At 38.3% G+C, this 72,089-nt stretch overlaps 1 protein-coding gene and 1 pseudogene across 1 annotated transcript; one reads left to right on the top strand and one right to left on the bottom strand.

The window, feature by feature from the left end:
- Positions 1-14,671: 14,671 nt before the first annotated feature.
- On the top strand, positions 14,672-14,791 carry LOC148369349 (U2 spliceosomal RNA; annotated as a pseudogene).
- A 15,830-nt stretch (positions 14,792-30,621) lies between these two features.
- On the bottom strand, positions 30,622-69,861 carry slitrk6 (SLIT and NTRK-like family, member 6). Its single transcript, XM_088331326.1, has 2 exons — positions 69,721-69,861; positions 30,622-34,340 (listed from the first exon to the last, which is right to left on the bottom strand). The coding sequence occupies exon 2, from the start codon at positions 34,323-34,325 to the stop codon at positions 31,791-31,793; it is 2,535 nt and encodes an 844-aa protein (XP_088187452.1). The 5' UTR covers positions 34,326-34,340; positions 69,721-69,861; the 3' UTR covers positions 30,622-31,790.
- Between the last annotated feature and the right edge of the window lie 2,228 nt (positions 69,862-72,089).

Genomic DNA, 72,089 nt, shown 5'->3' with positions numbered 1-72,089 from the left:
ATCGAGGGAGCAGAAGGAATGGCATCGGTCGACGAGGGACGTGACTCGGCCATCCTCCACGAAATCCGTAAATTACGGCAAGAACACGCAGAAGCAGCAAGGGAAAGCAAGACTGCGATGATAAGACTGGAAAAGAGCATCGAAGAACTTCTGGAGCGCACTGTGTTGCTGGAGCGGAGGGTGGAAAGCATGGAGGAGCTACATGCTAACACGGAAGAGCGAACGTCAAAACTAGAGCAATTAACAGTCTCCTTGCTCCAACAAACCACCAAACTAGCAACAAAGTGTGAGGACTTGGAGTCGAGATCACGACGGAACAACATTAGGATACATGGGATTCCTGAGGGTGCCGAGAGAAAAGACACAATCGGCTTCATAACAAACTTTATTAAATCGAACATTCCGACAACCGAACATATGGATGTGCGCATTGAGAGGGCACACCGCTCACTGGGGAACAAGTTTCAAGGTAAAGGACTGCCACGGGCAATTATCGTACGTTTCACCGACTACATAGTGAAAGAATCCGTAATGAAAGAAGCATGGAAGCAGAAGACAACGTACGAAGGCAAGACCGTTTACTTCAACCAAGATTACACCACAGAAATCCAAAAAAAGAGGAAACAAGTAAGGGACGTTATCAAAAAGTTAAAGGAAAAGAACGTAAAGGCACAATCACCATATCCCGCCCAGCTGAAGATGTTTTTGGACTCAGGAATAAGAACATTCTCTACACTGATGGAGGCAGCAACATTGCTAAAAGAAATGGGGATCGAAGTGGAAGAGGACAACACGGAGACACTGCAAAAGATGTTGTCAAAGAACATTTGGACCACAGTGACCGGAATCGAGAGGAAGACAAGGGAACACCCCCATCATAGAAGGTGACTTACAAGCTCCTATGGAGCAAAACGAAGCCATATTCGGATTTGGGGAGAAAGAGTAAGGACCATATATGCCCTTTCTATTATAAATTCAATAAGTTAGAAGTAAGTAAAATACCAAGTAAAATTGTTATCTTTAAATTAAAACAATGTATGTATATATATTGGCATAGAGCTACTTTAAAATATTTAGTTAGTTATAACTATGGACGACGGTACAAAAGTTGTTCACGCACTGAGTGCATATTTCCAGGAGGGTAGCCACAACTCTCCAATTGGACTCTTGGAAGACATGGGTTTTTGTTTTTTGGGTGTGTTTTTTTTCTTTTTGGTGGGAAATTATGTGTGCTTGTCAATATGTTTGTTAGTAATTTGGTTTGTTTGGTCAATGGAGGTGTTAGTAATTAATGTAGTGTTTCTGTATGCTTCAAAAATCAGTGAGACTCAATACAAAGCATGAGCAATCTAAATATTGTTTCATATAATGTACATGGGCTAAACCACCCCATCAAGAGAAAAAAGATATTGAATCAACTCAAGACATTGCAGAGCTCAATAGCCTTATTACAAGAGACACATTTGACCGAGATTGAACATAAGAAGCTAAAAAGAGAATGGGTGAACCAGGTGTTCTACGCATCCTATGGTAAAAGGAGGGGAGTAGCAATTTTACTTGGAAAAGGGGTGGCGTTTAAAGTCGAAAAAGAAGTGAAGGACAATCTGGGGCGATATATAATGATTATAGGGTCAATGGCCGGTTGGGAAATATCAATAATGAATGTTTATGCACCAGTTGAGGAAAAGGGGACTTTTTTTCAAGTATTAGCTAAAGTAATAACCAACTGTGCGAAGGGAATGTTACTTATAGGAGGTGACTTTAACACTGTACAGAATTGCAAAGTGGACAAGTATCCTTCAGTACACGGAACAAATACAAAGACGTCGAGGATGTTAAATAACATAACTAAAGAATTGGGATTGATAGATCCATGGAGAGAGAAGAATCCCCAAACTAAAGACTATACTTTCTATTCAAACCCGCATGGCAGCTACTCGAGAATTGATTACTTTTACATTTCAAGACAACATATGCATACAGTAGTAGAGTGTGGTATAGAGAATATTACTATAAGTGACCATTCTCCAATTACTTTGAAATTAAGTTTAGACAATGAACCCCATTTTAGGTATTGGAGGATGAATGTATCTCTCCTCTCAGATAAAAACGTAGTACAGGAAATAAAACGGTGTATAAAAGAATATTTCCAAATCAATGACAACAATGAGGTTTCTCCAACAATATTATGGGAAGGAGGGAAAGCTGTAATAAGGGGGAAATTAATAGAAATATCGTCCCGGCTGAAACGAATACGCTTAAAGAATCAGAAGGAATTGGAGGATAAGATTAAGGAACTAGAAGAAGAACATAAAAAAACACCAAATGAATCCAGATTACAGGTATTAAAAACAACCAGAAGCAAATTAGATGAACTTTTGACAAATAAAGCAGAAGGGGCTCTGCGCTTTGTGAACCAGAGATACTATGAAATGGGCAATAGAGCCAGTCGACTGCTAGCCTTCCAACTTAAGAAGGCCCAAACAGATAGAATTATATCACAAATAAAACATCCTATCTCTAAACAATGTTTAGTAAAACCCAAAGGTATAGCAGAAGCATTTGCAGATTATTATAAAGAATTATACAAGGACTCAGAAAATGACTTAGATAACTACACGGCACAAAATTTTTTAGGAAAACTACATTTACCAACACTAACAGGGGGGGATACATTAGAAATTATTCGCCCCATTACAAAACAGGAAATACAAGATACAATAAATAACTTAAAAATAAATAAATCACCAGGAACGGATGGATTCCCGGGGGTGTTCTACAAAAGCTTTAAGGAAGAATTAACACCAGTACTGCAGAAAGTATTTAACTATGCTCTAACAAAAGGAGATCCCCCCAAATCATGGTCGGAAGCCATCATAACAGTCCTGCACAAAGAAGGAAAAGACCCAATATTGTGTGAAAGCTATAGACCAGTTAGTTTACTTTGTAATGATCTAAAAATTCTTACAAGCATACTGGCAAAAAGAATGCAGAAATTTATAGCGAAATTAATTAGAAATGATCAAACAGGGTTTATTCCGGGAAGGCAGGGTGCAAACAATATTAGGAGGATACTAAACATAATTACGAGCACAAAATCTAAGACCCAACCCTCGATGATACTGAGCTTGGATGCACAAAAAGCTTTCGATAGGGTGAAATGGAGCTTCTTACATCAATCACTTATAGCTTTTGGCTTCCCTCCAATATTTGTTGAATGGGTGAAAATAATCTATAAAAATCCGAAATCTCGTCTTAGAGTAAATGGTCACTGTTCAGATTTCTTTGAAATCAAAAGAGGAGTCCGGCAAGGGGATTGCTTAAGCCCACTCTTGTTTGCAATAAGCACAGAACCACTCGCAGAATCAATTAGACAAAATGAGCAAATAAGGGGGATATTGGATGAAGGAGGAACAGAACATAAAATATCATTGTTTGCAGACGACCTGTTGGTAATGCTGAAGGAACCTTCGTTATCAATACCACCACTGTTGGAGAGCCTTAAAATATATGGAGAAGTAGCTGGGTATTCAAATAATGAGAGCAAATCAATAGCAATGATGATATCAGGAAAATGTCCAACAGATGTGATTGAAAGGTTTGATTTTAAATGGACAAATAAAGGGTTTAAATATTTGGGGGTGACCATTACACCACATTCCACACAGCTGTTTGATGCAAATTATGGAATGTTGATAAAAGAAATAAGGAAAGATTTGGAAAAATGGGAAATTTTGCCCTTAAGTCTTATCGGCAGGATAGAAACAATCAGAATGAACATATTACCAAGACTATTATTTCTGTTTCAATCCCTTCCAATTCTGATCCCGGCATCCACATTTAAAATGTTAAATAAGTTAATAGCAAAATTCCTTTGGCAAAACAAGAAACCTAGAATAAAATACAAAACCCTGTTAGCTCCTAAAGAAAAGGGGGGCCTAGACCTACCCAATATTAAATATTACTATTGGGCAGCTCAAATTAAAGCACTCATCTTGTGGATTACTACAGACAAAGATGCGATATGGGTGGACATGGAGCAACGATCTTGTCCAAATATGCTGGTGGAATCGTTACCATACATATCAGTCACGAGGTGGAAGAAATTAAAAATCCAGAATGAATGGATTAAGGGAACTATTAAAACTTGGTCAACAATACAAAAAAAATTAAAAATATCAAGATCTGTGAATAGGGCTACCAAAATAGCGAAAAATCCAGACTTTAAACCTGGGGGTATGGAGGTAGGGTTTCAAAAATGGGCCCAAAAAGGACTGATGTTGATTACCCAAGTATTGGAAGCACAGGCAATGAAATCATTCGAACAACTCCAACAAGAGTTTGACCTACCCAGAAATGATTTTTACAAATATTTGCAACTAAGGCATTACCTCCAGAAACACGAGGAATGGGGAAAAATATGTAAGGAGCCAACTAAGGTAGAGGAATTATTAATATCGTATACAAAAGGACAATCAATAAAGGGGGTTATATCAAAACTATATAAAGCCCTGAGAATGGATCTCAGTAATGAGGACATGGCAGTTAAGGAAAAATGGGAACAAGAAACTAATGTAGCGATAAAAGACAACGAATGGGAAAAAACATTGAAAGAGGGACACAAAATAACCAACAGCCCGACATGGAGGGAGTTTGAATGGAAAGTAAAAATGCGATTCTTCTATACACCCTCTATCACTTCAAAATATAAAAATACTTCAAATCTATGCTGGCGTAACTGTGGGGGGGTCGGTGACTTTACGCATATTTTCTGGAATTGCCCTGTAATATTAAATTTTTGGAGAAGTATCCAGAGAGAAATAAAATTAATCACGGGCTGGGAGTTGCGGTTGGACCCAAAGGCTTACGTAATAGGAATTTTGCCAGAAGAATTACTATCTGGTCAACAGAAATATATACTAAGGGTAATGCTTCTGGTAGCAAAGAAAATGATCACAGTGTCCTGGCTGAAACCACAACCTCCTGACATAAAACAATGGAGAGACAAATTAAAGCAAATGTACATTATGGAAAAAATCACTGCAAGACTTCAACTGAAACTTGACCAATTTGAGAAAAGATGGAAGCCTATCACACAAATTTTACTTGATGTCTAAACACCTCCCCCTATTTATTATGTGCGTTGTTTTTTTTTTTTTTTTTTTGGGTGTATATTTTGATTTATTATTTTATATATATGTATTTATATATATATATATATATATATATATATATATATATATATATATATATATATATATATATATTTCTTTTTGTATGGATGTATTGTATGAACGTTTATTCTTCCTTTCTATTAATAGTAATTTTTTCTTCTTTGTTGTTTCTTCTGTTATTTATGAGTGTGTCAAGTGTATATATTATGTGTTGATGTATGATGGAGGAATCAAACCTCTGTCAAAATTGGTGTCAGAAATAAAAAGTTAAAAAAAAAAAAAAAAAAAAACTAAATGTCCTTCATTGAACTACACAGTCCATAAATCACAGCCGGCAAAATGAACGGAAAATGATACCGGTACTTAAGGTTTGATGCAGACCTGCAGAGTCCGGGTACCCGTTGAAACTAATCCAAGGAAAAAAAGTCTATATTTCTAAAGGTAAGGGTGGGAAAAATATATATCCACTATTGTCCGCCGCGACAACAGGTCTCACTCACCTTTACCCCACTTCCCCTCAGCCCGTTTTTGCGCCGCCCCTCTTTTTTAAGTCGCAAAACATATCAGAATAAGTGTCTCAAATAAATACATTACAAAAATATAACGGTGAAAATACATATTATACATGGGTTACACATATTTACAAAGAAAGACGGTACATACATGTTTAAAGTCCCAAACAGGCCAAGGCTTGCTTCAAAGCTTTAATAATAATAATAATAATATAACTTTCATCCCAAACGGTGCCTGACAGGGCAGTTAATGGTAGCAACATGCTAGCAACAAGCTCGCAACACAGTAAACGGGTCTGTTAAAAAAACATACCGTACTTGTAAAAATCACGGTAAACCGTCCTCATCTTCCTCCTTACAACTGAAGCCATCAAAGTCGTCTTCCTCAGTGTCAGAAAGAAACAGTGTCAAATAGACGCCGTCCCACGCTCCCGCAGCCTCACTCACGTGGTCACTGTCGCTGGTGTCCTCCTCTTCGTCACGGCTTTTCGGAAACCGTTGGTGATGGTGGATTTTTTTATGCTGCCCAACGCTGTCAGGATCCACTGGCAGACTTGCAAAAAAGTTGCCTTTCGCATGCGGACAGTTTGAGAGTGCCGGTCTTCTGGTGATCCCAAGAGCAGAGAAGTGTTCTGCTGGTTCGAGAGCGTTCTCCATCCGGGCACCGGTGCTGTGGAATGCTCTTCCCCCTGAGATCCGATCTGAAACCTCAGCGGAAATGTTTAAATCTAAACTTAAAACTCACTTCTACTCCATAGCATATGAATAACCTACTCTTCTCGTCGGCTGAAAAATAGTCTGTGTAATATAGTGTAATAATCTGTGAAGCCCTTTGATACTCTTCGTGATTTAGGGCTATACAAATAAAAATGACTTGACTTGACTTTTAGTGAAAGATTTCTCGCCGCTAGTCAAGCCAAGAAGTTGCAGTCTTCCTCGGCGCATATATTACACCGGTCTAAATCTTACCTTTGGTACTTGAGCGCCGGTGGCGGCCGTAAGAAAAATTACATAAATTGGCCGCATTACTGAATATGCCGCAGGGTTAAAAGTTTGGGGGAAAAGTAGCGGCTTATAGTCTGGAATTTACGGTACATAAAAAAATATTATCTCTATTTGAGACATATCATTCTGAAGTAACAATGATGTTATGAGTAACACTCCGGCCGAAGCGCGCACTCCGGCTCGTAAGTAGGCATGGCGCCGAAGTGCAGCTTTGGGCTTGCTCCGGGCCCTGTCCCTCAAATCAGCTCAATTGGTCTGGCTTGGGCTGGTTCGGCTTTTATAGCTGTGTTACGGGTTGGGTTGGGCTGGTATTTTTGGGCCCGATCTTACCTCTAGTAAACACGATGAACTGCATTCAATTCATTATACATGCCGACAATAGTTATTAACTAAAGAGTGGCACACGATAATAATCAGGCTGACAATTATCGAACTGATAACGGACGTCACAGTTTATGGCCCGATAGGAAACATTTACCCAATAACGAATTAGGCTCTTGCTGCCACACTAAAACATTGATTAATGACACTACTTGTAAGAAAGACCCAAACATTTATGTATAATGGTTTTTCTTTTTCTGTAGTCATAGCAATACTTGGTCTCCTCTCAGTCACTTTGTAACGTGGGTGAGGAATGGTAGAGCTTCAGATCAGTCGCATGGCTCAGCAAGTGTATAGGCTCTTGTAATGGATTTTGAGATTTAGTCAGCACAGTACATCGGATTTTATTTTGAGAATGTTTTTGTCGCACTCTACATATACTTTGTGCATGCTCAAGCCAATTTAATGGATAATGGTTGCTGCTCTCGTTGATTAAGATTGTCAGCTGTGGGCACAGTCCTCAAACGTAGGTCTTAATTTTGGCACAATGTGGTACTTTTCTGTACTAGACATTTCCCCTCTGATTTTTTTCTTCAGGGCACTTTGTAGCCCTGAATTTATATTAATTGACCTTTGATGTGTTTTTCTTTTCTTAGCATTATTTTGTCAAGGCAAAGGCCTGAAACCCATTGAAAACAAGTCCGCGACCCATTTTTGGGTAGCAACCCACCAATTGAAAGACACAGCTAAACATCATATCAAAGTGAGCTGAACATATCAAACATATATTTAAATGGTTGACTTTGGGTGCTACTGTCCGAGTTGTCTCAACAGGTCACACTCTTGAGAATGTATTTAACTGAAACAATTAGTCTGAGGCAAGAATAATAATAATAAAAAAAACCCTCTCCCAGGCTTTTGAAGAACATGAGCAACCTGTGATTGACAGACACCGTCCACGAGGACATCCTTTAAAATGCCCAAGCGATTGAAACTACTTAAAGTGAGGAAAAAGCTGTCAGCAAATAAACCTTAGATGTTGCGCAATCGTAACAGGGATCCCTCCAGGAGGCTGTTCCATAAGCTCCGTCGTTTCAAAGAGATTCGATCTGCCGAGATTTAGTCCCCTCTCCTAACTTTCTGAGGGTGATGAATGACTCATAATAAGTTTCCAATGAAGTTTGGAAAGCTCAGGCTCATTTCTCAAGTCGTGGCTAAAAATAGCTTAGAGGGTTCCAGAGGAGAGAGAAACATGTTTGGAAGTGAAAGGGTACTGAGCTTAACGCTGATGTTATGATATTCATAATAGAAAAAGAATGAATATTTACCGTCCAAACAAATTGAATGCAATGCAATTATTTAGATTGACAACATTGTTGGGCTTCTAATCACACAGACCATTGAATCCGCACTCGTTGAAATGCTGATGCCTGGCTTTGAGAAGGGTACTGCAAATCAGATGCTGCATTTTAGGGCCTATTACACTTAATTTTCCTTTTTCAAAACAAACTAATGCTGAGGATGGACAAAAATAGTACATTTTTCCCTTATTTTACACTATTGAGACATTTCTAGCCCCCCAAAACCTTGCAAAAGGTTATTTTCTATTATTTACCTCTTTAAGCCTGCACACGACCTTCCCTTTTGAAATAATCGACACACGATTTATTGTTAGCATTGTAACTTTTAAAATGCCAAATGTATCATAAAGTTGTGATTATAAGCTAAAAAAAAAAAAAGCCATTTCTTTACGTCTGCATTAGAACTAAGAATAAAAAAAAAAAAAATCACTAATGGACATTGTGAATTATTAAGCACTTCGCAGTGGTAAAAACAATTGTAATTATTAATAAAACAATAATGATTTATATAATATTCAAATGCATGTACTCCAATTTGAGCATGACTGTTTTAATTACTCATAAGATTACATTTGCATGTATTTCAAATAATTTGAGGTGAAAACGCTCATTTTTGTTTCATTGTTTTGTTTATTTTTAAAAGCAAAACAAAATGCGTAGCAGATTTTAGACCTAAAACAACGTTTAAAAGTGATTTGTCTAAACGTGTTCCTCTGAAAATTAAAGATCGTTAAGCCATTTGTATTTTTTCACTTGTACTTAAACTAACACATACCCAAAAAGTGTTTTTATTGTGTTTTGAATCAAATAATAAGATTTCACATTTTTGACGATGATTGTTACATTTAGGGATTCAAATAAAGGGCTGTACATTCTATACAATATATTTTTGAAGTATTATTCCAAACATGTCATGACAGCCAGCACTAGGGAATGGGTGAATCAGGGCCAAATCAGATTTTTCACAATTTTACATAAAAAAAAAATTGTCAAATAACTTTTTATTTTCTAAATCCACTGTGCAAAATGAGTTCTTAAAATAAAAAACATATCTAAGAATTAATATAAAAATTAATCAATCATTAAAAAATGAGTTCATATAAATGTTAAGGATGCACTTAAAGGCACAGTGTGCATTGTCCCACGCCCCGCAGTGGTAAAACTATATAATTAATTCAAAAAATAATATTGATCCAGATCAAACATACATGAATTATCATATAAATGTGAATTTATTTAAATACTCATAGGTTGAGAAATGTAAATGTGTTTTACATAGTATGAGTCATGCCATGCATACAAACTTGTCTGCCATCTCTCTGTTACGGGTAACAAACACCAAAAAACTGGTGGATAACAGGGCAAAAAATGCAAGCTTCATGACCCCTTCATTCTCTGAAGATTGTATTTTCCCTTGTGATTTTTTTTGTTTAATACATAGTGTCCCTTTAACTCTCAAAGCAAGGTGGGTGCCGCAAAGTATCAATCCTGAGGGCTGCATTCAACATCTGGGTTGCTTCTAAATATTTGCTTATTCATCATGACATTATTTTCACTTTTAAGTTTTTATTAATCCTCTGGTGCCTTGTCTAATCTTGTTTCAAAAAAGATTGACTCCGTTGTTATCCATACAAGCAAATACAAATCAAATTTTTAAATGAAAACAAACAACATGCTAAAAAATATCTTGAAATATAAATCCATACATACTGTACATTGGGGATTGTCTAATTTCCACAAAGCAGAACCATTCTAGTTATTATACTTTGTGTAGGTCCTACAAAGTCCAAAGTTGTACAGATTTGGTACAATATTTCTTTGTGAAAACTTGTTTTTGAGAATGCAAGACACAAATACCATAAAAATCATCAGACATTGCCATGAAAATTACACGAGAGTAGCACTTCTATGTGAAGCCACGCAAATCTAAACAGGTTTCTCAAAGCAGCAGAGGTCACACTGATTTGCAGTTCTATAAAACTGTGAGTTCATACGCTATGTAGGTTTGGTTCTGCACAGTTCATATTATGCACCAGTACATTTATATTGAAAGAGAGATTTGGTGAATGCACATATAAAACTGGTTGGTAACCACTGGTGTAAGAAAAGGAATCTATGCCCTTGTTGATATGTCAGGTCTCACACAACTCAATTGGGTTTTTTTTAGTTTGGGGTTTGATTTTCTAAATACTGGCAGGAAACTTGGGCTCCTGCCAAGAGCATGAGCAGATTAAGGATGCAACAAATAGTCGACGTTGTTGACAAAAATGTATTATAAAAATAATCAATAATTTTCTATAGTCGCTAGGTTTTTCCAACCGAGTGAGGCATCTCCACATGAATAGAATCTCTGCTGAGATTGTCACGGTTGCAACGGCGCCAAGTTGGTCCCAGCCAGGTGGGGCCCTGTTCTTTTGCGGTTGCCACGGCGCCCAATTGGCCCCGCCCATGGACACCGGCTGAGACGCGTTGACTGATTGCTCCTTGGGAGTACTTAAACGCCGTCCTTTGAGCCGTTAGTGGTCTGAGCATCTGTGATACTTCGGTGATACTTCTGCAAGACTCCTCTTAAACTGAAATGCTTAGTCTGTAAATTTGCCAGCGTTTGATCCTGTTTTATTATTTGGCCTGATTTGTTTGATTTTTACCACTTTTGTTTGGATTTCAATCCACTTTCGCGACCATCGATTCCCAGATTGAGTGTGCGCGCATTCCTCCTCTCGCTAATAAATTTTGAGTACGTTACACGAGTGGGTTCTAAATTCTGTTTCCTGCCCTGGTCCGTGACAGAACGCTCAGACCACAACATGAACCCAGCTAACGCTCACACAAGCGCAGATTGGGGAGAGCTAGAAACTCCCTCTGCCTTGCAGCAGTTGGACCGGACAAAGGGCGCCGTCTTGCGATCGCCCAGTGACGTCACCGGCCTTCAACTGCAGGTCGAGGGAAATCTACGGAGCATGCAGTGCCAGACTGAGCAATTACCTCAGCGGACTGAGTTCCTGTCGCGTCAGCTAAATGAGCTCCTGTCAGCAATGGCCCCGCCTCCAGGGGCATCCTGCAGCGCCCTCACCTTTCCTGCCCATTCGACCCACCGACCCGTCCGCCATGGCAATTGCTGTGCCTCGAACGGGATTTCTGGGAAGATTTGGTGCTGAGCTGTCCTAGGTCCCCATCGGCCTCAACGCCGCGCCCGTCGGCTTCAACGCCACAGCCGTCGGCCTCAACGCCGTGCCTATCGGCCGGCCTTACATACCCGTCTGTCAGTCAGACTCCCCTGCTCACCTGTTTGACTCCCCGGCTCGCCTGTCTGACTATGCCGATCGCCAGTCTGACTACGCCGATCGCCAGTCCGACTCCGCCAATCGCCAGTCCGACTCCGCAGATGCCTGTCCGATTAGTCTGCCTGCCACTCCGACTCTTCCGACCCGTCAGACTCTCCCGCAACGCCCAATCTGTCCGAGGTTCCCGCCTGCTTGCCTGATTTGCCTGTCCGCCCGTCAGTCTCGTCCATCTGCAATAGCGTCTGTGTCTTGAGTTGTTCAAATGTTTGGGAGCATTTGGCGGCAAATGAATGATGCACAAACATTTAAACGACTGTTACACAAAACAAAGTCTGAATTGCCACAATATGATTCAAGGAACACCCAAGCCGTTCTAATTTTGATGACATGATTGTACATTTTAAACGTGTATGTTTCGCATAAAAAAAGAGTTTGAGCTAGGCAAATGTATTTGAAATCAAGCTCAAACTCCAAAGAACAAAATCAAGTTGGAGAAACATTAAAAATGTTGACAATTGTTTAATTAATTTGTTATAGACTTTGCATTTGACTACTGAATAAACTTCACAAAAATGCACATGATGGTTTTTTTTTTCTATTTACTGCTCTACTGAGAGAACCTGTTCTGGGTTTGCTGGGATAAAATGTTTACTTGATATTAATTAATTCCCTTTCTGCTTGTCCCTAAAAAAAAGTTTATTTCTGAATGTATGTGTCTACCAATCGATTTCTGTGCCTTATTAGTTTTCGATTTGTGTTCATTTTTTTACGAACCTGCAATACATTCAATAAAATATGTATTTTTAAATGTTTCCTTTAATTTCGTGTTTATTATTATTTCCACATTATAAATAAACTTCACGCTAAATTTAAGAAGGAAAAAAACAATCCCATTATTCAACTGATTGTTGCACTCGTCGTGACTATTCGACTTTTAAAATAACTGTTGCAGCCCTTGAATAGATGTGAACTGTTCATTCCTTTGACTCATCACAAAAGGAAGCTTTTTGGGCAAAAACAAGCTTGAAGGTGATTCACTTACGTGATGCGCCTACAATGTCAAGGAAGAGTCTCCCCACACAGTGGGCACATATCGTGATCGGAAGTGTGGAGGATTTCTGTTATTGATCCAATGCAGATGAATGCCAACTAATCACCGCATTCCGAAAGCAAACAATATGCTAACGAAGCTACCCGACCAATGTGTGCAAATGTCGGCATGTGGGTTGTTCTCACCCGCCTGTATTACCTTGGAGATGTAGTAGGTGGTATCAAAATAAAGAACGTGATGGACTCTGTAAAGGAGTGGAAAGCACTTTGGCAGTGATATGATGATGCTGATAAAATCACGAAACGCCAAGACGTGTGGGCGTCGCCTCTCAGTCGTCATTCCCAAACAGGCCAAGGCTTGCTTCGATGTGTTTGGAGGCATGCATTGAGTTTCGAGCGGACAGTTCCTTCTTAAAGAAACAGAGGAGCCATAAGACTGTGTTTTTGATGAACAATGAGTTCTTCATGTTGGCTGTGTTACTGAAAAACAGCAATTATTTACCGTTACCAGTTATTACACAAAAATGTATTTTAGTTACCTTCCAGATTACTGACACCAAAAAGTCTCCGAAAGTAACTACATATATACATATACATCAGATTTATATATACCGTATTTTCCGCACTATAAGGCGCACCGCACCGCGTTATAAGGTGCACCTTCAATGAATGATATATTTTTAAACTTTTTCCATACATAAGGCGCACCCCATTATAAGGCGCTATAATTGCATGCTGGTTTAAGATCAGGTAATTGTGCAATTTTGTAATTGTAATCCTGTGCAGTCCTTCGAGATATTTTTGTGATTAAGGGCTATATAAATAAATGTGACTTAACTTGACTTGGCTACAGTAGAGGATTTAGTTACGTTATGCAACCATTAGATGGTGCCGCGCTAAAGGGAATTTCAACAAAACAGTCAGATAGGTCAGTGAAACTGTATTAATAGATAACAAACAAGCTTTCCACAATCTTCATTCACTCCCAAAATGAATAAACAGCTGTTTTATTATTTTCTCTGAGGTAAAGCATTTTCGTGACACATCTTTAACATCTTTGAACAACAGCAAGGCATAACATTTTACTTTTCCTCCATTTAGTAAACACGCTAAAAAACGTCTGATACTGTTATGGTAAATTAAACGTTAGAGCAATCGCAATATAGTGACACTCGTAATGTGCAAAAACAACAAGTGCAAAACAATAACAATAAAGCAATAACATAATAACTGTAAAATGTAAAAACGTAAACACACACCAAGTAGGACCACCTCTGAATTCTTTAATGTTAAGTTCCCGTGCCAGCGCTGTTGCCTTCATTCGAATAGTTATTGTACTGACACTTCTACTTGCTGCTCTTTGTTCAACAACCCACTGTTCAAGTGTGTCCTCTAACTGTGGCCATCTCGCTTTATTGCCACGAACACTTTGTTTAGTCTTCCTTACTTGGCCATCGATTCATTAATGTTGAACTCTCTCGCTGCGTGACTGATCGCCTTGAGTCTAAACTCTGCGTTATGAGCGTGTCTCGTAATAGGAGCCATTTCAGGGTCTTTATACAAACGCACAAATAGAAAATAATCGTTGTTTAATATTTCCCAGTATGCACAGCGCACTTCTTCTTCTACGTGAAAAATGGAGTCGGTGGCTGCTTCTCTTAGTTGCGAGACCTTGTAATTCAATATTGATCCATATATAAGGCGCACCTAATTATAAGGCGCATAGTCATCTTTAAAAAAAAAAAAATCAGATTTTATGTGCGCCTTATAGTGCGGAAATCACGGTATATGTATATATATATGAAACCTTCATATTTCTTGGCTTGTGCAATCTTGAAACCTTGCAAACAAACATTTGTCGCTGTGGTTATTGAACTGAGTACTTTAAGCCCAGCTCGTTTTGAGGGTGCTTAGCATTCCCAACAATTCCAGAAGACTCGGTATGTGGCCTGCTATGTCAGTCCTTAGCTTGGCCTTTGCCATGACCTTTGATTTTTGCAATCCGGAGATGGAATAAGAGCTTGCTCTGTCCACTCCACGCATCGGCCCGGTATTGCAGTACCTCCGGGAACGGTGCATTCGCAATGATCGCAACAAGGCTATAGGGCTAGGACCTTAGCTTAGCCTTTTGGCTGAGAGTAAGTGTCCCGGCTCCTAGGCTTTGTAGCGTATAATGAACTGACCGATAACGGATAATGGATAATGAATAACGAAGATAGATCAATAACCCTTAAAAACCCCAAAAACCCCCTCTGGGGTTCAAACAGCTTAATTATCTCCTTCTCCATTTCTGGGTATTGTCCATGATGTTTTATTTTGTTTTGTCCAGACATTATGTATGGCAAACACATTAAAAAAAAAAAATCAGCACACTTTTATTTACATTTTCTGCTCACCTTTGCCTTCACTATGTCTGCTTGTTCTTCTTGCCACCCTCCCCACACATTGCCTACCATCCGCTGGTGACAAATACCAAACTATGTGAATATAAGCTGACCCCCTTATTCAGTATTTCAATTTATAGTTGTTAATTCGGCTAAGCTGCAAGTCTATATGGTAGGGAGAATATCTCCCTGAGGAGAAATTCAGTGTTCTCGTAGTCTGTGCTTTGAACCCTTGAGAGTGTGTGGTGGTGCAAGGGTTGTATGTGACAACATAAACAATGTAAGAATACTTCTCTATCTGTATTTAGTGAGAAGTAGAATAATGCAGTAATCAACAATCTAGTCACTACAGTGTAGTTATGTATTAATAACACATTATTGTACTTCTTTCTGAAAAAAGTAAGTGTGGTTCAGAAATGCTACCCTTTGTAACATGTTAGTCCTGACACTGCTTGTTGTTTAGAAAATGAAGAAGTAAACGGAGAGCGCATTCTGGTAAAACAAGCTACCCAAAGCAAACAAGGCTTGCAGTACATAAAGCCATACCCGAGCCAGCCAAATTGCTGATTTTGATTATTTTTTTCAGTCCATTTTCACCATCAGATTAAGTGAATGTATACATGTTTTATAGATGCAAAACACTCCGACTCTAAAGTAAAATCTGTTTTAGCTGAATACTTCAACACAAAATGGCACTTTTTGTGTGACAGTGCATACTTGTTCGCCCTTTCACAGTACAGGCCTATGGCTGGAGAATGACTTAATTGTTTTGACTTGGAACGTCAAGAGTACAAAATCAGCAATGCATGAAGCCCAGAGCTAAGTATGAGTCGTTTGTGAGAATGCAGTATTTCCTAAATGTGTAAATGACAAGACTAAAATGTATCATTGCTTTCACAATCTCGGTGCCTTCTTTTTAATGTAGAAATCATAGAAAGCTGCAACACCAACAACCATTTTTTAATTGATTTCTTCACACCCACACACCCCACTCCTGACATAAATCTGTTTTCATTTTCACTGAGACCAATCCGCTTCGCCATAATCCCTAAGATTAAGCAATGGGTGTTATTTCATTTAAGAGACTTCAGAACTAAGTGAATCCACTAAGGGAGGCCCATAAAACGAAGACCCTTACTGTGAGTGGAGGTCTAAGACACAAAGTACTCTAGAACCATAAACATGTGGTAAGTGACTTGTGAGGCACATTTGGTGGTTCACCTTCAAATCGGAATCTTTTGACACTTTCCAGATGATCACATATATTCCTAAAAGTCCACAGTCAGATTATGTCACACTGTCTTGGAAGTATGTTAATTTCCCTGGTTAGATTAAACGGGGATGAACGTTAGGGTTCGTAAATTTAGTTATTATGATACCCTTGTATGAGATGTTTATGTTTGTCATCGCGTCCATCAATTTTCACATATACTCGTCTTGTCAATCATATTTAATCCGGCCCGCCATACATTTTTGAGTATTCATTAGTCGTTGAGTCATTAGTTAATTTCTATCAAACTCTACATTCCATTAAAGAAAGGCAAACCAAATTCTCTCTTCAGCCAGCAGAGGGCAGTGATGAATTTGTTTAGCGTGATGAGTTGGTTCAGGCTTAAGACTGCATTCACTCAACTGTTAAGATAAACCAGTTAACACATTTAATGCCAAAGATAAAATCGTTTTTCCTGGAGTGTTTGTGAAAAAAATTGTTGCGGAAAAGATTCCATTGTTATCCGTGATTATAATATGTAGGGTAGGTTGCCGGCTAAATAAAAAAGCAAAATCATGAGAAACAAAACTAAACACTTGGAGTTTACATTATTTTACTGATCTGGCCGACCTCAGAACAGAAAGTTTGGATCCGGCCCCGGAGCCAAATTGAGTTTGACATATGTCGCATAATAATCCCTCTCTATAATGCATTGTGTTCTGTACTTTTATTGTGCTTTAAATTTTTGAATAACCTTAAAGCGGGATTAAAAATCGCACAAAAATCAACTTTTAATTTCAATGACAAATTCAAGATAAATGAGCAAAAGAAAAACTTGTTTTTTTTTTCTAGTCCTACAGTTTAGGAAATCACAATGTCCATGGGGACGTTTTGTGAGCACATGCCAACTCTCAAAGTTCAGCAATCCAGAGTCAGGGACAATGGTCGAATCAAATTCTTTATGCAGTTTTTGTGTTTAACTCTATTATAGATCAGTTTTTTTATAAAAAATCAATTTTCTTTGATCAGTAACGGACTTTATGGTGTGTTTCGATCAATGTCCCGCTGCATGATCCAGCAGCGCTTGAGTTTGAGAGAAAAGACGATAGATGACTTCCTCCTTTAGGATCTCGTGAAAGAGCAGAATCCTATTTTTCATCAATCATAACAAAATAAGTTTATTTGTTTTTATATTGGACAGACTCGCTGAATTTTGAGTGTCTACTAAACTTTAAACTTATCACTGTGAGCAAAGTAGCACCAGACCTTCACTCTGCCAAGAGCACATTTTTTTGTATCAAATGCTGTGCCATTTCTACCCCAAATATAACAGGTTGAACACCATCTAGAAAGAAATAAGTGATTTTTAAAGTGAAAACAATTCACCACTTGAGATCGCTGTAAAATAAAATGAAGCCAAAGCGTGACAATCAAATAAGTTATACTATGGAAGCCCAAAGGATACTGCATCGACAAATTACGAAATCCAAATATTTTGTGTGAGCAAATATGAATTTGGCGGACCACGGGATATGAAAGTCAATGAATTCCCACCCCCTGAGATTTACTACGTTTACCTGGTGCCAGTAAAAAGACCGACTAGATGAAGTCAAGTGGCTAACTTTAGTGGCTAGCAGTAAAACCCAATAAAAAGGCTCGTAAATGCTTGCAAAAGCAAAGCAAAAATTATCCTTTCAAGGAACTCAGCAATGTTTGCTTGCTTGACCATTTTTGGAAGGAAAGTGACACTGAAATACTCAGAAAGCTTTCTTTCAAGGATGAGCTAAGAAAAACAATAGTGGCTAGTAAGTAACAAGCCATTGGCCTCACCCAGTGATGGTCCCTCAGGACCTGCAGGCCTTCTCTGTTGGCTTAAAATATATCTGAATCATGTGATGTAATTATTTTTTTGTCTAAGAATACTATTTAAATGATTCCAATTTGTCTGTCTGCTCCATTTCATTGCTTTCTCCTCTGGTTGTGCTGCTTCCAGATGTGTACTTTCATATTTAAGCATTTCCGCCATTACTTTTTTCAAGGGTCAGAAATCTGCCTGGAGGCCTTCACAAAAACCTCTGAAGGCCCTGAAAGATACTGTGAGTTTTTGATAAAGATGTTGGTTTAGCTCATCCGATTTTGATTTAGCAACATCAAGGCCTAATTGCAGACACAAGTAAATGTCAGCTAGGGAGCGGTACTGCACCAAAGTCTAAAATTCATTATTCTATTGAACTAAAATAGCAATTATTTTTTTACTCTACAATGAAATTTTAACTCATTTAAACTTTGAACTTTTCATACCAAGAGACTTCAGTGTCAAGCATATCACAATCCATGAAATAACCCCATTAGAATTGTTTTTAGAGCTTTTGACTTTCCAGTCTCTCTGAAAAGACAAAACTGGAGTAGTAGTGGAACTGAGCAAGTGTCTGGATAAGAGAGTACTCGGTTTGTTTGGACACATGGAAAGGATGTATAAGGAGTGAATGTTGAAGCGGATCTACAGAGCAGAAGTCAATGGAAGGAGACCAAGAGGAAGGCCGCGATTGACGTGGATGGATGGTGTTATGAGTGCACTGCAGGAAAGAGGTCTCAATGTAGTGGAAGCTAGAGCTCTTGTTGGTGATAAGAATGAGTGGAGATGTGTTCTAAAAGGATAGTGGGATGATTAGACCTTTTCTAAGGGATGGAAATGGCACCTGTATGATGTGGCAGGGGTAAACCAGTGAAAGCTGTCGGGCCCTGCTGTTGAACAGAGTGTGTTGTGTCACCCTGACCCCAGTGACATGGCCGCTCTCTTGTGTCCCGTTTCATCCGGAGGGACAAAACTTGGGTGCTGAGATGCTTAACTTGTTTGGGTGTTTGGGCATTTGGGTTGGCCATGGTCCAAAAAATGTTGTGTGGTTTTGTTTTTGTTTTTTTTGCTACTTTTTCGCATTTTTAATTTTATTTGTTTTTGTATGTGTTTGTCTTGCTGTCGGTCACCCCTCTCGAGGGATATGACCAGTATAGATAGATAGATGGATAAACTTTCCAGTGCATCAACAAATACAGTAAGCTATAAAATCTAAGCACAAACCTTACTTGTGTTATGTAAATTAAAACATTAACATATTTCCCCAAAAAGATCAAATAAAAAACAACTTAAACATTTTTATAACTTAACAAATTTAAAGTCGGAAGCATGAATACCTAGGGAGAAACATGCATAATGACCAATCACAGGAGAAAATAAATCATCTCGAAGTGAACCAGCACTTGCTTCCAAGAGACGGCTGATAAAGCTGGTTCGTTCGCGAACGGCAAAGGCCATCACTGAAGGCTTGGGTGTGAAATGGATGGCTCACCACGAGATACAACCAAGTGGCTAACATAGTGGGCCAGTGAACACAAGTAGTGAGAAAAAGGCAAGTTAAAGTTTGCAAGAGCAGAAAAGAAAATGACAAGCAATAGATGCTTGAATATCGAGACTCAATGATAATCGCATCTGCGGAACATAAGTGGCTGCTAAACCCGTGTTAAAAGCACCATGAGGATAAGCCAACTTCTAATCTTTTAAGCTGAATCACTTGTTATTCGGGTATCTGTTATGGTCAAACATCTGCTTCGCATGTTCGAAACAACATCTTTAAGGGGTGTCTTCAAGTTAGATAATAACACGTTTCTAGACACACGAGTATTCAGATTTAGACAAATTAAGTTTATGGGATAATGCATTTTTGTCACATTTGTTTTTTCTTTTTCTTTTGAATATAAAAAACAGCTAGCTGAATAATGCACACTGTAAATTCAAGTTACATTAAGGCATTGAGGGCCTTCGTTTTCACTGACTGATGGCGTGGGGCTGCTATCTCGATTATTATTTTTAACCAGTGTGCCGTGGCACACTCGTGTGTGGTGAGACCATTTCTAAAGTGCAGCAGATTTTCTATCTTTGGAAAAATGCATGCTATTGTTCGGTATGCTTTTTTTTCACTTTAACTGATTAACTGAAATGTTTATGAGAAGTTGGAGGCAGATTAATGTATTTTCTCTCTTTTTACATACTAATTATATGGTCATTCGTTAGTACAGGGTATACATTAAAAATCACATGTTGTTTGATGAAGCCCTTAAAGTTTGTACTGGAAAAAAAAACAACAATCAATCAAATAAAGAAAAAAATCTTGCAAATGATTTTGCTGTATGGAATTAATATTTTATTTTTATAAAATGTATATACAGTATGTAACATACGAAACATTTTAGTTACACTGGCAGATGTTTTTTTGGGGGTATTATTTCTGTTATCTTACTAGAAAAAAAAATCTTCCATATAATTTCCATTATTATATTCGTATTTACCTAAAAAACTGTGAAAAAAAATATTTAAGTCAATTATATACATTTTTCTTTTTTTCTGATTCTAAATATTATTTTTGTTATTTTTATGGAAAAAAAGATTTATCATTTTATTCTGTTTTAATATTCGACATCTGCAAAGGAGATTGCATTGGATGCCAGTTAATTCTTTTGACTATTAATTGCACTGTTAATTGTTGTTTTGACCATTTTTAACTGTTTCCATCATTGTCGCTGTCAGCCATTTTGATTCCCACACCCTATATGGTGGATTGCTTTTGTAAATTAGGATATTTAGATAAAAAATAAGAAAGGCCCATTAGAACAGGTGGAAATGCTTTATCTGAGGTTTGCCTCTCCCTGTTCTTTTGCAAGTTCAAAATACATTGAAGTATTTTCTCCTTATTTTGAGTGTCTTTTAAACTTTAAAATAATCAAATAGAATAAATATAGTAAAACTTGAAAAATGTGTTATAATATAATAAAATACTAAATTATTACCCAAAATGAATAAACTGTATTGCCACAGTGACAACAATGCGGCACAGTTCTGAGGTCATGGGTTCAAATCCAGCTACCAACCTTCCTGTGCGGAGTTTGCATGTTCTCCCCCTGCTTGCGTGGGTTTCCTCCGGGCACTCCGGTTCCCTCCCACATTCCAAAAACATGCATGTCAGGTTAATTGTCCGGTCCAAATTGTCCCTAGGTGTGAATGAGCGAGCAAATTGTCTCTCCCTGTGTGCCCTGCGACTGTCTGGCAACCAGTTCAGGGTGTCCCCTGCTCACTTCCTGGGATGGGCTCCAGCACCCCTGTGACCCTACTGAAGATACGCGGTACTGATAATGGATGGATGGATGGATAACTTCAGATTAAAAAAACAAAAACAAAAAAACAATGTTTCTCAGAGTGATTATACTCTATATTTGCTAGGTACTCCACACACATAGTATACAATCCAAATTACCAAAGATCACTAATGTGAGGAGTAGATGTGGATATATATTGACTAAAAAAACCTAAACTACACATACAGCGCTGTTCAAAATATTAACAGTGCAATGTGACTAACCAAAATTTAAGTATACTTTTCTTTTGTTACATGCCAGACATGTTACTAGTATATTTTCCTTGTTCAACCTGTGCTGGATTCATCATCCTTAAATCCTGTTCCCAAACCCTGATCTATGAAATGGTGTGACTACTTCGAACGCGAGCTCGTAGTATTCTGACTCACCGAGTTCGACTTTCCTTTGAGAATTCACACAGGCTCAGGAAATCATACATGTCAAAGTGGGTGCAGTGGCTGTTTGATTTGAGTTCCTGCACAGATCCGTCCTCATTGCAATGACCCAACAGGAATGTATTTTTTTCCCTTGTGTCCAAATGGTTTCAGTGCGCTTCTTGAAAGATGACATGAGTAAATAAGATTAGAGAGCTGTCACCCGTGGCCCTTGAGGACTACTGTCATACGGAATATGTCACATCCGACAGGTTATCCCGGCACACGTTTATGTTCCCGTTTGTTGCCCCAGCAGCCACACTGCACTTAATTTGAGGATTCATTAAAAAATGAAGCTTTTATGATACTGTTTTTATGACTATGTGGCTGTGACTTTGTTGTGATGGCTCGGTTTCAAAGAAAAAAACCTATCCTCTTGAGGCTCTTTAATCTTTTGTGCAAGATAAATATGGCAAATACTCGGATGCAACTGTGCTATTTCAACATCAAACAATGTATTAAGATTGCCATTTTTTTTTTTATCGCCATCCCACTGGGTTTATTGCATCTCTTTTGATCACTGACAGACGATCGCTCGAAAAACTTTGCTTCGGAACAGAGTGAGCCGGAGTTGATTGAAGTCAACCTCTACCGTGAAATTGAACAATTGTTTTATTTTCTCTCTTTACTGCACAGTCATACGGTTCAGCTGTACTTTTGGAATGACAGGACGAAATATGAGACAAAGAAAGAAAGCGCGACAAAACAAGAAGTTAGCTTCGCTTGAAATGTCTTTGAATGAAACAGGCGTGCTTGCAGGGATTAGCACAGGCTTCAAATTTAGACAGGATTTAATGTTTAAATAGCTCTTTTCTAGCCCTATGTTGAGTTGTTGGCAGCTCACGTCATATCATCAAAAAAGACCATCAGTAATCTTTCAAAGGGGCAACACTCAAAAGGGTCATTTTATTGTAACATTTATAGAAAAATAGTACTATTTTGATCGGCTTTATTATAACCTGATATTCGTTTCAAAGTAAAGCGCTGAAGCAGCTTTTCGCAAGACTGCTGGTCTACCTTCTTGCTCACGTTGTGTCCTGCACACATAACAATGAATAATCTCTTATCGGATGTCTTGTTGTGTGTACATAATATTTGCATTAGAATGGTTGTATATTTACTGCATCTGGATATTTTCACAAAGACTTTGCGGAGTCCCCCCCCCCCATTCAGTGTTTTTGATGATTGGTTAACACGTCCACCTCACATTTAAGACGCCCCAGGTCAGGGGTAATTGACCTAAGGCCCACAAGCCACATGCGACCTGCGAGACTTCTAATCCAGCCCGCCAAACAAAACTGGTAAAAATACACTATGGATAAAATAAACGAAAAAGTCATACTAATTATAATGTTGTGCCACTCTTGTTCCCGATGTTCATTCCTGTGGTTTGCACTCAGGCTGATGTGTCACAGTTGCCAGGGCGCCCAATTGGCCCCGCCCATGGACACCAGCTGAAACTCGTTGACAGATTGCTCACTGACTACTTAAACGCTGTCCTGTGAGCCGCCTTTTGTCGGAGCGTCTGCGAAACCATTTTTTGACACGTTAAGCCCTAAGAATCTCTGTTTTTCTTGTGTTTCTGCTTTTGTTTTGCCAACCCCTGTGAATCTTCAATTTTTCCTGTGTTTTTGCTCCTGTTTTGCTCTCGCCATGATCCGTTTGATTTTGACCACTTCTACTCCCCGCGACAAACAATCTCCGGATCGAGTGTACACTCCTTTCTCTTCTCCCCAATATACTGTGAGTAACGTTACGTGAGTGGGTTCTGCCTACCGCTTTCTGTTCTGGTCCTGATATGATGTCTCCTCCCATATCCTAAAATGTGCATTTCAGGTTAAGTGACAAGTCCAACATTTCCTGAGGTATGAGTAAGCGTGTGAACTGATGTCTGTCTTTGAATGCGCAGCAACTGGTTGGAAACCAGTTAAGTGTGGAACACTCAACACAGTGGAACTGTAAATTGGCTGTAAATATGTAAAAAATATGTTAAATTATGTATTTGAAACCATTTATTTTCTCATTAAATGCTAATTTAAGACATGTTTTTCTCTTAAAATCCAAAGATCAGGGGCTTCTCCTACTACCGGTAGCCATGGAAACCAGTACCATCTCTTTCATGTAGGAGTGCAAACTTCAACCCTAACCCAAAAACATGCTGCATAGTAATGGGTGTCGCCAGGCTGTACTGGCCCAAGGCAGACCACAGGAAGTGGTCCCCAACGACCCAGGCTGTTAAGTAATCCGTAAACTAGACTATACACTGATCAAAACTGTGCATAAATATATTGAAGTCAAAGTTCTGATAATATTTTGTTATTGATGTGATCATTGCTTCACTATATCTCAGTTTATTCTAGACAACAAAATGCTCCTTTTCAGTAGTTTTTATCTGCTCATGCATCTTTGGAGGCTTATTTTCTGAAACAAAACAATACATAGTGGATTACATCTTTGATGTATGTGAAGAAACTGGGTCATCGTTTGATGTTCCCACTGCTTGCCAACCGAACAACAGGATTGGCGTGCAATCCCTGAGCTTTATGTCAGTTTGCACAGTATGGCAGGCTAAACATCAGAAAATAACGGCGGGAAGGGAGAATGAGGGATGTCTTTGTAAAGAAGCAGAGAACCCTAAAAGGAAATCATTTCCTGAAAATATAGGAAAGCCTGAGGATGTAATAAATATTGCTTTTATGCCGCAAAAAAAATGTAATAACAGCTGAAATGTAATAATTTCTCCAACAAAGTAATGAAACAATCTTGACTATTGTACTAAAGTTTTTTTTACTCCCACAAGATTCATATACAAAATGGCAGACAATATTTTACATCTATTTATTTGATATCATAAGCTTTACAATTAGATTAGGTGGAAGAGGCACATTTACAACAAATTGTTATATCGTCTGTCAAACCCCTTATGTGCATGAATTCTTAAATGGAGTGTGTGTATTATTTGACCAACTGATGTCGCTGCATTGTGTCGTGCAACCGAAAACGAATGCAAAAACGTGCAAAGAGGCAAACAAACTACTGTGACTCTGAGTGACCAAACCAGACACCATTTCTTCTCATATTATGCCTAGCCTTTTAGGTTTTAGGGTATCCATAGAAGCAAGATGGTCGACAATCATATCACTCTCTCGGTCATATTTGTCAAAGTCAATGTCCATGGCCACTCCACAGAGGACACTTGAGACTCTGAAATGTTTACATATATATATATATATATATATATATATATATATATATATATATATATATATATATTAGGGCTGGGAATCGATTAAAATAAAGAAACTAATTAATTAAAATTAATTAAAAAATGATCGTGATTAATTTATTAAATCCATGTTTTACAAATGTCCGTACATATGAAAAATATTCATAGAAAAATAAGATTAAATTCATTATGCCAAATGGTATAGGACTATTCCAATGACAGTAAACGTGCACACAGACTGTAATGCCAAAAATAGCTTTCACAACGAATGTATTCAAGTACTTACTGTCAACACTGTTGAACTGTAGATTTGCTGTAAAGCTGTCGTAAATATTTTGACAAAATATGCACACCAAGTTAAGGAAAAGTGCATAGAGCTTGTGGTGTCAAATACAATTCCTTATTAGTCAAGTTCCTTATGCAACGATTGTAGAACCCCACTCTCTTGCACCGAACTGATCCAAGTTCTTTGTTGAGGTCCGCTGTCTGACTGTACCACCGCACCGGGGTAATTGGCTTTGGAGTGATACATCAGGTAAGAAGTGGTCTGATGGTTAAATTAAATTCAGCTTCGCAACGCATACATATCACTTTTGCCTTGTTGTTGTGCAATGTTTTAAAGCGAAACGGTCCACGTAAAAGTGTTCCGTTTCTCTTTTCCATTGCTGGGATGCTATGACAAGTTAGCCTCAGGAAACGAAAGTGACTCTTATTCGCTTGATGGAACAGCGCGGCTTGACACCCAGGGACGTGCGCAGGGCGGAATTTTATTTGCTACGTTAATTTATTTTCACACGTTACATTGAATACTGTAGCACAAATCGTTAACGCGACATTTTCCCAAACCCTAATACATATATATACATATCCATATATACGTGTATGTATTAACATTAGTATTTGTATTCTCTAGCATTACTTGTCTTGCACAACATTAGCAGATAACATTGCTTAAGCAGCTGACATCTCAGATGCTCTCATCCGCTTCAAAGTTTGATAGCTACGATTAATACATCATTAGCAACTAGCATTGGCAGATTCTTTAATATAAAGATAGATAGATACTTTATTCAATCCCCGTACGGAAATTCACACTTCCAGCAGTTTTCTTGTGTTGAAGATAAAACAATAATAAAGTAAAAGGACTATAATACATAAATACCCAATGTAACGTGTTGATATAGAGTATTTAGATACATAAAATACACACTGTAATAAAAATACGGTAATATCAATGTGGGGGTGTGGTTTAATGTGGGCTTTTACTGCCCCGGGTGGAGTTAAAGAGCCTCATGGCATGAGGAAGATCTCCTCAGTCTGTCCGTGGAACAAGACTGTGACAGCAGTCTGTCGCTGAAGCTGCTCTTCGGTTTGGAGATGATGCTGTGTAGTGGATGTGATGAATTGTCAATGATTGACCGTAGATTTTCAGTGCCCGTCTCTCAGCTACAGTTGTCAGGCTGTCCATCTCTGTGCCCACAACAGAGCCCGCTTTTCTCACCAGTTTATTAAGACGAGAAGCATCCTTCTTCTTGGCGCTGCCTGCCCAACACGCTGCCGCATAGAAGAGTACGCTTGCCACAAGAGTCTCATAAAACTTTTGTAGCTTTTTGCAGATGTTAAAGAACGCCAGCCTTCTGAGGAAGTAAAGTCGGCTTTAACCTTTTCTGCATAGAGCTTCTGTGTTGGCCGTCCTGTCCAGTTTATTGCCCAGCTGCACACCCAGGTATTTGTAGGTCGATACAGTGTTATACTTTATAGTGTTCATTTTGAGGGATTCTCATGTAAAGGAAATTATTTTTGTTCCTGTTCATGATTACTGACATAAACATAAAAAAATAAAATAATATATTACTTCATTTATCCGACCACATTGCACTATTTTTATTTTATTTTATTTTTTTACTAATTCGTCACACCAATAACATAATTGCCCGAATCATGTTTAGGACTTTTTGCTATCCGTTTTATTACCGTTGTTGTTTGTTGGGTCTAAGTTAGAGTCAACATTTACAAAGATGTTACAAATATTACAATGTCGTGTAAACACTCTTGAGTAATTGCCAGTTGATTAAGAATTACTGGCAAGTTAATAATTAGCAAACATACTGTGCCACCTTATGAAAATAGCCTCAGAGAATAAAACCTACTCTATTAAGTGAGGGGTGGGCAGACTACGGACTGCAGGCTATATGTGGTCCGTCAGGCTTTCTCATCCAGCCTCCAAACAAAAATATTAACAATATTATGATATGTTATATGATATTATAATATGTATGAATTAATAAACACAAACCTAAATAATAAACATTCAAACAGCTGGCTACATGTTTCTTTACTTGCTATCTCTAACATGTATTTACCAGGCTGAAAATAAAATGCATGAAATTCACAGGTGCATTGTATAATCCAATGTCCAAACTCCTTTCTCAGATCAAAATGTATTTTTTTGTACCCTTAAAAGCTATAAACTGTCCCTCTCAATGCTCCATCAGGTTCAGCATATAGCGTTAAATCTGATAAAAATCTAAACTTTCTGTGGACCAATTTTTGTCCAGATGGAATTATTATTCCCATCTCATCAGTGATATCCAGGCTTTCCATCCAGGATAAAAAAACTTGACTTGCCAACACTGTGATGTATTTCTTCAAAAAATGTGATCTAATAAATATAACTAATGAGAATTGAGTTAGGGCAGCACGGCGGCGCAGTGATTAGCGCGTGTGCGGCACACTTCTAAGGTCTTGGGAACCTCCTGTGTGGGTTCAAATCCAGCTACCGGACTTCCTGTGCGGAGTTTGTATGTTCTCCCTGTGCTTTCGTGGGTTTCCTCCGGGCACTCCGGTTTCCTCCCACATTTCAAAGACATGGATTTCAGGTGGATTGGCGTCCCTAGGTGTGAATGAGCGAGCGAGCTGTCTGTCTCTGTGTGCTCTGCGATTGGCTGGCAACCAGTTCAGGGTGTACCCTGCCCACTGCCCGATGATTTGCTGGGATGGGGTCCAGCACCCCCATGACCCTACTGAGGATAAGCGGTGCAGCTAATAAGATGAGAATTAAGTTTTTGGTTCAAGCCTATATTTCATAAAAGAATAGTAAAACTGTTTTCTCTGTCTAAACATTGGTTGTTTTGTTAAATCGTTTTCGTCACCACATAGTTCGTTCATCAGCAAAAAAATTGAACTCCACAAATTATGAATTTGCGTATTGCACAATTTGATACTAAAAATGTGGACCTGACATAGGATCTAAAATCTGTATTGTCACAAAAACGCCGGTGCCTATGATTGCCGAAGTTTGGCTCATCTCTGAAGAGCCGGATGATGCTACCCAGTGAAAAACAATGGCAAGCAGATGACGAAGGTGCTGTATCGGAGTCAGATCAGGAGGCTTCTCCTGCTACTGGCAACCATGGGAACCAGTCTTATTTCATGTTGGGGAGCAAACCTCTCCGCCCCCAAAAACCTGGCCAAGAAAGAAATAGGTGCCGCCAGGCTATGTACTTGCCCAAGACACACCACGGGAAGTGGCTCCCTGACAATCCTGGTGGTTATGGGATCAGTGAGGCTTGAGCCTTGTTTCAAAGTATTCAATATAATTTTGTACATTTTATAGAATCACTTATCACACATGTATCAAAATCATGACCTGCGGGCCAAATGTGCCCTGTTCTATGTGGCCCATAATACAATGCTGAGAATAACAAGAGGAAAATGAATGGCATGCAGTTTTAAATCCGTCCACTGGATGTCATCAAAGACAGAAACCACTTACAAAGCACCCACTCCAGCTGTATTTACAATCATTAATCAACCGGACAACATTTGTAACAATGACAATAAAGGTATATAATATTCTATTTAGGAAACCCACCCCAATGTTATTCTACTCAAAATAAGCGTGCTATTCAAAGGCAACATTTTAAAATAGTACCTGAGTGTCTTTGCAGAAGTATGAAGATGTAGATCCTTTCTATAATGGATATAAAACAGCAAAGTTCCCATATTTGAGTAAACATTTTCATAAATAAATAAATTAAAAGCAGAAAAACAGTTTTATTTTTTACATCTCTAAATTAAATTATAACTATTGTGTGGGTGTTATTTTGTCACTTTTCCAGTCTCCATGAGTTTCCTGGGGTTAAATAAACTGTAGTGGACAAGAATTGTATTGTTATTTTTTTTCTTACAATGAAGAGATGATCTACACCGCAAGAGATCAAATCTTAGTAAAGGTAAAAAAGGATTGAGGGAAATGTTTGCATCATCATATCCTTCATCCCTTAATCATAACTAAACTGCACGCCTCTGAAAAAAATCCTAGGCCAATAAGAAGTCGCAAATCAAAATATTTATGGTTCGAGGCTTTTAATTAGGTTAGTTTCAGTCATATTTGTATAATTTTAACGAGGGCTATCCTCATTTAGTTGTTGTTATTGGTTAATACAGCTTTGTGCTGCTGGGAATCTTCTGAAAATTTTTTGCCTTTTTTTTGTTTTGTTTTATCTATATTATGTAGTATATCATGGCAGCCACTCCAGCAGCTCCCGTGTTATTTTCGATTGTTCTCGATTGTTCTCAGCTCAGGGATGCTGCTGGAAATGTGAATTTCCCTTCGGGGATGAACAAAGTATCTATCTATCTATCTATCTATCTATAAACACTGACTGAACATTAGTGTACCTCCAGGATAGTCACAGTTGATTGTTGGGTTTTAGTTGAATGTTTAATCCCGTTTTCCATGAATTTCAATGGGAAACATTTTGATTTAAAACCATTTGATCAAACATTGTCACTGCTGGAACCAATTAAATCCATGTGTACAAATACCACTGTACAAGTAAATCAATATATAAATACATAAATAAATAATACACATTTATAGCTTTTATTTTCTTCGTGTATTGCCAAGGTATCGTATTCCAAAATATGTATCATTATTTTTTATCTTCTTGGTCCTGCCCTTCTATCAAATGTTTGTGTGGCCCACGTCTCAAAAAGCCCACCCATGCGAGAGGACATGAGTTATGGAGCATGATGCACAAAACTGCATTGGACCTATATTTACAAGAACTACCTTATAAATCATTTGTTCCCAAAGAAATATATTTTTTTTCAAATTAACAGTCTATTCTCAATGCTTCATGTGTAAACCCCATACATCTATGATCAAAAATCAGTCAGTATGATGCTAATGTACATGCATGTGTTTACAAATCCCCCGCTGTGAGGTCGTATCTGCAGTTCTCGCAAGGAGCTTCAGCAGCATCAATTGTTGTCCCACTGTGCTGGATAGCTCCCACCCCCCACAACCATTGTTGTGTGATTAAGGACTAGATTTGAGCCATTGTGTAGAAAGCAGAGCTACAGCAGCAGGGAAATAACCAAATTGTTTGCGCAAGTATCAGCCTGCATTGTATGAATCTGAAGTAAAGGGAGGCAGGCGGGGATCAGGAAAGCAAAGACCAATATGTCCAATTTAAATTTGTCACCGCACATGACCACTTCTGTTTATTCAGTATGTTGTATTCTTTATTTCTCTGTTCTTTAGTTACAATTTATGGTCTGTACAGCACTGAAGGCACACAAAACCAAAATAATGAATGTAACATGGCTATTTACAAGATGTACAGAATAAATAATTCTATAGAGTTAGGTAAAAAAGCTACAGCGTGTGTGCTTGAGTCGAATCCTGAATAATATCCACGTTGAAAAAGTCAGTAGCTGACGGTCTTGCTTTGTCACAGAAGGAAGTCACCTTAGGGGGTAATGGATTTTAACGCAACATTCCAAACTACTCCAGTATGAAAATAATATTCAGACCAAACTGTTTGGAGCTTTTTGTATGTTCGCCCCTGGAAGTAAAACAAATCAGCAGGACTCAGTTGATTGTCATGCACCTTCCTGTGGCATCTGTTTAGTGCAATGCAAATCACAAAATAAGTATGACAGACTGTGCTTCTAAGTGCTCGCTGTTTTCATTTAGACAAAAAAACTCTCCTTGATGTAACATATTACATGTTTGTATAAAAATATATTTATATATTCTATGATACGTATTCAGTGTAAAGGACAAGAGAGCTGATAAGGGGAAAATGCTATACCCATGATTCTGTTTTCTGATAAACAGTTATTATTTAGCTGACCCAAAAAGCCTACCCAACCCAAAAACACCCCTTAGCGCACAGCACAATGAGCATTCCGGTTTGAGCAATCCAGCTGGCTTATGTTGACAGAGGGTGTAATCAGGTCAAACCCGGAGTGAGGATAGACTGATTAAGCGGCAATTCCAGGTCAAGTGGTGATTCAAATTCACGGTTTTCTAACATCTGCTTTATCCTGACTATGGGTGGGGACGGTTGAGGGCCAAGTCTTTGCCAATCAATTCAACAGGAAGCTGGGAGTAAAGAACGGGTTAAAATACAGCCAATGTTTTTTTTACAAAGGGGCCCTCAACTGGCTACATCACAAGGCTGTCAAAAGATTAAATATCTGCGCAGTAACATTCTGTGCTACAGTTGGACATAAAATGACATGCCCGTGACAGTAAAACAGTGACAGTTCAAACCGTGAAAAGTTGATGAGGGAAGTTGAAGAGGGCAAGGCACTTGCTTCAGACACGATCTTTCTGTTTATGCAAGCTCAGTTATATGCAGGCGGATGCTCAGCAATCTCTAAGTAGTCTGGCTCAGTATGTAAATTGGCCTTGAGTTCAAAGTACTCGTTCTTGGTTTGCTCAAGCATGACTTTCCGCGGCCTGGAGTACATGATCGTCTCCATTAACTTTAACTCCTCCTGGTGACCTGGGAGCTGCCGTTCAACAGCAGGCTGGAGATGGGCCATGTTTTTCCGGAGGTACTCGGTTATTCCAAGCTGCTGCAACTCTTTTTCTCTCTCCAGCATATTCCTGTACAAAGAGTTGGGGTCACCGAGCGTAACAAACTCCGCCGGGCATTCCCCAGCCACAGGTTTGAACTTGGAGCTCGGGTTCCCTGTGAGCGGGGAGGTGTTCTCTTTCTCCATAATACTCCGGCAGACATGATTCTTAGAGCCGGGTTGGTCTCGGCTGTAATCCAGATCAGTATTGTGGTCTTTGTGTTGGGAACAGTAGGTAGGGTTGCGACATATCTGCACGATGGGACTGTGCGATCGCTCCTCATACAGCGTGGCAGAGCCAGGTCTTTGAGTCAGCGTGTGGTGTGTTGTTTTCTGCCCATACATGCTATAATGTAAGTGGATGGGGCTGCTGCTGCTGTTTTCTCTTGGATGATCTCCCATGACTTTCCTTTTGGCTCTGCGGCGCCGCCTGTGCACCACAAACACGACCAGCCCGGCAGAGCAGAATATAATCATAAGCACTAAAACCAGAAGGCTAAGGATGAGTACAGAGAGCGGGACTGTGTTAGTGAGAGAGTTAAGCAAGCCTCCGCCGGCCCCATCGGGGCTCAGCGTGGCAGTCACGCTTTCCTCTCCATCTGGAACCAGAGAGTGGGTGCCCAAACCGGTGCACAGCACTTCGTGACGGAGGCTTCTTAGATCAGCCTGCATTGATTTCTTTGGAGTGTTGCACAAAATGGAGCCCACAACAGTGTCCTTTCTTAGTTTTTCTACCCACTGTTTGAGGCTAAACAAGTCACAACTGCAATCCCAAGGGTTGTCCTCTAAATATATCTGCTCTAATGAGTCTAGTTGATCAAGCACGTTGCTCACTGGCAGGTGCATAAACAGATTTTTCCTCAAATTTAATTTGGTGAGGGGTGCGTTGCGAAATATCTGCGCAGGAAGGGAGCTGAGCAGGTTGTTGTTTAATGACAACAGATTAAGGTTTGGTAAGGGATTAAATGTGCCTGGAGCAATGTCCTTGATAAGGTTATACTCTAGATATAAGAATTCCAGATTGTGCAGACCTACAAACATAGCAGAGTGCAGTTTCTCTATCCGGTTGCCATTCAAATGCAGCTTTTTCAAACTGCTTAAGGTCAGAAAGGTCTCATTGTCAATATAATCAATTCTATTGTTTGCCAAGTTGAGCAATTCCAGGCCATCATGTGTAACAAAATCATATCTGTAGAGTTTCTGAATCATATTACCGGTCATGACCAATTTTGTTGGGCTTTGTGGAGGCACTCCGATATCTGATACCTTTTGAATTCCTCTGTCTTGACAATGCATCAAAAAACCCGCCATCGGGTAATTGTGACACGAACAATGCTCTACACAAGGACTACCCGGAATGTGAGATGGTGTTGGTTGCTTGGCGTTGTCTTTAGCATCAGTCAACTTAGGATTCTGTACCCCTTTGGAAGACGGCGTCACAACCATATCCAGTGACTTGGAGGGCTCCTCTAAATTGATATCAGCGTGGGATGGACAAAGAATCTCTCGTTTTACCTTGGCTAACATGGTGCCCTTAAAGTTGTGTGGTGCGCTACAAACCACCTCCCCAATAGCAGACTGGCCCCTCATGTTTTCCATCCAGATTTTCAAATGCAAAATATCACAGTCACAGACCCAGTCATTGTCCTCTAAAAGTAATTCCATAATCCGTCCGATGTGCTCTAGAAAGCCAACATAAGGCAGAGTCTGCAGTTTATTGCCTCGTAAATCCAGGTGGGTAAGAGGCACGAAACGAAAAATGTTGTTTGGTAGAAACTCAATGGAATTGTCATTGAGAATTAAGACCTTGAGACGGATCAGTTTGTTGAAAGCCCCTGGCTCAATGACCCGAATGAAATTTGTGTCCGCTTGAAGGAACTCCAAATTCCCTAAGCCTTGGAACGTGTCCTCCCTGAGTGTGACCAGAAAATTTCTGTTGATGTGGAGTTTTTTCAGCGAAACAAGGGCGCTAAAGACTCCGGGTTCCAACTCTTGGATGCTATTGCCACCGACGTGCAGAGAAAGGGCATTCTTGAGCACTTCCATTTCTTCTGAACGAAGCTCAACCAAGTCGTTTTTGTAAAGGTTCAAATGCAAGGGCACATTTGACAGGATATGGATTTGGGAGATTGTGCTGATGTTTCTCTGCTCACAGTTAATATAGAGAATACCGTCTTTTGCCTCACACGAGCACAAGGAGTCACAAGACTCACTAATAGAGGTCGACGGCTTTAAGGCATGTGAATCTTGGGAATTGGCCGTCCTTAAAATCAAGCTGACAATAATGATGGAGGGTAGCATGATGGTCTGCAATACCTGTAAAGACAAAAAGGGGAAAAGGGGTAGTAAGTTAAAAAAACATTAAATACAATTACATTCATTCATTTGCAATGTTTAATTACATTGTTGTGTATAGAAAAAAAAAACTGTTTTTCAGAGGTAGAATGAATGAACGGTTATTGGTAAGGGTGGACAGATTGATCTAAATATTGATATAATTGATACTGAGGGAGTACTTGGATGGATTGAAATCATTGTCTTGGCCCAAGACACTTGGGATTGATTTTAACTATCACTATAATGATGTTGTTAGTGGGTCTTAAGATTAATCATTCGTTAAAACGTTCAAATTTGATCCAATTATTTTACACTGTATTTGCTCTAGTGACTTAATTTTAGAATATCGTGTGATGGAAGGTATTTTAACTGTCATGTCTTTTTATGTTTCACTCTCTTTACGTTTGTCCTGTAACAGTAGTGATATACATATTTATATGTATTTTTTATACTGTTAAAGTTTGCATTGTACTTATTTGAACAGTGTATATTGTTTAGCACCTCTTAGTGGTAAAATACTTCATTACTTCAAAAAAATGTCAGATTTTAAATAATGAGCAAAAATACATCAACTATCATATAAACATGCAATTGAAATTAAAAATATATTATTAGGTTGAAAGGTTTGGATTTATTTGCAGTAGATGAGCCTCACCTAAATGGCGCTACCATAATTGTCCGACATCCTGCTGTTACAGGTACCCAAAAACCCTTAAAAATGCTGAACAAAAAAACAAAAGGTAAAATGGTGTTTTGGTCACTTTGAGTAAGCGTAGTTTGTATTCTTGTGCCTTTTGATCACTCGTTTTCAGTTGCACTACACCATTCTGCGGCATCAAGTGGTCAAATAATACACACGGTCCCTTTAAATAAAAACATTTTTAGTGTAAACGATATTTGTGCTGTTTGTTGTTATCATAAACTAAGTCAAGGGGCGAATGGTTCTGTTATTCAATGATCATGAAAAAGGTATCGTATCGGATATCCATCCATCCATCATCTGCACCGCTTATCCTCAGTAGGGTCGCGGGGGTGCTGGAGCTCATCCCAGCCATCTTCGGGCAGTGGGCAAGGGAAATCCTGAACTGGTTGCCAGCCAGTCGCCGGGCACACAGAGACAGACAACTCACTCGCTCATTCACACTTAGGGACAATTTGAACCGGTCAATTAACCTGACATGCATGTTTTTGGAATATGAGAGGAAAACGAAGTGCCCGGAGGAAACCCACGTAACCACGGGTAGAACATGCAAACTCCACACAGGAAGGTTCGATCTCATGACCTCAGAACTGTGCTGCAAACTCGCTAATCACTGCTCCGCCATGCTGCCCTCGTGTCGAATATGTATTGATCAATTCAAGCGAATATTTACCGAACTTGGATGGGATCAAGACGAAAATTCTCCGTATTGCCCACTCGGGAGTTACATAATGGGGTAATGGAAACCTAAATAATGAAATTAGGTTGCAGGTAATAAACATATGATATACTTAAAGACTCTGAGTAGGGCTGCAACTACGAATTGATTCAACCAAGTAAAATCGATTATTACAGGCGTTGTGAATATGTTCATCGATCCGTTGCGTAGCACGTTTTATGCATCACTCGCGGAGTCAGTGACGTCACACGCTGCGCAAGTCGGCAAGCAAAACAGAGCCAGGTGAAGTGTGAACTAAGGCGCTATTTTCAAAGGAGACTGTCAATTCAACTAATGATACATGACAGAAACGGGCAAAACAGTTCGAAGTCTTCAAAAGTGTGGGAGCACTCCAGACTTCACAAAACAGAAATGTGCAGGCTTTGCAAAAGTGATATGGCATGCCACGATGATGAGGCAGCACTTAAGACGAAAACATGGAGTCACCGACCAGGATGAAGGTAGCTTAGTAGCAGGGTAGGCCACTACATTATTTGTTTTCATTTGCTTGTTGTTTGCATTTTTTAAGTGAGGAAATGTAACATTCGTCTCTGGTAGCTCGATCATTTTAGCTTGTTAGCTGATTAATGACGGCGCGAGCATGCGTCTCACTTTCACACAATAGGGGTAGGAATGAACTTCATGTTTTCATACTCTGGCAAAATCCGAGTGATAATCTGAGGCAACGTAATTTTAGTCTCTGGTAGCTCGCTTGATGCTAGTGTTTGCTGAAGTGATGCATGTGTATGTGTGAGATTGTTTTTACTTCAGTTAAATAAATAGTAATTGCTATTGTTTCAATCAACAAAAGGGAACAACAAACTTAATTCACAAAACAAAAGAAAAAAAACAAAACAGCCGAACCATGTGATAATATTAAGTTTATCTAAGACTTCTTGGGGGGCGCGAGAGGATTTCTTCCTCCGAGGGGGGGCATTACAGACAATAATTGAGAAGCACTGCTCTAATCTAACCCAAAACAACATAATAGTGCAAGCTTTAAAAATCCAATAGTAAACTCAACTTTCACACACTGGTGGTAATAAGTGATTGTGTTCTTGTAAATTGTGCCATAATACATATGTATACTATATTTTCTCATCTCATTAAAAAAACAAACAGGGTTTATAAAGAGAAAGATATCATGCACACTGAAGGATTTTATAAATTTGACTATAAAGGATTTTATTTGATTGAATACAAGTTACATTTATTGAGTGCAATGAATATTTTCACCGAGTAGGCATAAGTTCAATGAGCAGTGAAAGTTCAGGGCACCCTGGTCTGGTAGGAAATATTGTTTACAGGAATGGCGTGAACGGGACGTGAGGCTGATAAGATTATCAGCGCATCCAGAAGCAGAGGGGCCCTGATAACGGAGGACCGCAGGCAATGTTTTGAGAAACGCTCTGCTGTGTTATGTTTTCCAGATATCGAGGCGAGGTGGTGGAGCCCACGTGGGGCTTCCCTGGCACGCCCATGGGAGGAGCCGAGAGAAGAAAGGCAGGAGGACTTCAGAGAATGCTTGCCAGAGACTCAAACAACACTAATTTGACTAATTCGGCCATTTTCGATGGAGTACACTTAGTTAAATTGTTAAAGAAATCAAATCTGCCCCCCGTGTGAAAATGTCGGCTATTCTTCATCTTTTTCATCAAGAAACGAGCACGCATTGTTGGGTGAATGTAGGTTGTGTTCAGTTAATGGAGTCAGATAACTAATTCGAACACATTGGTGAACGATACATTTTAATATTTAATTCCCAAATAACACCAAACACACAGCTGTCATCACATTTTGCATTGCAATGCAAGCTCCAAAAGAAGGAAGAGTGAGTAAATAAATGAGGCATTGGGTTTTTAGCTATATTTATTCTGAATGTTTATGGATCTTTGTTTGGAGCATCCAATCATCCATTTAAAGTTAAAAGAAAATACAAAGTTTCGTTGTTCTTTGACAATGACAATACATTTTCTGAACTGAACTGAGTGAGTTAGTGAGCAGGTGTGATCGTGGTCATGGTTACTTAGTGCTTGTTAATGTTGAAAATCATGTTACTGGCTTTTCATATTTCCATTTACTTCTTTTTCCAAAAGCTCATGTCCCTTAAACAACGATAATACCTATTTTGTGCATTTTAGGAAAAAAATATTTGCAGGTGTAGAGCATTCATTTGTATGTATTTTTGTTTATTGTAAATTTATTTGCCAAGCACTTGGAATGTTGGTAGTGATGTTGAAAAATGTCATTGGGCTTTCAGATTTGCATTTTGTTCATTTTTTTCAAAAGCTTATGTAACTTAAACAACAGATGTATGGCATGCATTTGTATATATGTTCATGTATTCATATTTTGCAAACATTTCACAGTTTAATACTGTAGAATATCATGTTTTGTGCACTATTTTCGTATCGTTTTGAAACTTCAATGTAAGAATAAAGAAGGAGATTTATTTTTCTATCCGAATAATCGATTAATAGAAAAAATAATCGAGAGATTCATCGATTATTAAAATAAGCGTTAGTTGCAGCCCTAACTGGGAAACAACCAAAAGACTTCATCTTCAAGACATCAAGCATCTTTTTACGTTATGACTCATGGTGGGATAATGGTGCATTAGAAAACATGTCTCTTGTTTGACTCAATGTTTGGCCCTGCCCATGCCACGCATCTATGTGACTCAGAGAGAGCTACTCGGTTCAAATGTCATCTTGTGTTCGCCTCAAAAACACATTGAAGATAACTTTTTTAACTACACAGAATAGAGAACACAAAAGATGGAATAAGCGTTTTTGCAGCATGACAACATGTTTCAATGAATCTAATATCTTAAAGGCTGACTTCTCATTAGCAGTGTGATATTTTTAATTACAAAAACAAGGCTAAAAAATCAAAACCCATGACCGATTTCATAAATAAAGCATTGATCTTTTGTACTTCCTTACAATTTGAAATGACAAAGACATGCTAGGCTAGTAAGCTGAGTAGGTGTGTAACTTGCACCTGAGCATTTGATATCTGAAATATTGAAAACGCCAAATGCAAGATGAACATTTTTGAGTATTAGAAGGGACATTTTGTAGCATTTAGGCCAGGGACGTCAAAATCAGTTTGGCTCTGGAGCCAGATCCAGACTTTCTGTTCTCAGGCGGGCTGGACCGGAGCTTTCCTTCTGAAAATGCTGGTCTACTAGTGATCCCAAAATCCAAGAAAAGGTCCACAGGTTCGAGTTCATTCTCCATTCGGGATCCAGTGCTGTGGAATGCTCTATCCTGTGAGATTCGAGCTGCAACCTCAGTGGAACTGTTAAAATCTAGGCTTGAAACACACTTATATTATATAACTAAGAAATGACCTTTATTTCATTTTGACAATATCTGTGTATTGCTAATGATACAACCATTGCAACCTGGTCATCCTTGATATTGTATTTTTTATTTATCATTATACTTCACCTATTTTATATTATTGTTAATTTTATTGTGTTATTGCAACATCCATTGCAGCCTGGTCATCCTGAAAGGGAGATCACCTCATGAGCAGGCCCTTCTCAAGGTTTCGTCATTTTCCTCATGCTAAGGTTTTTGAGTTTTCCTTGCCCTCATGTAGGTTAAAGATAATATGATGTAATACTAGTCTATAGTTTGCAATAGTATGTGGTCTGTGCAGCCTTTTGAGACCCCTTGACATTAAGGGCTATACAAAAAAACATAAGTTAACTTGACTTAAAATAATGCCATCTTCAAATATTTTGCTTTGTTTTTGCAGTATTATGCTTTGTTTTTCAGCCTACACTAGCAACTTTCCAAACATATTATTATCACACATGACAAGGGATCTTTAAAACACCAAGCATTTGTTCACAAACATTGTTTGGCATTCATTATGCTAACTGGTTTATTTCAACAGTAGAGTGAATGCAATTTTACACCTGAACTAACTCACCAAGCTATATAAACTAAACAATGCCCTTTTGCGGCCAGATTAAATGTTCCAACACGGTCGAATACGACTCGTTTGACAAGCCTGATTTAGAGCCTCCTATTGATTAAAAAAAATAATAATAATAAAATAACTCATCACAAAAAATATTGATTTGAAAAATCAGACATTGTAATTTATCCAATATAATATGAGGCTCACCAATAGGAAGCTTACATGGGTCTGAGCCCCCAAAAAAATCCAAAACCTTGTGAAAGGCTTAAAGAAAATGTAGAGAAAAAATGGTGCGCTTAATTTACCTTGAGTCTCGATAGTTGATATTATTACATCTACTTCGTAGTACTCGTTTTTGTTTGTACGACACAATACAGTGACATCTACTGGTTAAATATTAAACCTTGTTCCTTTAATTCATCCACCGCTAACTCAGTACAAAGATGTTTGTTTACTCTGTAATTATTTAAATACAACAGCTAATAAGAGAGAGAGAGAGATAAAAGAATGGATGCCACTCAATTTCCTGCGTCTCAACTCTGAAAAGACTGAAATGTTAGTTATTGGTCCATCTAAGTCCCGTGAATTGTTCTCTAAAACCGCTGTGAACATAGACAATTGCCACATCACACAGAGCGACTCACTTAAAAATTTAGGTGTCATTTTCGACCCCGATCTGTCCTTTCAAACACATTATTATTATTATTATTATTATTATTATTATTATTATTATGTGAAGAAAATTACTAGAACCGCTTTCTTCCATCTCCGTAACATTGCTAAAATTCGTCCAATACTTTCTCAGTCGGATGCGGAAATCATAATTCACGCGTTTGTTACCTCCCGTCTCGACTACTGTAATGCACATCTTTCCGGTCTTCCGATGACCAGACTCAAGAGTCTTCAGCTGGTACAAAATGCTGCAGCGAGGCTTTTAACAAGGACAAGAAAGTACGATCACATCACACCAATTTTGGCTAACCTGCATTGGCTCCCTGTTAGCCTAAGATGCGATTTTAAGGTTCTCCTACTACTATACAAAATCATACATGGACTTTCCCCCTCATATCTTTCAGATCTGATCTCCCCATATGTCCCGGCCCGAAGCCTTCGTTCCGAGAGCGCCGGTCTCCTGGTGATCCCAAGAGCCAAGAAGTGTTCCGCTGGTTCGAGAGCGTTCTCCATCCGGGCACCGGTGTTGTGGAATGCTCTTCCCCCTGAGATCCGATCTGCAACCTCGGTGGAAATGTTTAAATCTAGGCTTAAAACTCACTTCTACTCTATAGCATACGAATAACCTAAACTTCTTATATGTAATACCTTGTGAAGCCCTTAGAGACTAATTGTGATTAAGGGCTATACAAATAAAAATGACTTGACTTGACTTGACAATACATATTTGCCCTTTACGGAAAGTTTACAATGTATTTCTAAAAGCAATTACATGATCTGTCAGGTGTGGCCTCAAGAGCTAACAAGTCTACAGTTTATTATTTATAAAGAATTGAGTGGGATATTAAATTAGCAGCAAAACGGCTTCATTTTTTATGATCAACCTTGAGAGAGGGCAAAGCTGTTAGTAAATCAAGCCACTAACTAAACAATGACACTTTACTAGCATTTAACACAAACACTAACATTTTCGTAAACCACGCTATGCCAGACATATTTTGTACAAAGTACAGATGCCTCATAAAAATTGTAACTTGACCCTGAGTTAAGGACATTTAACTCCACAATATGTCCTTCCGAATTTACTGTTGGTAGTGCAGGTAGCAGCCTGCTTCATGATGATACAGTATCATGAAAGGGATGCGACAGCCACAGGGGGAGATAAGGGCAGAGTTTTAGTAAAGCAGGCACACATTTTAGTTTCAGGTTGGAAATAGTGTTCAACAGAGCTACCAGATACTAACAATATTCTGTAGTTTACCACACCAGTTAATAGCAATATTGTTGTCAAAGAACTACTTGACTTCTGCCATCTTCTCTTACTCTTAATCACACGCTACAAGCGATGGACCACTTGTCTACCGAACTGTCAGGGTTGGGTAGGGTTACTTTAACTTGATTGCTTTCAATTACTTTTGGATTACTCCAATACCAAATATGCTAAAAAAAAATAAAAATAACTAAATATAAACAAAATGATGACTCACAACACGTGGTAAGCTTTCTCTCCTGGCTTTGATCTCTTTGATTTCCGGCAAAACTAACATCAAATGCGACAGAAACAAAATGAAAATAAATCCTAACAGCTTGCCAACATCATTTTTGCCGTTCCATGGATTCCGTTACTCCCCAAGCCTGCACAAAATGTAGTCATTTTATTCATATTTAGTTTCTTTTGTCTTTTATTAGCATATTTGGTATTGGAGTAATCCAAAAGTAATTGAAAGTAATCCAGTTAAAGTAACCCTACCCAACCCTGCGAACTGTTAACTGTGGATTTTAAAAGCAAAGGCTTCAACAGCAACTAATATTGGCTGTAACAAGTGAGAAAAAAAATATGGGAATTGGAAAAAATGGGGTTGGCTTCTTGCACAGTTGGGTTGAGTCGGCACTTTGAAGTTAATAGCACCCAGTTGACTTTTTTACTACCTGTGGGACATAGAATAGAATGTAAGCAGTTAAAGAGCAGTTTACGTTTGCTCACTGATTTTATGTCATCTATAGATATCAAGTTAAAATGGGTTAAAGAGAACCTCTCCACGACAGTAATTCTATGTCTTTATTTTTATTCTGCTATTGGTCAGTTAGTAACCCCAAAGGCACCACGAGTAGTCTAAACCTTTATTTTTGTTTTTAAATAAAATAATTGAGTTATGTACCTTGATACTATTCACATGTAAATTGAATGTTTTCTTCTTCACACTGCAAAAAAATAATGCTGTGTTCGTACACCATTCAATGGCCAAATTCAAGCACTTTAAGGACTTTCAAAGTATTTTTTAAATTCTTATAGTGCATTACCATTAAAATAATAAATCTGGTATGAACCATGTATTTTGCAGATTCACAAATATATATGCAATTTACATATGCCGTTTTTAATCTTGCCTGTGAATTTATTAAGACATATTATTTTTAAGTCTTGAGTAAATCGCAAACATATATGACAATAATAAGTAGCTTACATTTTCAGTTGCAGAAAATTACAATTTACCACTGGGAAACACTACCTTAATTCTTTTGTAAGGCCAATAAAAAATGTCCATAATTGATACATAATAATTGTACTCATACACATTGCACTGTTAAGAAGTAGCAGGCACCTGTTTTCTTAGGCGATGATGATGCTTCATGGGACAATGCCTGCAATCTAATTCCTGCTGGCGTTAATCACAAAGGAAGAAAAAAAGGCAATGGCAAAGTGAAACCACCTGAGAGCAGAGTCAGCGTCATTTTTAAGGTGGCTTTAATAATAATAATAATAATAATTTCCTTGTATTGTCATTCTGTGTAACAATGTACACAGAACGAAATGTCGATTGCACCTGATCCGTTGTAGCGAGCCGATGCAGCCGCAGCCAACAGAGGGCGCTCAAAGCGGGCGCCTTTAGAAACGACTATCTACAAGTACTTCACTCAATATTCAAGCCGTTTTCAATCCTTGAAAACACAACATTGGAATTCAAGCATTTTCAAGGATCTCAAAGACCCATGCAAGTATTCTCATTTGAAAAGTTGTAAGTATTAAGGGACAGTGTATATTATCCAACCACGAGATGTCGCTGCTTTCCTCCAACTAAAAACGAGAGCTAAAAACTATTGTAAAGCGCTTTGGGAGGTCTTCATTGACTTGAAAAGCACTATATAAATGTAGACCATTGCTTTAAGGAACAATAGCAACTATGGAGAATCAAAGGGACCAAAAAGCACCATTATATTTATCTTTTTTTTTGCCCAGCCTTTCACAACGTCTTTGGTTATCGTGTACCCATAGTAGCAATATGGCCAAAAATAACAGTTTGATGCAATGCAAAATAAATGCAAAATTATTCACCAATGAACAAGCGTTTAAAAAAAATACACGTTTGTATGATAGTTCATGTCATTTTGATTCTTACTCAAAATTGTATCGTTTTTTTTATATACATTTTATTTTACTCTAAATAGGCCCTAAATATCACACACTGGCACAATCATTGTTTTATATGATACATAGAATCGCTTCAGTATCAATACGTATAATATTATCGTATTGTTGAGACACTCACCAATCTGCACAACCCTAGAATAAAGTTGTTGTCAATACTTTGGCAACAGTTCAGGGTGTCTTTTTAGTCTAAATTATTGTTTTAAGTGAAGTTTTTTTCCCCAGTAGGAAGTGATAAACCATACACAATATCCCTTTAACTGCCACTTAAAGAAAATAGTCTACCAACAGAACAAGGAAATGTTATTTAGAAAGATGTCATTATTCATACTTTGTGTTCACTTTTTTATTTGGGTTTTGCAGCCTATCAAATTACATGTTTTGAAATAAAATTTAAGGAGAAAATAGCAAGGGATTACTCAAAGTAATTAAAAAAGTCAATTTAAGAGCTGCATTTATTATCAGGATGCCAACACCTTTGGTCAGATATCATAAAACCAGAATATGATATTATCAATGCTGGAAGTTTACGTCACCATTTTTTTTAACAAGTTGCAATATGCAACAACATGTCTAACTTTCTGTAAATTGTCAAAACACATACCATGACATATAATCACCAACTAAATCTGGGGTGGGCAAACCTTTTCAGTCAGGGGCTGGTCCTGAAAATCTATTGATAGGTTTGAACTTTAATAGACACTCTGAGTAAGGAGAGAAGGCATCTATGGATTTTACACTCGCAAGGAGGATAGTAAGAGAAGCTTTCAGATAAGAAAGTCAAACCTGTTCAAAGTATTTTTGTCGTATTTTTTTCTTTTCATAATGAAAGCAAAATATATTAGAACTAGTTTCAAGCACTAAATTTGATATTTAGTTTTTTGGCAATTTTGTGGGATTCCTGCAGTGTTTTTTTTTCAATTTTTGTAGTTGACACACAAAGGGAAAATGGGGACAAGGGGAAAATGAAACATTTTTATTAATAGTAGTTTATTTACTGTTTTCTTTATATATATATATATATATATATATATATATATATATATATATATATATATATATATATATATATATATATATATATATATATATATATATATATATATATATATATATGTCATCATATTTTTACCATTTGTGTTTGGGTGGCCGGATTAAAAACCCGCTGATTTAAAGTCTACAAATAATATTAGACAAGAAAAACGATTATGAGAGCATGGCTTCATTGTTTTCTGATCTGGTCAGTATTTGAATACGAGAAGCTCTGCTTCATTTTTCATTGTTCAGCACCTTTGAGTGAATCACAATGCAAACATCCTTGCCACAATTGATGTAGTTCCAAGGTCAGTTCCCAGACACAACACAGACGCGGCAAAAGTGCGCAACACCGTTATCGCCGAGGATATTTTCAGATAAACGTGAATGAAACACAGAGGTCCAGGAATCAAACATGACTCTTCAACAAAAGGAGACAGCTGAATGAATATTCTTGTCGGTTACAGTTTATTGAGAAGAATAGGGATGTGTAAACGAGATTACACTGCAGAGGTATCCTGTCTTGTTCACTGTGCTTTGTGGGTGGTGTTCCTTGTTTGCTGTGTCATTGCCTTTCATAACTAGTGTGTTTATGATTCCATAGTTTACAAGGGAACACATTCATCATAGATCAAGCTTCTTGGTTTTGTTCTGAGCAATGTGTTTGAATGTAAAATGTAACAAACTTTATTCCGGGAGCATACTCTAGATCAGAGTTGCCGGCTCAGGACAACCAAGGTACCCCCAAACCTGTTCTTAAAATAGCTCCCAAGTGCTGGGTCATTGAGATTATCTAGTAAAATGGTCTTAAGTGGTCTTTTTAACTCTACTTCCATTACTTAAGCTGGTAATAACATCGTAAAAACATGATATATTTCTATTTCAAAACTACATATTAAACTGGGTGCCCTCTTCACTACTTAGTAACAAGAAGTAGCTCTCGACTTGAAAAAGGTTGGAGACCCCTGCCCTAGACTGTCCACCCACTAAGGTCTTGTAAAATGATATGGGGAACACTGTACTTGCTCCATCTTCACTTTAGTTCTAGATCGTAATGTTTCCTGAATTATTCAAAGTGAAAAAGGAACTACAGAACAAGATGTTTATTGATCTTTTTTATGTGGCGGGGCATTTTGTCTAGGGGATTTATTTACCCATGTACATTTTTTTTAAGAATGTGTACCCATGTCATCGACATTGTAATACAGTACTGGTGTGTGATCAAACAGGAAATCTAAAAAATATGCGTAGGTCAAGAAATTAACAATTATTTTACATAATCTGCGCCTCACACAAAGGGAGCTGACATAATTATCCCTCATCTTGAAGGCACGGCAAGTTGGAGCTGCCTCACATGTTGTGTCAATGGAATTTGGCATTTTTAACGTGTTTTGCTCCTTCAATTAATATCAGGTTATCATCCAATAAAGTATTTCAATTTCAAAGAGAACCTATGATCACAGTACTGAAAAGGCAACATAAGAGAATTATAGATAGGCCTGAGCCGATAATAAGACGATAATCATTGTCATATCACTCTTGCCACAATGAATAATAAAAAGTCAATATTTTAAACTGTAATTGCCACCTGACCCACCGGAGAAAATGGGGGTGCTAATGTAATAACTAGTAAGTTCCAGACCAATATTCCGGGGAAGTAGGTGACAAGGTCCAGCCAATCATTTTGCAGCAGTAGCGGCTAACAGAGTGGAGGTGAAAGGACTACAAGAATGTCAAAATGAGCGATAAACAGTCAAAGCATACCCAGCTGACCTACTCAAAGCATGCTGAAAGAGTCGTAGAAAAGAAAGGCACCCACCTTCAGTTCTTGATGATGAGGTATTTTGGCAACTTATGAGTTTGATAAAAACAGAGCGGCAACATGCACTGCAAATTTTGCCCACCTCATGTGCCAACCAAAAAACTATTCCACCATTTAAAACAGTAGTGCCTGCTAGAATAAGCTGAGGGGGAAATAATTCAGTCTTAAACAAGTGCTAGTGGAAATTCAACAAGCACTGGGTCAGTGAGCAAAAAACGGCTAGCTAGTAAGGCGCTACTTGTGTATACTTGCAACGAGCTAGCACCCCCCCACTTCTTTAATGTTAGTCATATTTGTAAAATGTTTTGTAATAGTTGGTCACCATGCGTCTTTGTTTTGACATTAAAGATTAGTTAAAGCAACATTGGATTTTGTCAACTTTCACTTATGGTCAAAAATTACACTTTAAATAAAAGACATGCTCAGTAACAATATCGACTGATAAGAAATGTTTTATCATGATAACATTTTTTTTTTCATAATGGCAAGGCCTAATTAGAAATGCAGAATTTAGCAAAATGTCATCCACTGTGTTCTTTTGTGTTTAAGAAATCCACTTTACTTCTTAGTAACACAAATTTTCGGAATTGCAAGTGCTATTCAGTTGTCCCACTTATTTGATTTGGGTTGTCCGTTTTGTTTTTTGTATTTCGGCTTTTTACTGGGCAATTACTCAGTTGCTGTTTATAATTGGCGCATTAAAGCACTTTTCGAAATGACCGACATCGGCCATATTTCACTGATTATAACTTTATTTTGGGATTTTAATCATCCAATTTTTCTGTAATTAAGCAAAGTCATTTTCGGACGAGTGTAACCGAAAAGTTGAGATCTATAAAAACGTTTTTTGTTATGTGAACTCAACTCAAGTATATATCAACTCGGTAGTACAGTACAACAGCAAAGTGAAAAAGTATAATACAGTGCAGCACTTGACATCAGATGATATACAGTAATCCTTTGGTTTTGTGGGGGTTGAGTTCCAAAAAAAGTCCCGCGATAGTCAAGGCCCGCCAAGTATAAAAATGTATAAGTATGTAAGTAATATATAATTTATAGAACTGTAACAAAATAACAACTTTAGATCTACAAATAAAAACGCAGGAAAAAGAACTGCAGTCGAATGCGTGTTCTTTCTTGTCATTATACAATAGTACAACCAAATTGCGGAGATTATAATTCATGCGTTTGTTACCTCCCGTCTCGATTACTGTAATGCACTACTCTCCGGTCTCCCGAAGTCCAACATCAAGAGCCTTCAGCTAGTACAAAATGCTGCAGCGAGGCTTTTAACTAAGACAAGAAAGTTTGATCACATTACCCCGATTTTAGCTAACCTGCATTGGCTCCCTGTTAGCTTAAGATGTGATTTTAAGGTTCTGTTGGTAGTATACGAAATCATCCGTGGACTTGCTCCCTCATGTCTTTCAGATATAATCTCCCCCTATGTTCCAGTCCGGAGCCTTCGCTCTGAAAATGCTGGTCTACTCGTGATACCAAGAGCCAAGAAGAGATCCGCAGGTTCGAGAGCGTTCTCCATTCGGGCCCCGGTGCTGTGGAATGCTCTTCCACCTGAGATTCAATCTGCAACCTCAGTCGAAATGTTTAAATCTAAGCTTAAAACACACTTCTATTCTATAGCATATGAATAACCTATATTTTATGTTGAGAATATCTGTATCATTTGCCCTCATGCAGGTTTTAGATCAGGGGACGGTGTCATAATGGTCTGCAGTTTAAAATAGTCTGATCTGTGTAGCCCTGCGACTCTTTGTGATTAAGGGCTACACAAATAAGCATGACTTGACTTCTCCTTTCAGTGTTGGAAAGTGATGTGCAGCCAATATCCTCGAATTGTACCAGGTCTCTTTGATAAAAGTAAAATACAAATGCAACGAATATAGCGGTTTCCAACGAGCAGTAGCTCCAGGTGATCAGTTCCATGGGGGTAGTTTGTGAGAGTTTTTACGTAGCCTAGCCGCGGTAGGCCGGACCAGCAGACATCGCTTTTGCCTTCCCTTCTGATGCCACCTCAACCTCCTCTTGGACCCAATAACAATCCATAGAGCACCCGCTGGTGATCAGAATTTCTTGGCGCTCCTCTGACTTTTCCCAGTCTGATTTAATTAAGTTATTTTCAATGTAAAAAGCCGCTAAAACACAAGCTCATCTAGCTGTAGCTTCACAATTTATTTTGCGAGGTAGACATTGTTTTTTGCGGCCGCGCACACTGGCTGTTTGACTGACAGCATACACTATCTTATCACAGTCGCACACACATGCCGTCACGCTCACCCAAAGCCCTTTTCAATTTGCCCCCATAATAGTATTTGCTGTGTGCTGTCTGCTACAGAACACAATGCACCATGCGTTGATATCAATGGCAATAAAGGAAATTAAATCAAAACCGCAAAAGGTAAACCGCAATATAGTGAGGGATAACTGTTGTGCAAAGGAGGTGGACCAATTAAGTGTACTACTGAAAACCAGAAAAGACACAGAGTGCTCGGCCTTTGCATGCTCTATTCATCTCAGTCAGACGGGTACGGCAGTGAAGATGAGGATTTCATAAACTGCTTCTTCATCAAAAATGCAAAAACCTTATCTACTGGAGGAGTGTACCTTCCCCCCTGAAACGATTCTTGGGATTAGGATTAAAGTTAAGCATTTCGGGAGTAAGCAAAACAGACCTATGAGTTTAAGGGACACTGTAATATTCTCGTTGTTGCTTTATTTTGGAACGGGAAATGAGTGCTAGAAGGCACAAAGACGATTAAAACTTACAGTGACTCAAAGTGAACAAACTGTCCTATTTTAATTCTAATTTTTCAGACTAGCCTTTGACAAGGTTTTTGAGTTGTGTAGGTACACAGAGCAGCAAGAGGGCGGACAATCAAGTAGGCTCCTAACAAGTGATTCTGATGATATGTAAAATTAATGCAAATGTCTTTACCTACAAAACAAAATCACATATAAATGACATTTCATGATTTTTTTTCTGTTTTTAAGTTCATATGGGTTTTTAATCATGTTTTTTTGTTTTTGTTTTTTTATGAATTAAGTCATTTATACTCCTAGGAGGTACTAATTTCAAGAGTCTCCAACGTAAAGCTCATGAGCACCATGTCATTAAACCAAATGACTGTTTTTTTGATTGTCAAAGACACCTGGCTAAACCCAAGGATCTGCGATGCTAGCATGCAGAGTTCAGATAGCTGGCCGCTCTCTTCATCTCTTCTTGCACTGAAAAAAGAAGCCCTCAGATTCTGTTGTACCATTAAATAATGAAAATAAAGACCATTTATTTATTCATTTGTTGAAAACTGGTGTGAGGTTTAGTGGTTCACTGACTCTATTCCAACCTCTAATAATTACAACCTAGTTTTGACTTTATACTAACACAGTAACAACATATTAACAATGTGTTATTTCAGAAATGCAAATAAAACTAGTAGACCTTTGCACTAATAAGTAATAAAAACTTCAAAATGTTGGCGACCCCTGCACTAGATAATACAAAATGTCCCTTTAAAAACAGAATTTAATTTCAGTTGTACCTTTACTTATAAATTTATCTATCTATTATAAACGAAAGTTTCAGGTTAAGAAGTACCCGAACAGGAAACTATATGCTCTAGTTACAAACGGTGTTTCAGGACAGGTAAAAAATACAGTAAAGTATGCGCTGCCATTAGCCACTCCCAGCGTGTATCCCAGCATGCTCTCCGTGTTGGAGGTTGATATCAATGCATGTTGCATTGTGTTCTGTAGCAGACAGCACTAAGCAAATGGGTGAACGTGACTCTGTGTGCAGCTGTGATAGGCTGGTGTTTGCTGTCACTCAAGGAGGAAGAGAGGTAGCTAACTTTATATCAGCCAAATAAAGACATTTTAGCAAAATTCCATTAAGTCTCATAATTTGTGGAAAGAAATCACCAGGAAAAAGTGTTGACAAGTCAAACTATTGATCATTATGATGTCTGCCTCGCGCATTTCCAACGGATTGTCGAAAAACGGCAAAAGCAGACATCACTGGATCAGTTTTTCAAGAAACACGAGGCAAAAAGGTAAATAAATATTTCCATAATATTCAGATTTCAGATTTACTTTATTGTCATTCGTATACACGTGTATACAGAACGAAATGTCGATACATCTGACCCGCATAGTTACTTTGAACGTCAGCCGGGATAGATAAGATTAACCATGTCTTCGTCAGAATTTTAGCGCAGCAGTTCGTCATCTCGCGGTTCGATGCCACTTCCAGTTGTTAAATGGTCCAGTTTTTTGTCCAGAGAGCGAACGTTGGAGAATGGATGAGAGAGGCGTTTAGCCTTTAGCCTAGCTGTTAGCACGGCCCGACAACCTCGCTTCCTCGTCCGGCGGTCACGCCGCTGTCTTGCCACTCTGCTTCGCTGCTTTGTAGGCCGCTAGGTCTTGTTGACATAGCAGTCCGTGGCTAATAAACACTCCCGAGTGGTCGTAGCACCGAGCGCTTGATGTCTGGATGATCGCATATCCAGCAAAAAAAAAACTGCGATCGTATCTTAATCTGCAGTTCGAGCCGACTTTGTGCGCCGTCAAAACTGAGTCGAAGACTGGGTCTTATGGCCGACGTGTAAAAAACTGTTGCGAGCCGATGCAGCCGCAGCCGAACAGGGGCGCCGCCATGATGTGATAATATGTGTGTAATATGCTTGATATTGTTTGTTTGGTTTTGTTTTTTACTTTAGATGACTCTCAGTTTATGTTTATTGTGCGGTAATCTCATTCTAACATGTATTTGTTCCATGTTTTGATGCTCTTTCATGATTTATTAAAACAAATATCCTACTGTACTGTTGCGGGGTTTGGAACGGATTACATGACAAATGTGTCTCTACTTACTAAGTTTTCAGGTTACAAAGCTACTCCCAGAATGAACTAAATACAGTGGTACTTCTACTTATGAAGTTATATTATATGTTTCTTTCAAGGTGAATGTGGCAGAAACATACTTGATGTATTCTGCACTTGAAAGTTACATATTCTTGAAAATTGTGCGGTAAAAAAAAAGCTACAGGAACAATGTTATCTTTTAATTACCTGGTTTACAAGCTGTTTTATCTGCAGAATGATTGTCAATTGTTTTTTGTTGTTGTTGTTTTGTCCATTATTGCCAACTATTGGTGTTGCTATCAGACTACAGGCCTAATAGAAATGTATTTTTTAGGCCAACGCTAGAAACCTTAAAGCGCTACTTTTTAATATTTGACCACTAGATGTTGAATAAGAATGGTTAAAGCATCATTTGTTTTCAATTTTTTTGACCAGCTGTTAAAAAAAATGTTGGGGGTACCCTTCGCAGCAAGATGGTGGACAATCATGTTAGGTCCTTCTTGGTGAGCCTCATTGTATGTATGATAAATCCAAACTTCTCAAGCTGGGCGTTATTGTGAAGATGGCACTACTGATTATTATATTTTTTTTGTCTTATGCAAGGGAGGCAGAAAGACTCTCAACAAAAATGTTTGCGATAGTTGCATTACTGCATGTTGGTAAGGCCATTATTGCATGAGAAATCTTTCATCAGTAAGGACCCTGTCTCATGGAAAATTAATTTGATCAATGGTATGCTCTTTTGTCATTAATTGTCATTTTAGCATTGGGTTCAAGCCACAAGTTCTAATTATTTTACCACTAGATGGTACTGTGCTGTCTGGTACGAAATGGGCCAAGATGGCGGAAGTACATGGCGCCAATGCAAGAAGGTATTCCATTATGAAAAAGAAATACAAATTTCTCAAGGTTTTTTTTTTTTTTTTTTTATAAGAATTATCATTGGTATCACAGTTCATGTATTTTTGCCCAGTATTCATATCAATGTTTATTTTTTTTACCGGTTGAAAGTATTATTGTACCACTAGGAGGCACTACATTTGACGCAGTCCCTTTAACGTCAGTGACGGTAAGTATATTTAAAACAATGCATGCTTATATGAAAGATCACGTATTTTTTAATTGTATTTAAATCAATATGGTTTTTCAATGATTTAAGTTTGTTTTTGTTTTTTTACGAATAACAGGCGCTAAATGAGACACAATATCCCTTATAGTAATGGAGTAGAGTAGTGAAAGCTTGGATAAGTGTTACCACTCAAAAGACAGAACTAATACCACCCATCTGTATAAATGACACATACCCATCATCAACAACTTTGAAAATAAAATTTTCCGCTGTTTTTTGTCTGTTGTGTTTACGCTTGCAGCAATATCACATGCTGATGGTACAAAGTGATTTTCTTAATGTATTTTCCACTTCCCAAACAGATAATTCCAAATTTTAATCACTGTTGTACCATGCCATTATTGTAGATCCATTTGTATCAGTTTCGGGACACAATTCTACCTTTTCAACCAAACTACACCTTAAACGGACAGTGTTTAATATTTGACCACTAGATGTTGCTGTAGTGTGAAGTCCGACCAAAAATAAAAGCTCCAAATCATACAAGGAGCAAGACAGAAATAAATTAACAAAGAAAGACGAGGGAAACTAAGAAAATATAGATGAGAGAAAAAAATTAAGAAAAAGAACAAAAAGTACATTAAAAAAAAATAAAAGGAAAAAAAAAATAATGAAAAGGGGGAGACCAATTAACAATTAAAAGATAAGTAAGGCAATCTTGTTTAAAAAAACCAATACATTATATATAAGTATTTTGTCAGTTCACAGACTACCAGTTCACAGCCCTAAAAGCTTTGCATTTGTCTATTTTACTTTGGTCAAATTTAGATGTTGTGAAAGAGTTGTAAATGTTTTACTTCTCTTTCTAAAAGTTAATCCATGATTGTGCACACTCACGCGTAATACTCACACGTAAAATTGCATCCAAATTGCATTCAATTATGGCTTTGATCTCAATACAGATCGAACATTTGCATACAATTACGTTGGGAATTTCATTGGCTTACCAATGTGTCAAATCATATCAGTCACTATTGGCTAAGAATTTTGAAGCTGAATTTGTCATGTCTGTTTATTTTTAAAGAGGTGTTTTAAACCCTAACAGACAGATTATAACAATGATCATAAAACTAACCAGGATTTTTTTTTTTTTTTTTTTAATTTATCTGTCGGCATTATCGTTAGTTTTGGAGTTAATATTTTACACGGTTGGATTCACTGGACTCTCGTGAATATAATTAGACCATGTTTGCGGGGAATTGTTTCATGAGTGTAATATTACAAGACGTGTGGGTGAGTTATAATGGCTTTATAGTTTTTGGATCTTGTTTCACACTGATAGGGACGAATCCCAAGAGTTTAAGCTTTCCAATTTGGGAGGAAGTGTTTCAATGATTGACGACATCGTGAAGACGCGACTTTTGTTTACCAACATTCTGAACAGTCAGATTGTTATGGGGTTAAGATTTTATGTACCGTAAATTCCGGACTATAGAGCGCACCTGATTATAAGCCGTACCCACCACATTTCGGGAGGAAAACCGATTTTGTACATACACAAGCCGCACCTGTATATTAGCCGCATGCGCCCACATTGAAAATATGCAATACAAACACGAAATTAACCCATACCCGATAAAGTCCAAAAAACACAGCCGGCAAAGTAAACGGAAAATGATACAGATACTTAAGATTTAATGCAGACCTGCAGAGTCCGGGTGCCCGTTGAAAGTAATCCAAGGAAAAAAGTGTATATTTCCAAAGGTAAGGGTGGGAAAAATATATATCCACTATTGTCAGCCGCGTCCACAAATACGTCTCACCTTTACTCCACTTCCCGTCAGCCCGCGTTTGCCCCGCCCCTTCTTTCTCATTTGCCCGTACAAAACATATCAGAATAAGTTTCTAAAATAAATACATGACAAAAATATACAGTTGCAAATACATATTATACATGGTTACACATATTTACAAAGAAAGACGGTACACCGAGAGTTTTCAAACCTTTATTAATAATATTATAACTTTCATCCCAAACCGTGCCTGTGAAGGGTAGCAAAACGTTACTAGTAACACGCTCGCAACACACTAGACAGCTCTGTTAAGAAAACATACCTTTCTTGTAGTAAGCACGGTTAACCGTCATCATCTTCCTCCTTATAACTGACGTGATCAAAATCGTCTTCCTTGGGATAGAGATTTTATCATATACATGTCGTCCCACGCTCCCTTAATCAAAAACACACTAGCATCACGCTCGCAAAGTAAAGTTTACGTGCGGTAGGTCTGTGTCCCTCTATATCGGACTGCTCGATTGTGTTTAACTTGAAAGTTCCCGTCATGTCCCTCTCTTTTTGCAATTTGCATGATGAGGATATGTCTACGCTAAATTAATTTGTGCACAAACTAAGAAGTTGCAGTCTAAATCTTACCTTTTGTACTCGAGTGCCGCTGGCGAACGTTAGAAAAATTACATAAATTGGCCGCATCACTGAATAAGCCGCAGGGTTGAAAGTTTGGAAAAAAGTAGCGGCTTATAGTCCGGAATTTACGGTACCTTTATATGAAATGCTGCTAAGCTTTATTTTATTTCCTGCACTGTTAGTCATGTTTGTTGTGTTAAATTCTAACGTATTTCCTGTAAAAGGTTTAGGAGAGCTATTAGCGTTTTATTTGATTTTCTAACAAATGTGACTTTCAGAAAAAATAAGCTAATCCCATCATCATCTAGTCAGGGGGGTGACAATTTGTGTACGTCTGCAAGAATGCAGTCTCCCATGGGAACACGATCGGCATGGTGACTGAAATCATGTAATCAAGTCAGTGGGAAGTTCTTGCAAAATGCATGCATACGTTCAGTGTTTTTGCAATAAGATGTTCTGTTAGAAAGCAAAGTGCCCTTGTGTCTATGGAAATAATTTTTAGGATCACAAATGCCAGAAAATAAAACAAAAGAACAGTTCTGCTTGAAATGCATCCTTTCACAAAAAGCTCTTTTCTCAGACGTGTTCTTGGAAACCAGTATCATGAAGAAATTTAGCAATGTTCAACTGTTGTCTACTACACAATGGAAAAATGTCCCATGCTTTTATAGCTCCAAAACTAGATTTTCTGTAGGCCTTCAAAGATGAGCTGGCACCGGCACTCCTAATTTAGGAAACGTCTAGCATTGAATGGGTTAATATTCTTTGTATTCCCAAGGAGATCAAAGTTGCAAGTGAGTATCAGAGTAAGTACCTTCCAGTATGAGTCTTTCTTGTTCCACTTTCACCATTCAAATATGCATCACTTTACAATCCGGGCAATTTAATTTGCGCTTCCGCCAGAGCCCAGTGAAAGCTTCCCTCATGCATGTTTGCAAAGACACCAAGTTAAATTGTTCCCAACACTACATTTTACTTCTCATTTTTGTTGGACTATTTCGACAAGTACAAACACATTCCTCTGTTAAATTTTGCCTAAAGAGCAAAGCAAAATACTGCCTAAGAACAGACCTTTTGCAACACACAACTGCTGATTGTTCTGTCGAAAAAGGGGTAAAGCATGTGATCTGACTGTCGGCATTGCACCCTTGTTCTCTATTTATTTTGTACGCCTTGTGCACAAACTACCCCATGTGCTACGGTGTTATTTGTATCCTTGTCATCTCACTTTTGCAGAAAATCAAGTCAATACACGAATCTGCATTCAGACAAGGCAGAGTTGTTAGCATATCATCACAATTATCATCACGCAGTGTTGCACACAGTGATTATGAACAGCAAAAGACAGCAAAATGCAAAACTTGATTTTAGCTAAAAACATCAAACAAAAATTTCCGGGATAAATACTAATCACAAAATTTACCGAAAGTTTGGGCTACAGAGCGCATCAGATTCTCACAGAAAATTGAGAACAAAATTCAAATATGTCTTTAGAATAGCCTCGCAGGATTTAAAGCCGTAGGCTTGGAGTCGGGGTGCATTGTTTGACATATGCTAAAAAAAGATGAAAGTTGAATATTTTCCCTATTAAGTACCGTATGTGTTAAAAATACCCAACACAGTTCAAAGAATTCTTTGTGCCTTTTTATTTTCTCCATCGTATGCTTTTATCTTACCTTATGGACAGCCATTTGGGGCAAAGCTATTGGGTAGGAGGAAGAGGGGAGTTGCGTGTTGGGGAGATGGTAGTTGCGCCGATTTCCTCTCCCTTACTAAATTGCATATGTAAAATGTTTTCTGATAAGATAGGGATTACAAAAGCAAGCAAATAATTACTATTTCTCTAAAAAAACAAAGAATGTGGGCTGTGTCACACAGATGTGTCTTTCTGTTTTATTGTCATTGGATGTTGCTGCTTTAATGGACCTAATTTTATTCGCTTGCCATCATTCCGCGTTAAGGAAACTTTAGTAGCCTGACCTTGCAATGATACGGAAGGACAAGTGTGGCATTTTTGAATGATGACGTCCACTACCGTTTAATTTGAATGTAAAATTGGACTTGATGTGTAGTTCAAAAAGTCTAAATACAGAGACCGCTCGTTACTTCGCGCTTTGGTTATTGCTGTTTCACTACTTCGCAGATTTTAAATTGAATTGATTTCAACTTTATTGCCATTGATATCATTATATTTTGCACTGTGTGGGTTATGGGTTATGGGTGGGACTATGTGCGCGACTGTGCTAGTTTGTTGTATGCTGTTTGTAAAACAGCAGGCGTGCGCAAGAGTGGTTGCCTCCCAATACAAACAGCATAGTGCCAGCTGGCCTCACGCAGCTCGTCACATTGAAAATATATTAAATCATTAAATCAGACCATGACAAAAGTCAGAAGAGCGCAAGATATGGTGAACACCAGCGGGTGCTCCGTGGATTATTATTGGGTTCCAGAAGTGACTGGGCAGTGTCCAGGGAAGGCAAGTGCTGTGGCCAATGAAACGGGTGACCTAAAGCTACATTCGGGATGCTTTTTTAATTAACCATCAAGAGTTCTGACTCTATCCGAGAACACCCGATAATAGCGCACAGCTAGCCAGCCGCTCTTTAAATTACTTTCTTACACTGAAAAGGAGAAGCCCTCCATTTTTGGTTTACTTTTGTACAATGACAATAAAACCTATTATTCAACTGCTAAAATGTGTTGTGTGGTATCATTTGTAGTTCTAGAATTGTTACATTGTTAGTTGTAAACTCTCAGTTGGTAATTTCGTCATATTTAGGTAAAATAAGGCTTGGGGTCTTTTACGAAAGGTGCAATGCTACTTCGCAGAGTTTCACTTTGGGGGCGCTGGGGTTCTGGTCCCCATTGATCGCAAAAAACGGAGGGATCTCTGTATCACGAGTATGTTGTGAGTATTGTATAAAGTACTACTGTCAATTTCCTATTGTGTATGTATGTATAATATGGTATGTATTATTTGAATAATGTTGGCAAAAACATTGATTATTTTTTCCCGAATAAAAGTTTTAAGATGTCATCACAGTGTTTTGTATGCATATTTGTATGCCAGCCGTCTTCTTAAGTATTTACACAGAAAGATATAACATGTGTTTTGCTTTTCTGGTCCACACCAGTTCTAAGCCAGCTGCTTGACTCCAGCCGAGGCAACCAGCAGAAAGGGCCTGGCAAGAGATTAACATCGCCACCAAAAACCTTGTGGGAAAAAAAAGGAAACAAACCGCACCATATTTAAAGCCACAGTGTTTCAAATGTAGCAAAAAAGTAGCGTCTTGTAGTCTAGGATTCATGGTGGGCACAAATTGAAATTTGCTTAGTTTGACTTATCTCCAAAATATACATACATTTATTCATGAGCTTCACCCTCACTAACCAGCTACTGCACCTGCTTTCAAGGTGATTTATTGAGCTTGACAGCGGCAATGTTGAGAGAGTACACTTTATTTGTTAAAGTTCCCAGATAGATTGAATTTTGGAAGGAAGGATCAATTACAAACTTAAAAGTGTGGCATAAGACTGAAAGTGGGAATTACATCGTTCTTTGAAACATTATGGTACTTTCCCTAACTGTGGAAAAATAAATAAAGCACAAAGATCTCAATAGTTAGTAAAAAAAAATCATTACATTCCAGTATTCTACATAACAGATATTCAATTCCTTTGGGCTACTTCTGTTCTTAGGTACTTGTATTGCTCAATTCTTCACAGCAAATACAGAAACTGGAAAAGTCCACAGGGTATTGGCAATGATTGTCTTATGATTCTGTCTATAAATATGTGTTTTTTTTCTGCCTCATGCAGTTCACAAAGCTTTCAGAAATGAAGCAGCACTTGCCCGCAGTATTTGAGAATATTAAGCATCTTTCTAAATAGTGATGACATACATTCTCAATGAGATTAAATAGGTTTGGCAAGAATATTTTGTTAATCATCTAATCACTTTACATTTTTATATATATAAATATATATATATATATAAATATATATATATATATATATATATATATATATATATATATATATATATATATATATATATATATATATATATATATATATATATATATATACATACACACATTAATTGTATTCATTTTAATCGAGATAATTTGTAATCCCCCCAAATTGCTGCAATGAAAGAACATTAAAAGGGCTTCAAAAGTAAAGTTATTTTGCAAAATTGATATTTAGCCCAATAGTTAATTAGTAATATGTAATGTCTCTACTGAACAGTTCATCATATGAAATTATCTGTACCTTTTTGGAGGATTAAAAAAATTTAACATCCACGAAATACTTTGGGGTCAATGCCACATATTGAAAACAACAATTAATAGAGCCAAAAGTAGTCTTGGCCACTACATGTTGCTGTATTGTGTAGTGTAACTGAAGGCAAGTGATACAAAGTACAAGGAAGAATACAAACTATGGTCACAAACTGACCAAAAAACTGATTTTTTTTCTTCACATTTTTTGGCTGGCCTTTCACAATGATTTAGTTTTTTGTGGGTAACATTAGCAGCAAGTTTGCGGACGATCATGACAGCTTCCTTACAGTGAGCCTCATTTTGTGCAAAATAAATACAAATTTCTTGACCTACATGTGCTTGAAAATAAATAAAATGAATGAAGTTCTTATTACCAACAGGAGGCGCATAGTATTACACAATATCTTTTTCAGAAAAAAAACATTTCCTGACCTGCAAAGTCTGTTTTTATGGTATATGATTACAAACATAGAAAAAAAGAAAAACGGTGTTTACTTCCATGAATCATGCTTCATAATCACCAAGTAAACACATCAAATTAGAAAAAACGCTTCAGGTTTAACGGACAACACATAACCATGTTGTATATCTGACTCACTAAAACAAAAAAAACTGTCTAAAATACATAGATTTAGAACTAATTATCTTGTCAATGATGCACAGCCGTTTAAATGATTCGTTAGGCCATTTGGACATTGCATGAATGGACTGAATGTCCACACTCAGCTGGCCTCCAACTACCTTAAAGAGATTATATCACACTCCTGCCCTCAGGTTCCCTATCATTCTCTCTCTCAGAGCTCTCCTATCCGTTTGGACCTTACCTTATTTAGTCACTCACTCACTTCTAGGTTCAATATCCCTCTTCACAGCTCCGGTCTTAAACTTGATATCCCACCTATCATGACCCTCCCTCGTCACTATTTAAAGATTCTGTCCCTTTGGTTTTGTGCTGGTTTGTTCTCTTACATGTCACATCCCGAGCAATCGTCTCTGCCTCTTGTTATTCCAGCGTACCGAACCCTTGCCTGCATTTTAGGATCACTAGTACTGCCTGATGAACTCTTGGACCGTCATATTTGCTTTTTGGACTCCTTGGAACAGCGACACATTGCCTGCATCATGGATCACGATTGTTGCACCGCAACCTGACTTCCTGTGTACCGAACCCTGCTGAATAAAAAAACCTCTGTGTGTTGTCCTATCCTGTGTTTCTACACTTGTGTTAATTACCCCCCATGCGGGTTCCTGACCGTTTTAAAGTGGGATACACCAGTGTCCTTAAAAATGTTGAAAGTTAAATGTGCTATCGGCACTATGGTAAAATACTATACGTAGCCATAATACAATACAACTTTTACTTATATCTGTACATTCGAGGAAACTGCGGGTCAGATGTATCGACATTTTGTTCTGTATACACGTGTACTAGAATGACAATAAAGTAGATCTGAATCTGAATCTGAATTCTTTGTCAAGTATGTCTTAAATACGCAAAGAGCCCCTATCCTTTTCTTTTTTTCCATCATACCTTGCTGCTTTCATTTCTATTTTCTAGCAAAGCTGTACAGAGCAGAAAACAGGAAAAATGAGAAATGGGGGTACGGGGAGTGGTGGAGAATGATTTCATGATCGTCACAGGTGTTTTTTTTCCCCGATTTGATACTGTAGAATACAAATGGTAAAGAAGAGGCCCTATTTAAGTACAGCCCAAACACCAACCCAAACCCCAAGAACGATGAAAAAGGAAGAGATTGTTCAAACATGTCTAGGAAATTCATGCGCAACATTAAGACGCTCGCCAGAAGCTGCAATGATGACAAACACTAGAGATGACAGGCGCCGGTAAAAGAGTTCCAAATTCCTTTAATATCCTTCAATTTAGTCAGCAACAACAAAAAGTATTGCTCATTCAATGTTAACTTATGGCAAAAAAGACAATCTGAATGAAAATTGAACAAAAAAAAAAAAACAATAACTGTTCTTTGATGGTCTTGTAATGTGTTAAAAGCTCAAACAACTCAAGGTTGTATGCATTAACGGTAATAAACACTTCTCCCAATTGTGCGGACACAAGATGCAGTGCAAACAAGGCAATCTTGCTTTAATCGTGTTTTAGTATCTACAGAAATCCCATCAATCTCCAGTATGCTCCTTTTTAGTAGCATACATTCACAGCCTGCAACAAAAGGCTCATCAACTTCAGTAAACACCACAAATACAATTTCTCAGAACCTCCTTGCTTCTTCTACTGCAGGGTGAAATAAATGGAATATAAATGAAAATGTTGTTTTGTGAATTCAACCATCCATTTTGCCGCCCAGAGCGCTGAAACCTCACAAACCAGTTTTTCCATTTGTCTTTTTTTCCCCACGCCATCTATTTCTCTCATCAGAGTCCGACGCTTTTGCAGGCATGTGTCGCAGTAAAACACGGCCTGCCTTAAAGCGCAGTCATCCTTCGAGTCCCTCGGAGGTCAAAAGACAACAGTCGCGTGTGGCCGCTATTACATCAAGTCGGACCGCTTTTGCTCGCGGGCGCAAGCGAAAAAGGAGTCAAAGACAGCGTTACTTGTTGCAGGCTGCCAGCCGCGGTTTCATTTCAGGCACTCAAACACACACAGACGCCCTCTCTTCCTCCTCCCCTCGATTGCTTGACTGTGCAGAAATGTGAGTGCATTTATGTGCCTTTTTTATGCACACGTGCGCACTCTCAGCGTCGCATGCAAGAGCGCCGTGCAGTGATCCCGGGAGCCAATTACTGAAGAAGTGAGGGTCCCTTTTTCATCCGTGGTAATGGAAGTGATGTGGCTCACCCTACAGGGGTCAACACCACGACTTTGCCCTCGAACGTGTTAGAGCAATCCTGATTTAATAATACGTTCAACAAGCAGGGGAAATTCACAGTTTCTTTTGCCATGCTACACATTCAGGAGATTTGTTTTCATCTCGACGGCATTATTTCTACCAAAATAAACATATGGGGATGCCTGCCTTCTTTGGTTAATCTTTAAATAAAGTCAAACCTTAAAGGGGCATTGTGTATTATGTAGTGCCTCCCAGTGGTGATTTTTATTTTTTAATTAGATATTGATTAAAATAATAAGGAAAAATATTTGATTTATCAGATACACAAGCATTTGTAAAAATACTAGTAGGTCAAGAAATTGTATGTTTTATGAATAACACGAGCCTTCTTGCTGCTACGAGTAACCTCATCCCCAATAAATATTTTGTTTAGTTTCATCTTCTATTATTTTTTCCTATTCTCATTGGTTATTTTAATGTCCTATATTTCTTGCTGGTTTCTTTTAGTTCATTTTTTTCACTCTCGGTTCCATTTTTCCTTTTTGTTTTCTCTTTTTATTACTTCCTTATTTTTTCATGTTTTCTCTTCTTCTTTTTCTTGTTTGTGTCTTATTTCTTTTCACATGCAGCTCACCTGACATGATTGTCAGCCATATTACTGCTATGGGTACCCCGGGAAGTAGTTTGTCTTTTTCCTTGTGCTCGGTAACACTCCTTTTTGGTTTGGCCACTTTGAGTCTCTGTGGTTTGTCTTATTCCTTGTGCTTTGTAGCACTCTGTTTTGGTTGCAAATATTACAATGTGTCATTTTAAAAACTAAAATAAAGGTTTTGTGGAGACACCAAAGTTTCACTTTCTCTCCAAAACATATGTAAGTCAATTTATTGAACTCCCTAAACGCTACATGTTACATGTGTAAATGAGTGAAAGTGACATTCTAGAGCAGGGGTGGTGAACACGCGGCACTAGAGCCGCATGCGGCTCTTGGCCAATAATAAAGGGGGTCTTTATCTCATCATATTTTCTATATACTGTGGCTCATTGCCTTGTTTCATGTTTAGTTTGTTTTTTTGTGTGTGTATTGAGGGTGAACACTTTCCCTGAAATCAACACAAGAACAATACTTGTAGCGTAAGGAGTGTGTTATGGGAAATAATGTTTTCGATTGAGTCTGTTTGTGTGTGTCTGTCTGTCATGGCAGGTCAGTGCGTGATGTGGCTCTTTAACTCGCACAGTTAAAAATGTCGGCTCTTTGCGTCCAACTTGTTCGCCGCCTCTGTTCGAGAGCAATTACCACCTTTTACAAGAGTCAAATCACTATTTTTCAAAAGATTTGCCAGTCCTGTCTGTATGTCCTGAAGCCACTTCTGTAGGTTGGTTAATTACCCTGGACAAATAATGGAATGCCGTTAAAGTTAAGCAGGCAGCCACAAGAGGGCACTCAAAAATATTGATCGAATTTGTTGTGTTTTTAGTAATGGCCACCTGCAAAGGAGATTGCATAGGATGCCAGTTTGTTATTTTGCAATATTTACGTCATTGCTACTATTGGCCAATACTATTACTGTAATTTGTTATCCACACCCTTTAGGGCGGATATGTTTTTTAAAGTAGAAGATTTAATAAAAAGAAAAGGTTCAGGGGAAGTGGCAGCACGGCGGCACAGTTCTGAGGTCATGAGATCGAACCTTACTGTGTGGAGTTTGCATGTTCTCCCCATGCTTGCGTGTATTTACTACGGTTTCCCCCCATATTAAAAAAAATGCATGTGAGGTTACTTGTCTGATCCGAATTGTCCGTTGGTGTAAATGAGCGAGTGAGTTGTCGGTCTCTGTGTGCCCTACAACTGGCTGGCAACCAGTTCAAGGTGTCCCCTGCCCACTGCCCGAACTGGGATTGGCTCCAGCACACTCGTGACCCTACTGAGAATAAACGGTGCATATAATGGATGGATGCTTCAGCGGAAGGTTTTTAGAACAGACATGGAATTTGGCATTGTGAAGGTTTCTTGTACAGTCCTCTATAGTTCCACTGCAAGTTCAAAATTAATTGAAGCCTTATCTCCTCATGTTGAGTGTCAACTACCCTATACACTTATTAGATATATACAGTATGTTCATTATTTTGCCATTTGCCACTTTAACGCAAACTTCAGCTAATCCCCTTGAACTGCGGTGATGCAATTTTAACCAGTCACCGCAACTTTCCAGCAATTTTGCCAATCAGCGCTTTACACCAACTTTTCCACTTCTTAATACTTGAAAGTCAAATCTCCCCTGCTCCCTCTCTTGCTAGGAGAAACAAACCGAGACAGAGTGAGAGAGGAAGAGAGTGCAGTGCCATACAGATATGAGTGTTTGAAAGGACATTGTGTCTTATTTTATTAGTTTGCATTCGTCATTGTGCCTTTCTAGCACTCGTTTTCGGATGCACTACTTAATAAAGACACATCTGGTCGTTAAATATTAAACATTGTCCTTTTAAATTTGACAAGACTTCTGTTCATACAATATAAAAAGCTGAATCACTTACATTTTTTTAATATTCAAATAAATTATGTGATTTTAATGACCATAGAAATGTTCTCTGCGATAGAGGTATAGCAAAAAATGTGTTTCAGATAGCAGGAAAGGATTAATTAAAAAAATAATAATAATAACATGGTATTTTGTTAGTTCAAATATTCAGATTCAGATTCAGATTCAGATCTACTTTATTGTCATTCTAGTACACGTGTATACAGAACGAAATGTCGATACATCTGACCCGCACAGTTTCCTTGAATGTACAGATATAAGTAAAAGTTGTATTGTATTATGGCTACGTATAGTATTTTACCATAGTGCCGATAGTGCAAGAGGAGTAGCTAACCATATGTGCAAAATGGGCAGTCAGGTTAACAAGTCAGGTAAACAGTAACATTAACACTGTAACAATAACGCTGTAAGTACATATATCAAATTATTGAGCTATTACATCAGTTAGTGTCAGATTTTATTTGCTAATAAACTCATTTGAAAATAAGTAACAATCTTAAAAAGCTAAGAACATAGTTATAAATTGTATTAATCAAATGCCTTACTGCCACAAAATAAAAAAATCTAAAATAAAAAAAAATAAAGAATGAATGTCTCCTTTTGGGCAACAACCTAAAAGAAAAAATAACCCATATCAGGGCCGAAAAGAAGAGTTATTATGATGCCCTCAAATGTTCTCTATTTTAAACCTTAGCAATAGTGGATATTCCATATAGGGATGGTTGGTTTGAATTAATTTATTTTTTTCAGCATGAACTCAAAACTAATTATAGATTATTGCCCAGTTTGATTACAAAAACTAAAAATGTGCAGCAAGAAGTGTCCCCTCGCGAAAAAATGGCAAGTATAACCTAGAACTGTTATCATAACTTTCATAACACGTGCACGCAATATCAGGTCTTTTTATATCTCAACAATCTGATAGAAGGGCTTCAGAATCCTAGGGGGACAGGATAATGGACTGACAGATGAACATAGTTGTGAGACTGTATTCTATAACCCATCTGGAAGCCTTTTTAGTTTCAAGAAAGAGGAATGTAGAAAAAAATTGAGAGAATACCTGCAGTTATAACTCACACTACATTACCTTTTAAAAAATAGATATTTTATGGCGGCTGAGTGGTCAACGCGTCAAAGGCACATTTCTGAGGTCATGGGATCGAATCCTTCTGATGCGGAGTTTGCATGATTCTCCGGTTCCCTCCCACATTCCAAAAATATGCATGTCAGGTTAATTGGCTGGTCCAGATTGTCCCTAGGTGTAAATGAGCGAGTGGAATGGTTGTCTGTCTCTGTGTGCCCTGCTACTGGGTGGCAACCAGTTTAGTGTCCCCTGCACCCCCTGCGACCCTACTTAGGGTAAATGGTGCAGATAATGGATGAATGGAAGAGATAAAGTACATAAAGGTTGTTGTTGACCACTTCCTGTGGTGTGTCTTGGGCAAGTTCAGCTTGGTTGTTCCCATCCCTCTACAGGCCATTTGTTTGTTTGAGTAGAGGTTTTCTTACTCAACTCAAAATAGTACTGGCTGCTATTGTTACCAGTAGCAGGAGAAGCCTAATGATCTGACTCACATACAGCACATTCAACATCTGGTTGCCGTTGTTTTTCGATGTAAAGTGTCATCCTGCTCTAAAGATGAGCTGACCCTTGGTATTGAAGGGCAGCGGCGTGTAACAAGACTGATATTAGATCCCAAATCACTGGGGGGCAACTATTGGGTTCTGGAATGTTAGTGGTATCACAGCCACAAAATGAGTGGTGTAGTTGGTTTAGCGGGGATTGAGGTTACGGGGGTATTTTTTTATGGGGTTTCCGCATCGCAGGCGCTCTTGATGCCACACAGCTTGGCCTGTTTTTTTTTGTTGTTGTTGTTTTTTAATGTAATATATGTTTTTCCTTTTTTGTAAACTATAAGAAGAAGAAGACTGAAGAAGAAGATTTAGTGCAAAATTATACTCCAGGAAAATGTAGATTTGGCAAGATATATTGATTCAGTTGCCTCTCTATGATAGTTGCCTACCTTTTACCTTTTTGTCGAGCACATCCTAACACAAGGCCTAACAAAAACATTGCCGGCCGAAGGAGGCAACTATTTGGGGATTTAGGTTGGTAGAGTCCCTTTCAAGTGATTTTGGGACATCCAGAATTTAGAAAAAAATTTAAATTTAGATTGTCAAAAATTTTGTTGCAGAAAAAAAAGTGAACCGGACAGAATTTTTGTGTAAATGTACTCATATTTTCAGTACTTTTACTTGTCATTTTGTTTTGATTTTTCTACATCCTTCCATTATCCGGGCCGCTTATGCTTAGTGGAGTTGCGGGGGTGCTGGAGCTCATCGCAGCCATCATCGGGCAGTGGGCAGGGGACACCCTGAACTGGTGGCCAAGCAGTCGTAGCGCACACAGACAACAAACACACTCATTCACACTTAGGGATAATTTGAACCGATCAATTAAACTGACATACATGTTTTTTGAAGCATTGGGAGAACATGCAAACTCCACACGGGAAGGCTGGAAGCTAGATTTTAACCAATGATCTCAGGTCTATTCTGTGGGCGCGTTTAACATTCAGCTGCTGCGGCGCCCTAATTCTTCCATAGATCCATTATCTGCACCGCTTACCCTCAGTAGGGCCGCGGGGGGCTGGAGACCACCCCAGCTATATTCAGGCGGTGGGCTGGGGACACCCTGAACTTGCCAGCCAGTCCCAAGGCACCCATTTTGGGACAATTTGGACCAGCCAATTAACCTGACATACATGTTGTTGGAATGTGGGAGGAAACCGGAGTGCCCGGAGGAAACCCACGCAAGCACGGGGAGAACATGAAAACTGCGCACGGGGAGGCTGCAGTAGCTAGACTTGAACCCAGACCTCTGCATCCTGGGGCTCGCGCTTACCACCCAGCCTCCGCCCCAATTCATACATATCATTGTTATTTTATTATTTGTAACCACTTATCCAGTAGATGGCAGTAAGAACTCCTGTAAAAAAAGGCTCATGGGACGGATCAACTGATATTTGATTAATTGAAGTCTACTTAAAACCACAACGACTACAAGTCTTCCAGTTATGACCTCATTGGGTTTTTCGGTCAGCTGCATGGACTCAGACCCCAACAAAACGTCAAGAAAGCTCATACAAATTTATACAAACATCCATTTACATTCAAGCTCATTCCTGAAAACATCGATGTGTCTGCTTTGCCTGTTTTTAGAAAGTGGCTGTAAAAAAAAGAAAAAGGACTCAGCGAAAGCCCATGCAAGAAGAGAAGAAACTCAACATACAAACTGCTACACACTGACCATGCTGTACCATTGCCTCACAATGAAGGAAAATGAGAAGAATAGGTATTATTAATGCAGCTCAGAGGTTAGCGCATGTGCGGCACAGATCTGATGTCATGGGATCAAACCTTCCTGTGTGGAGTTTGCATGTTTTCCCCGTGCTTGCGTGAGTTTCCTCCGGGCACTACGGTTTCCTCTCATATTGCAAAAACATGCATGACAAGTTAATTGGCCAGTCCAAATTGTCTCTAGGTGTGAATGAGTGAGTGAGTTGTATGGCTCTGTGTGCCCTGCACTGGCTGGCAACCAGTTCCCCTGCCCACAGCCCAAAGATAGCTGGGGTGGGCTCCAGTACCCCCCCGACCCTACTGATGATAAGCGGTGCAAATAATGGACGGATGGAGGTAAAATGAATACTTTGGAGGGCAGGTGAACTCTGTTGTTTTGGATAAATACAATTGGATTCTTTGACAGCAATACTTCAAAAAGGGTTTGCTTCTGGGTAAGTCAACCTGAGCATGCAACAAAGGGCTAAAGTAAATTGCATTGTGTAAACCTAACACTTCTATAAAACGCAGCGCTGACAAATTTAAAGTAGTGTCGTACATCCCGATTCTTTTATTGAAAATTTGTAGAAAAAAAGTTTCACTTTTTCTCAGCTCAAACTTTGTGGTTGGATGCAACAAGAATCATACCTGAATTGTGGTAGTGAGAGCACTAACCCCCCATGATAAAGATGGCATAGGAAAAGGCAGTCAATTTTGTTTCATCATCACAACATTTTTGTTAACAGTACCAAAGATGAACATTAATATTATTGTGCATTTTACATGTTACAATTACAATAAATTCTATTCAATACTTCTAAGCATTATAAGCGAAATATGTTCACTTACTGACAACATAAACTATGAACAAATACCAATATAAAATCCACAATGTATTTATTTAATTGTCTTTAAATTCCATTTCACCAAGGAGTTTTTTCCCTCATTGTGCGTGTTTTGCGTTTAGTTTTATATTTTATGCAACTTTCTGTTTTCTCCATTTAACATTCGTCTCTGGTACTGTGACTAAAAAGGTGTGTTATGTTGAGAAAAAAAGCAAATGGCGTTTTAAATGGCATCTATATCATCGCAGTGACCTGGGTTTGATTCCAGTTGTATCCAATGGTTTGTGATCTTTTTTGACTGACCAATCCTTGCAAAAATATGCTAAACCCTTGTGTAAAAACATACACCCAAACTTTAAGATATGTTTTAAATACACAAGAGATTCTCTAGTGTGTATGGTGTGTCACACACATAAAGGTGCAACCAAATTTAGATGTCAAGTTCTACTTAGTTAGTTACTATTGTATTAAATAGATAGGGAGACAGAATACTCTACTTGGAGCATGCTTTGTTCTTACTTTCACCATTGTAATGCTACACTAAAAAAATAGAAACTTTAAAAACCCTCATTTCTTCCATGTGTTCCACCCCGAACAGCTTTGCTAAACGTAAGAAAAAAGCAGATAAGTGCAGTGAAAAATAAAGAAAAACGGTTCTTTGAAATCAGCTGGGCATTGTTAACACATAGAGTATTTAATTAAGTAAATGTTTATCTATCTGTTTAACCAGTGAACACGTAATCAAAACGGCGAATGCTTTCTGTTTCTTGAGTGATATTTGGCGTTTTAAAATAATTAAGACGTGTTGTGTCGCGGGCATCCAACAATAAATAAAAAAAAAATTAAAATGACAATGAGTACTTACCAAGGAAAAAAGCGGCGTGAAATGAAGTTATTCCAAATGACTCCGCGCAAAGTCCATCAGTGTGGAGAACTGAAGCGAAGCGAGTTTCTCAGCGGGGAAGAGGATGAACTTCTTCCCTGAGTCAAGTCTCCGCTTGCCCGGATTTGGGGGGTCACTTACACGTCGTCACGCGTTTGGGATAAAAAACAATAAATATGTTTTCTCTCCTCTGATAACGTGACGAAGACAGACACCTTCATAAACCTTTCCCGGAATTGTTGGAGTTGGAGTTCCCAGCCTAATGTAATTAAACAACAAAATAAAAGTGCAGCGTCGTTTGATGAAAATGATGAGGTGATTTTTTTCCTCCTTTCTACCTAAGAACACACCATAATAAGAAAGGTGTGGTCCGTAACGTTTTGATCCCGCAGCGCTGTATGTTGTTAAGCGTTCCCAACTACGCGACGCCTTGGCTCTGTTTCCTAATTTGCATACGGTGGAGGTGCAATACAGAGAGTTAGGTCAAGCACGGAAGTAAAGGCAATTACACATCCGGTAAGATTTTGCAAAATAAGGGTATTCAACTGTATAGAACAGTGGATTCTCAACTGGTCTGACCTCGGGACCCACAGTTCCACCCTAATTACAAACAGGGTTGGGTAGGGTTACTTTAACTGGATTACTTTCAATTACTTTTGGATATACTCAAATACCAAATTTGCTAATAAAAGACAAAATAAACTAAATATGAATAAAAATACTAAATATTGTGCAGGCTTGGGGAGAAACGGAATACATGGAACGGCAAAAATGATGTTGGCAAGCTGTTTGGATTTATTTTCATTTTGTTTCTGTCGCATTTTATGTTAGTTTTGCCGGAGATCAAAGCCAGGAGAGAAAGCTTACCACGTGTTGTGAGTCATAATTGTATTCATATTTAGTTTATTTTGTCTTTTATTAGCATATTTGGTATTGGAGTAATCCAAAAGTAATTGAAAGTAATCAAGTTAAAGTAACCCTACCCAACCCTGATTACAAATTGCAACCCCAAAATCAACAAATTTCCACTTCTCAAATTTGGCCTATGCATGTGTTGTGAAGTTTAAAGCAGAGATAGTATCATATATTCATCTTTATAAAAAAAAATGAAATGACCAGAAAATCCTAAACGACTTCAATTACACAAATAAGCGACCCCCAAAACTTGCTTTTAAAAAAATCTAAATATTAATAAAATGTGTACATGAAATGAAATGATCTGCATTTTATATAGCGCTTTTCAATGACTTCTCAAAGCGCTTTACAATGTGCTCCACATTTCCCAATAGTGGCCTTGCAGCCATGTAAGGCGCTAACCTGCTTATTGGGGGTATTAGGGGTTCAGTGTCTTACCCAAGGACACTTCGACATATAACACAGAGGAGCATGTAACACGGACGAGCCGGGATTCGAACTGGGATCCCTTGATCCCAAGACGAGCGCCCTACCTCCTGAGCTACTGCCGCCCCTTTATTATTTAATTATGTACTAATTGAAGATTAATATACTGGTAAAAAGCTAAAAAAATAACATTTTTAAAACGTTTACTGTAGCTTCCAGCAGGGCTTTAACGTCAGAGACTCGTACACCATATTCGTGTTTTGCAATCGTTTCCTTCTTTCTTCGTTGTTGTCAATGTTTTCCGCTTTTCCTCCCCCCTATCAAAACTTGTTGTTAAGGGCAGAAAAATGAAAAAACAAAAAACAAAATCACAATAAAATGAGATGTGGTCCCTTGCCTGAGCACACAGGTAGGCGAGATGGAGCAGGGCATTACCGCTTCCTGTTAAGGAGTATAATCGACCCTTCGTTTTTTTTCTTTGCATGATTTTGCCAGGGCAAAGGTTTGCGACCCACTGAAAACAAGGCTGCCACCTAGCTTTGTGTCCTGACCCAACATTTGAGATGCAATGCTATAAAAACATGGTTTGGAAACCTTATTGACTCAATGAATTCAAAATGTTTGTTTTTATTGAGAGCCACATCATATATTTTATTTATATTTCGTTTAGTGCCTCCCAGTGCCAATGTTGATTTATATTTTAAAAAAAAATCATCGGTTGAGAAATGTGTTCATCTTTTTCACCGTGGAATCCCTTCTTGGATCCGGCCGTCCCTGGTACTAGACAACACAGTGCCATTGGGTGGCCAAATATTCAACATTTCTTTAATATTTTAAAGCAAGGCAAATCAAATTGATTAAAAAAAAAAAAAAAAAATATATATATATATATATATATATATATATATATATATATATATATATATATATATATATATATATATATATATATATATATATATATATATATATATATATATATATACACATGTATGATTTTAAATATATAG

This window comes from Urocampus carinirostris, chromosome 3 (genome assembly GCF_059441175.1).
Source record: "Urocampus carinirostris isolate Australia breed hairy pipefish chromosome 3, RoL_Ucar_1.0, whole genome shotgun sequence".
NCBI classification, from domain to species: domain Eukaryota; kingdom Metazoa; phylum Chordata; class Actinopteri; order Syngnathiformes; family Syngnathidae; genus Urocampus; species Urocampus carinirostris.
The sequence above is the reverse complement of the archived record's forward strand: the minus strand, read 5'-3'. Positions and strand labels throughout refer to the sequence as shown.

Excerpts from the sequence above, each read along its gene's own strand:
- slitrk6 (XM_088331326.1), bottom strand. The coding sequence starts at position 34,325 with ATGCTACCCTCCATCATTATTGTCAGCTTGATTTTAAGGACGGCCAAT.